This window comes from Mustelus asterias, chromosome 5, assembly GCF_964213995.1.
Source record: "Mustelus asterias chromosome 5, sMusAst1.hap1.1, whole genome shotgun sequence".
Lineage (NCBI taxonomy): Eukaryota > Metazoa > Chordata > Chondrichthyes > Carcharhiniformes > Triakidae > Mustelus > Mustelus asterias.
In genome coordinates, this window is record NC_135805.1 from 93,380,966 (window position 1) to 93,453,054 (window position 72,089).

The following is a 72,089-nucleotide window of genomic DNA, read 5'->3' on the forward strand; positions in this document are numbered from 1 at the left end:
TTTAGAAGAGACCAATCTATCACTAAATATTAAAAAGCATTCTGAAGGCCTTCAATAAGGTGTCAAATGTGATTGTTACTTCAAATTAGGGCTGATGAGATTGGGAGTAATGTTAGCAAATATTGAGGATTGGTTCATGCACAAGAAACAGATTTTTGGGTTGCAGCGTGTAACACTGAGATCAGTGCTTGAGCCTCCACTTTTTGTAATTTATATTAATGTCTTAAATGAGGGAGCTGAGTATAAAATATCCAATTCTATTGGTGATTACAAAACTTGATGGGAGAAGCTGTGAAGATGATGCAGAAAGCCTCCAAAAGGATATTGACTGATCAGAAAGTTGCAGCTGGAGTACAATGTAGCGAGGTATGAATTAGCCACTCTGATAGGAAGAATGGAGCAGCAGATTATTTTTAAAGGCAGGAAACTTGTAAATGTTGGTTTTCAAAGGGATTTAGAAATCCTTGTACGCAAATCACAACAAATTAACATACAGATACAACAAGCAATTAGAAAGGCAACTGGCATGTTGACCTTGATTGCAAAGGGATTGGAGTATAAGAGTATGAAGTCTTACTGCAATTATATAAGGATTTGGTAAGATAACAACTGGACAACTGTATATAGTTTACCTAACGAAGGATATACTTGCCTTAGAGAGAGTCTAATGAGTCTAGATCTATTCCAGAGTTAAGAGCTGTACAGGAGAGACTGCATAAAATGGACTTACATTTCCTCTAGTTTAGAAGACTAAGAAGTGATCTTATTGAAATATATAAAATTCTTAGATTGTTTGACAGGGCAAATGCTGAGAACCTGAGAACTGGCCAGAACTTGGGATTAAAGCTTCAGGATAAGGAGTCAGCAATTTGGAGTTGAGATTAGGAGAAATTCCTTCAATTAGGTTGTGAATCTTTGGAATTCTCTACCCGCAAGAGATGTGAATGCTCAGTCAATGAGTATTTTCAAAGTTGAGACTGAAAGACTTTAGGTACTAAGGGAATGAAGGGATAGAAAGTTAGGGTGGGAAAGTGGATTTAATATGGCAGTTCAGTCGTGATCTTATTGAACGTTGGAGCAGGTTGAGGAGTGGATTGTTTACTTCTGCTCCAATTTCTTATGCTCTTCTGTCCTTTACATTTCAAAACAATTTGGCTGCTGCAGTCATATTATTTGTGCCTTTCAGAAAGAAAACAAATCGATCGATTGCTTTCTTCAAAAGTCACACTGTTATGGATTAGATAATAGTAAGCAGAGCAGAAAATGATTGTTGTCTATTTTATTGCATGTTAAAAGTGTATGAGCAATTCTACAATGGTCAAAGTGATACATTTATTCAACTCTATCTTACATTATTCATCCTTGACTGATTGCCTTTCTTGGTGTGATATTTCTGTCATTCCAGGAAATCATTAATCAAATGACAGAGTACCGGATCATTTTTATGAGCGCTTATAATAACTGACAATTCTATTCCTAACTTTTAAGATGTGAATTTGCACAATAGTTGATATAAATTCACAAATCTTTCAACTTGCTTGAGGTTGTTAATGTTACATTTCCACTCACTGACTGCCGTCGGTTAACACTCAATATCCTTGTCCAGATTGGATGCAAAGGACATCAGTAAATCAATTTAATAAGCTGAAGTCTCACTCTTCCCCATCTCCCATAATTTAGCTGAATCACTCACATATCACTATCAAGTCTGCTTGCTGTGATGGTGATTATTAGTGTTTCTGGCTAATTTTAAAGTTATTCAGGTCAAACCTAGACTTGGACTTCATGGGCAGAATTTTAGAGCCCTGTCCTGGAGAGGGTCCATTGATTTTGGCTGGACCATAAAATCTCACCAGCATAAAATTCCAATCGCCTGCTTTTAAGAGCCACGATCCTTGAGTTTCAACAGCAGTGCAATGTGGAGAAGTTTAAACTGAGGGAAAACAATGAGGGTAGATTTAATTTTGAGAATCTTTAGCTATATTAAAAAATTAGCGTATCACTTTTTGCATGACTTAGTCAGTTAAGCAATACAAGCTGTGTGCAGTTCTGGTCGCCACATTATAGGGAGGGCGTGAACACACTGGAAGGGGTGCAGAGGAGATTCACCAGGATATTCCCTGGCATGGAACACATAAGTTATAAAGAGCGGTTGAATAGGCTTGGGTTGTTTTCTCTGGAACAGAGAAGACTGCGGGGCGACCTGATTGAGGTGTTCAAGATTATGAGGGACATGGACAGGGTGGATAGGGAGCAGATGTTGCCCATAGTTGAGGGTCAGTTACTAGGGGACACAAGTTAAAAGTGAGGGGTGGGAGGTTTAGGGGGGATTCGAGGAAAACCTTTTTTACCCAGAGGGTGGTGACGGTCTGTAATGCACTGCCTGGGAGGGTGGTGGAGGCGGGATGCCTCACATCCTTTAAAAAGTACCTGGATGAGTACTTGGCTCACCATAACATTCAAGGCTATGGGCTAAGTGCTGGCAAGTGGGATTAGGTGGGCAGGTCAGGGCCTTTCATGCATCGGTGCAGACTCGATGGGCCAAAGGGCCATTCCTGCACTGTAGGATTCTGTGAAACCAGAAAGACCACAGGTTAAAATGCTACTCACTATTGAGTCAGCTGATCACTCCTTGGTGATAGTAGAGATTCAATTAACCTTAGTTCTCTGCGTTCCTGTTCCTGATTGCTATTTGGTTGACCGGGTAAGGATATGACCAAGGATCTCCCTCCTGGTCAAATAGCTTGGCAGTACCCACTGGTAAAGTTTCGACATGAAGAATGATGATTTGAATATGATACAAACACGCATGATATTTATACTCAACCTCAGAGTTATTGAAAGAAAGTTTAACATGGAGGAGCATGTGGGTTTAGATGTGAATTTGCGATACGGTTCAGCATAAATGCAGGCACAGCTGGAAGCCAACACCAATCGGCGCACTCATTCCTTGCAAGTTCTGAGGAATAGGTCAGCTGTGGTTCAGTTGATATCACTCTTTCCTCTGAGTCAGAAGGTTGTGAGTTCAAGTCACACACCAAAAAGGAAATCCAGCTGGAATTTGACTCACTCCATGCCAACTTACCCCACAGCCATAACACTCTGTGGGTGGGCTAAATTTGTAGAAAGTGGGACTTCTCCCTCACTGAGCAGCACTGTTAGCACTGCTGCTTCACAGAGGCAGGGTCCATAAGACCATAGACCATAAGACATAGGAGCAGTATTAGGCCACTCAGCCCATCGAGTCTGCTCCGCCATTCGATCATGGCTGATATTTCTCTCATTCCCATTCTCCTGCCTTTTCCCCGTAACCCCTGATATCCTTATTGATCAAGAACCTATCTCTCTCTGTCTTAAAGATGCTCAATGACCCATGTTCAATTCCCGGCTTGGGTCACTGTCTGTGCGGAGTCTGCACGTTCTCCCTCTGGATGCTCCCGTTTCCTCCTACAGTCCAAATATGTGCGAGTTAGATGGATTGGCCATGCTAAATTGCCCCATAGTGTCCAAGGTGTGTCGGTTAGGGGATTAGCAGGGTAAATATATGGTGTTACTGATAGGGCCTGGGTCAGATGCTCTGTCAGAGAGTCGATGCAGTCTCAATGGGCTGAATGGCTTCCTTCTGTACTGTAGGGGTTCTAGTGGGATTTCTGAAACACAAGTCTCACCCTCAGGAGCTGCCAGCCAATCAGATTGGCCGGGAGCTCTAGCACTGCCAGCAGTGCCAAGAGCTCATTAGTGGTCTCTGCCAGGACTGCAACCAGTCCCAGTAGGAAGGCCCAATAGATCCTGGAGGGAGGTAAGTCGAGGTATTGTGCAGGGAGGATTTGGTCAGCTTAGGGGTGGGGAGGGGGGCAGGGTGGGTGGGGTTGGTGGGTTTTGGAGAGCAGGTGGGTAGGAAGAAAGGGGACCCACCCACCCTTTTCTTTCCTGACCATTTAAAAACCTTTTTACAAGAATGGCCTGTCCACTCCCACCCCGACTGCCCATGCCAATCATGGGCAGTGTACTATCAGGGCCAATCTGACTTATTAACAAGCTCAATTGACTCTCAATTCTTTACTCATATATGAGCAGTTTCCATTCACCTATTGTGTTATGGGTAGCAGAGGATTGGTACCTAAAGTTAATAATACAAAAAAGGAATAGGAGCAGGGGTAGGCTATTTGGCCCCTCAAGCCTGCTCCATTATTCAACAAGATTGATTGTGGCCTTAATTCTACTTTCCTGCCTGCTCCTTCATTAGCTCTGACTCCCTTGTAGATCTATCTAATTCGACCTTGAATATATTCAGTTGCCTATCATCCACTGCTCTCTAGAGTAGTGAATTTGAAAGATTAATGGCTATCTGAAAATATAAATCCCACTTTATCTCCATCTTAAATGGGAGACCACTTATTTTGAAACTGTGCCCCCTAATTCTAGATTGCCCCATGAGAGGAAATATCCTTTCAACATCTACCCTGTCAAACCCCTTCAGAATCTTATATGTTTTAATAAGACCACCTCTAATTCTTCCAAACCCCAATGAACAAGCCCAACCTGTTCAGCCTTTCCTCATGGGGCAATTGTGAATGTTGGAAGCAAAGAAAAAATACTGAAACAGAAAATGACAAGGCCCAGTAACCATTGCAGAAAATGGCTGAAAGCATGTGTAAATTATTATAATATGATTACTCTTAGATAGTACCATGCAAATGACCAGTAAAAGAATCAAGTGGACATATAGACACAGGTTATATCCCTACTAAAGAGGAAACAGGGTATGCCTTGGCTTTGTCGCTTCCCGTCAGAAGTAAAGTATTTTTTGAACTGGATGCCCGTCAATTTGATAATGATGAATGTTTGGCCCTTTTATTGGAGCTCTTGAATAAAATTTACAAGCATGATGATCTTCTAAGTGCCTATAAGGTATGGTCAAACTCTGATAGACTTTGAAAAAACAGATGGACATTCCCTGAAAGAATATACCATGGACTTAACAGATTGTAGAAAAAATTGCCAAAATTTAATCTGGGGACAGTTGGACCAGTACAAGGACTTAACTTGTTGGATTGTGCTAAGGGCTCTCATATAGACAGGCTATTGGCTCGAATTGGTGTTCCATTCTCGGAAAGGGAGACCTTGTTGGATCAGATGCCTGCTGCCTTGTAAAGAATTCCAGGAGGCGCAGCCATTTCCTTCAGTGTTTGTGGCACAAATGGAACATCCCATGGTGACACAAAGAACAAAAGGCTCAATGATTGCTAGATTCCAAATGGACCAGATACTGGATGCAGGTGTCAATACAGCATAAGGGTTAAAGATAGGCAGAATGAGGGTGAAAATAGCTTTAGCAGAGTTGGCTATTACAACAGCAGACAAATTTGAACCAGCCATACTAGAATAAAATCCCTTGAATGTCCAAGGAGCAGTTAAAAGGTGCTGTAGGCATGATTCAAAGTTCCGTAATATGTTGACTACCCAAAGCAAAAAGGCAGGGTTCTCAAAATGACATGATGAAGAGAATTCTGAGGAAGATGATGAAAATAATGATGAATCCAAACAAATTACACTGGCCAAAAGGAGTTTTAATCCTGTGATAAATGTATTAGTTACTGACTCATTTAACTGCACATGCTAAAGAGTGCTTCTGCTTCAATAGTATGTGGATGAGATTGGTCTAAATGTCATCTAGATTTACTATTCACTGAGAATCGACACAAGGTTAAGGAATATGAAAGTACAACTTGTTTTATATTTGCTGATGATGACACATTGAGTAATGTAGAGTAATTATAAATTCTGATGTAGTCTCTATGGAGATACCTATGCTGCTAAGTGAACTTTCCATGAAAACAACAGAGAAATGAAATTTGATAAGGAACTTCTTTTTGAAAAGTCAGTAGATCTGCAGTTACACAAACAGGATATTATTGTATCCCTTTAGTCAAACCTGAGCCAGGGTTTCCTCTAATATCAGCAAAGGCTGATGTCAGGTGGGAGAAATGTCGTTGAAGCAGTTGACAGCAATAGAGATCAGTGGGAGAAGGTTGTGGACAAGGGGAATCTGGCTGGTTAACCTGCTCGGGTCTCAGACAGGTAAAGCTGAACCACCATGGGCCCCCCTTTCCTGACTGGACCTTCCCATCACCTCATTTGTGTACCTCCTCTTCCCTTAACTTTGGAACTCGCATGCTCTCCCCCCCTCCCAGCCATATTGATCCCACTCCTTTCCCCCATTTCCCTCTGCCCACCACCTCGGGCCTCCTGTCCTGGCCCTGGCAAAAGACCCCCACCAACCCCACTCCACAACCCCCCCTCCCTAGTAATGATCTTCTTCCCCAGCACTGGGTGTAGTCTCAGCAACAGCTATTGCTCCAGGTAGCGCTGCTAGGACTAAAGCACAGCTGGCTAATCAAATGGCTGCTGGGACTTGTAGGCTTGAGGGGCTGAGTAGCCTACTTCTCCTGCTAATTCATATGTCCCTATGTATTTTGGTGGCGAGTGGAAAACTCCACTGTCCAAAACAATCCTTCCCCACAATGTGCCACAATTCTCCTGCTGCTGATCTCCTCAGTCACTTCCAGCCAAGCCCTTATTGTGGCAACCGCAGTTTTCCTCCTCCCACATTTGTTCATTCTCCCTGTGTCTGCGTGTGTTTCCTCTGGGTGCTCTGGTTTCCTCCCACACCCCAAAGATGCGTGGGTTAGGTGAATTGGCCATGCTACATTGCTCCTTAGTGTCAGGGGGATTAACAAGATAAATATGTGGGGTTATGGGGATAAGGCCTGGATGGGATTGTTGTTGGTGCAGGCTTGATGGACCGAATTCACTACTGAGGAAGAATATATCTCTGCCGCTTCTGTATGTGGAAAAGCTCAAGGGAGGAATCGTTAAAAGGGGATGCAACATTTGACTGTCCTGAACCCATTGTCAATGTGTTTCCTCTCATGCTTCCAACTCCTCCAAATTCCGTCATTAGATTGGATCTTTAAACACTGGAGTTGAGATTACAGAATGAGTCTGCAGCATGCCCACTGCAGTGCAGTCAATGCCAACCTGCAAATAAACAGATAGTGGCAGCTGGGTTAATCCCACAAATATGAATGCTGGCAAATTACTGTAAGTGGAGAAAATTGGGCATAATATAGCCACTATTATGACTTTATAATATTCTATTCACTGAGCCTCTTAGTTCACACAGTTAAATTATTTCAAATATATAAAAGAGATATAAAGTGATGAAATCTCTTAAGCCACAATCATAGTTTGCTGACTTTAGTTTTATATTCAGATCACTCTAAGCTGATCAAATATATCCAGATTATTAGCCATGTCTCCTGCATTAAATATTAAAGGACAAGAATGAAAATGCTGTAAAGTGTCAATCTTCCAATTACAAATCTTCTCACACACCAAGTGGTGCACTAAGGCAGACTTTTGCCTGTTTCTATAGCTAGTAATTCCCAGAACAGGTCACTAGTCTGTCACCAGAGGCTTATAGCTTGAGGGACACCTCTCCACATCAAACGTGGCTGACCAGGAGTCTCTCCTGCTGTCACCGCCAGTCATTGGAATGTTGGATGGATTTTCAGGTTGATACACTCAACCTTTTTGACTGTGACATGAACGCATCTTCTTTGGCCATCACATCCTGGGATGGAACTCGAACCCAGAACTTCTGGCTCAGAGGCTGGAATGTTACCAACTGCGTCACAAGACCTCCAGTGTCAATCTTGCTGCTGTCATATTTAAAGAAAATCAGCACCGGGGACAAGAGAGAAATTGCAAATCTTATTCCAACTGACAGGAAAAGATGGGCAATATTCCTTTCAGAGGAGAACATCACTATCTGGAGACATTACAAAATATCATTTACACTTAAATAAGTTTAAAACACAAGAAAATGTGATGTGATCTGTACTATTTCAAAGATTTTTAGAAACAATTAGCTAGATAACTATAGTTGGAACAGGTCATGGCTTTGTTTGATAATATGAATTAGGTATAAAATGTGACAATATAGAATAACAACACCAGCAAGTTGCATTTCTATGGTGCCTTTAGCAAAGTCACATGTCCCGTGGCTCTTTTGAATAGAGTTTTCTGTTGTAATATGCAAATTGTAAATCGGCAACCCACTTTACATCTCTCCTGTGAAACAAGCTGCCAATTTTCTTTCATGCAATTGAAACTATGGTCAAGAACCACTTGAAATTCATCAGCTGTGCATGAGAACGCTCCCCCAATCTGAACACGGATTTTCATCCATAGTTTCATGATGCCAATCCAAAATAACATCAAAATATTCAATACAATTTATAGGATCAAAAATGCTCTGAAGATCAGCTTCTTATCTCCATCTTTATTCAGACTATAGTATTGCTGTGTCCTAATTGCCTATTAGTAAGTAAAACTTACAAAGTCTTACCTATCTGGCTGCATGACAACACTGACAAGCCGTGATAATTAGAGCATCTCCAAGACTGTTGTTGTACCAAGTTATCATCGTGGGATCTGGAGCTGCAGAGCCTGGTTTGCAGCTGCTAACAGCTGAACTTAATTGTCTGGCTACCAATCAGACGCTGGTTGTCACAAGAGGTCTGTGTTCAGTTTGTAAGCACACACAGAACTCCACTCTCAAACATTAGATTTTGAACGTTTCATGAACTGGGGCAGGAATATCCACTTTCTCAAAAGGCTGAACCACGTTTTTAAACCCAGTCTAACACCATACTGGAGTTCTCCTATGTATAGTATCAAATGTTAGTGGCGATAATTATCGTGCAACATGCATAAGGTTGAAACCTAAGTTACGTTTACAACACATACCCGCAAAATCTTTTTAACAGAAGCTGTGAGTTCTTATCTTGCTCTTGCTGAGTTCTGGCCTAAATCTACACTTAACATCCTCATTTTTTTAATAGTCAGACAAATAAAACTTTAGTGACATTTTCTAATTACTTTAGTACACTCTGAAGACAATACTTCAATCTGTTGCAATGACTTTCTGTCATGTGCTCATTTTTCCTGTTTTATACTCTACAGAGTCTAAGCAGGTTGCATTTAATATTATGATTTACATTTTGCGGCAGTATTGAAGTTCTAGGTCATGATATTTGTGACAGTTTCTTCCAAATGTATAGTGTGCACGTAAGAGCCAAAATCCAACAGGTGGACAGGAACTGATGAAAATCAGTCACTTGTTCCTCCGTTTAGATATCAAGCTGACTTATCACTGCCTGTAGAATCTAGATCCAATTTTTTTTTTGTTAAAAAGGAATATAACATGCCAGATGGCCTCACAGGTGCCACTATATATTGTGCAAAACCGACTGAACCTTGAAATTAAACAAACACTTATCTAGCACTAATTCATTCTATAAACACTACATCAAGGTTAGTTAATCAATGGTGCTTTTGCATCAAGAATTACCTGTAACAAGCAGATCTGCTTGCGAGCACTTGAAGCTTCTTATTGATTCCGTTTACATCAGTAACAAGACTAGAAATATTAGGTTATAAACCCTATATTATTTCTCCATCCCTCTCAGAAATGGAGTTAATTAAATAAAATTAAACCCATTAATTATCACATGCAGAAGGTTAAATAATAAAGCTTCTCATAAGAAGGCCAAGTCAAAATCTATTACCCAAACGTCTGAATAGGGGGTGGCCCTGCTTACTCATCATCATAATTTACCTCAACCCAAGATCCATAATGCTCTCAGTCAAAGCAAGGTTATGCCTAGAAATCCTGACGTATCTATAAACTCTTCCAGCAAACATCGTGCTTTAAAATGTTCAATAGATTCATAAAATTTAGATGGTTTTTATAATATTAATTTATGCTTTTGAAAATTCAATAAAAGAATGAAATATCAAACAAGAGTATTAGCAATATCTTATTGAAAATATTGGTCAAATTTCCAGCCAGGGTTTGTTATCATGACCTGGTGTTTAAGTGATTTGAAAAAGAGTGTATCCATTCTTTCATTAAGTATTAGCCATTGCCTATCCACCAGTTTCCCAATCTACCTTAGCTAACCCACGCCTCATAACTTTCATAGCTTCCTTTCTTTATATTTAGGATCCTAGTTTCAGATTGAACTTCTTTACTTTCCATCCTAATGAAAAATTCTATTATTTTATGGTACTGTTCCCTAAAAGACTCCGCACAACATTATTATTAATTAATCCATTCTCATTGCACAATTCCAAATCTAGAATAGCATGTTTCTTCGTTGGTTCCTTAATATAGTGGTGTAAAAAAACCATCTCATACACAGTCCATTTATTCGGCATGGTATAATTGCTAACGACAGTCTATATGTCAATTAAATTCACCCATGATTACTATAGCACCCATGTTACATGCATCACAAACTTTCTGTTTAATGCCATCCCCTACATTACCACAACTGTATTAAGGCCTACAGACAACTCCCACTAATCTTTTCTTCCTCTTATTCTGCCGCAGTCATTTACTCATTCACTCTCTCTCACTCACATCCAAACGCACAGACAGCCACACACTGACACTCACACCCAGAGAGAGAGTCTCTCACTCTCAAACACATGCTCAGGGTCGAATTCTCCCACACCATTCGTGGCAGGCTGGATCGGATAATCCAGCAGGAATCAAAAATGTGGAAACCCACCAACATGAAAACAGTTTGAAATTCTCCCAATGGTGGGATAATAGTGGGTTGGTTTTCCAATTGCCTGGTGGCATGAAGGCAATTTGCATCTCGCACATGCTCATTAAAACAGCTGGCCGCTGGAATCTCGTCAGGTTTCCAGCATTGCGTTAAATCAGTGGGAAATAATGTCAGCCTCAAATCTGTTTGAAAAAGAATGAGTGCACAAGGCAGACCACAGTTTGCAAGACACTTTGAGGCGAGTACAACAAATACTATCTGCCATAGTGCTGTGCTCCTCCTGTTGTACTGAACACCACTCTGCTGGGACAGACCAGTTCATGCTCTCCAGCTCCATGCCAAGCTGGTCTTTATGGTCAACATTATGCTGCTGGACCCGGAGCCCCCCCTGTTTCACTGACTCTGATTGGTTCTGTTCCCACGGTTAGGGAGTGCAGGGGATCTTCTGTTCCCCATGCCACACACTGTTGCCTATCTGAACAGCACTATGCTGTGGGACTCACGCAGCCTTCACTTCAATATACTGAAGTTCACTGGGCATGGGATGCTAGGTGAGGGGGAGATGCTGACAAAGACAAGGGGGGCAATGTGGAAGGAGAGCTGTGCTGTGGGGGAAGGAATAGGGGGCACAATGGAAAGCAGAAGGACAAGGAGGTGGATGAGGATAATGAACAATGGAAGGCAGAGGGAAGATTGAGGGCAGAGAAGCTGGACCCCGACATGGTTGCATGAAAAACTGACAAACAAGGGGTTAAAATGGATACCTCATTGTTTACGGGGAGGGGATGCAAGCAGACTCCAGAGTATGGGGTGGGGCCTTGTTACTGTGGCACATGAGTGATGGTTCACACCAGCCCTCAGAAGTTGGGGCTGTCATGATTTGGGAGTATCACTGTCCGTAGTCTGCTTTGGAAACAGAAATTATGTCAAGGTTCCTGTGTTAGTTGAGGAGCTTTCAGACAGGAGTCACAGAATGAAGACATTCTTCCTGTGAAATGGAAAGGAGTCACAGATGATAGGCATTCAACAGACTAAGTGGACCTCACAGTCAGAAGTCAAAGGTATAAGACATTGCAGCAGTGCAAGTGGACATGCAGCAGGAGCAATCATTGGAAGAATGGTGTACCCCAGCTGCATTCACACTTGTATGTTCTGACCTCATGACTCACTAGGATTAGGCCTTAGGTGTGGTTACTGGTGACCATAATGTTCTCACTCTGCCAACTTAAAGCCCATATGAAATGATAGCAGTGAGACAATCTAGAGCTACACCCCACTGAGGTGTGTGATGTTGCTAGGTGAACGCTGTGAACGCCCTTCATGAGCCCCCTCATCCTCAGACGTACTCTGGGGGCTCAAAGTGCTACTTAGCTGTCTGGTTGACCGCAATCTGCTCAAGTCTGCAGGAAGTAAATGACAGTTTCAGTGATGAGCCTAAACTATTTCAGAATACATTTGACTCACTTCGACTGACTGTCAGGATTTGATGAAGTGATGAAGCTGAGATCCATACTAGGTTGATGGGAGAGGCCAAGCTCCCCTTTCCCACAGGAGCAATCCCCAGCAAGCTCAGCTGCAGCCCCCTCAAATTCAGTGAGGGCAAGTATCTCTGCTGTCCCACCCCCCCAAAGAACAAAGAACAAAGAACAGTACAGCACAGGAAACAGGCCCTTCGGCCCTCCAAGCCTGTGCCGCTCCTTCGTCCAACTAGACCAATCGTTTGTATCCCTCCATTCCCAGGCTGCTCATGTGACTATCCAGGTAAGTCTTAAACGATGTCAGCGTGCCTGCCTCCACCACCCTACTTGGCAGTGCATTCCAGGCCCCCACCACCCTCTGTGTAAAAAACGTCCCTCTGATGTCTGAGTTATACTTCGCCCCTCTCAGCTTGAGCCCGTGACCCCTCGTGATCGTCACCTCCGACCTGGGAAAAAGCTTCCCACTGTTCACCCTATCTATACCCTTCATAATCTTGTATACCTCTATTAGATCTCCCCTCATTCTCCGTCTTTCCAAGGAGAACAACCCCAGTCTACCCAATCTCTCCTCATAGCTAAGACCCTCCATACCAGGCAACATCCTGGTAAACCTTCTCTGCACTCTCTCCAATGCCTCCACGTCCTTCTGGTAGTGCGGCGACCAGAACTGGACGCAGTACTCCAAATGCGGCCTAACCAGCGTTCTATACAGCTGCATCATCAGACTCCAGCTTTTATACTCTATACCCCGTCCTATAAAGGCAAGCATACCATATGCCTTCTTCACCACCTTCTCCACCTGTGTTGCCACCTTCAAGGATTTGTGGACTTGCACACCTAGGTCCCTCTGTGTTTCTATACTCCTGATGACTCTGCCATTTATTGTATAACTCCTCCCTACATTATTTCTTCCAAAATGCATCACTTCGCATTTATCCGGATTAAATTCCATCTGCCACCTCTCCGCCCAATTTTCCAGCCTATCTATATCCTGCTGTATTGCCCGACAATGCTCTTCGCTATCCGCAATTCCAGCCATCTTCGTGTCATCCGCAAACTTGCTGATTACACCAGTTACACCTTCTTCCAAATCATTTATATATATCACAAATAGCAGAGGTCCCAGTACAGAGCCCTGCGGAACACCACTGGTCACAGACCTCCAGCCGGAAAAAGACCCTTCGACCACTACCCTCTGTCTCCTATGGCCAAGCCAGTTCTCCACCCATCGAGCCACTTCTCCTTGTATCCCATGAGCCTTAACCTTCTTAACCAACCTGCCATGTGGGACTTTGTCAAATGCCTTACTGAAATCCATATAGACGACATCCACGGCCCTTCCTTCAACAACCGTTTTTGTCACTTCCTCAAAAAACTCCACCAAATTTGTAAGGCACGACCTCCCTCTTACAAAACCATGCTGTCTGTCACTAATGAGATTGTTCCGTTCTAAATGCACATTCATCCTGTCTCTAAGAATCCTCTCCAACAACTTCCCTACCACGGACATCAAGCTCACCGACCTACAATTTCCTGGGTTATCCCTGCTACCCTTCTTAAACAACGGGACCACATTCGCTATCCTCCAATCCTCAGGGACCTCACCCGTGTCCAAAGAAGCGACAAAGATTTCCGTCAGAGGCCCAGCAATTTCACCTCTCGTCTCCCTGAGCAGTCGAGGATAGATGCCATCAGGCCCTGGGGCTTTGTCAGTTTTAATGTTCCCTAAAAAACCTAACACTTCCTCTCTTGTAATGGAGATTTTCTCTAACGGGTCAACACCTCCCTCCGAGACACTCCCGGTTAACACGCCCCTCTCCTTCGTGAATACCGATGCAAAGTATTCATTTAGGATCTCCCCTATTCCCTTGGGTTCTAAGCATAATTCCCCTCCTTTGTCCCTGAGAGGTCCGATTTTCTCCCTGACAACTCTTTTGTTCCTAACGTATGAATAGAATGCCTTAGGATTCTCCTTAATCCTGCCTGCCAAGAACATCTCGTGCCCTCTTTTTGCCCTTCTAACTCCCCGTTTGAGATCTTTCCTACTCTCTCTGTATTCCTCCAGAGCTCCATCTGTTTTCAGTTGCCTGGACTTAACGTACGCCTCCCTTTTCATTTTAATCAGATCCTCAATTTCCCTGGTTATCCACGGCTCTCGAATCCTACCTTTCCTATCTTTCCTTTTTACAGGCACATGCCTATCCTGCAGCCTTATCAATAGTTCCTTAAAAGACTCCCACATGCCAGACGCGGACTTACCCTCGAACATCCTCTCCCAATCAACATCCACCAATTCCTGCCTAATCCGGCTATAGTCAGCCTTCCCCCAATTTAGCACCCTGCCCGTAGGACAGCACTCATCCTTGTCCATTACTATCCTAAAGTTAACAGAGTTGTGGTCACTATTTGCCACATGTTCCCCTACCGAAACTTTGACGACCTGACTGGGCTCATTTCCCAGAACTAGGTCCAGTATAGCCCCCTCTCTAGTCGGGCTATCTACATACTGTTCCAAAGAACCTTCCAGTACGCATTTTACAAATTCCTCCCCGTCCGGTCCCCCAGCTCTAAGCACTTTCCAGTCTGTGCCAGGGAAATTAAAGTCCCCCACTACAACAACCCTATTTTTTCTGCACCTATCCAGAATCTCCTGACATATCCTTTCCTCCACTTCCCGTGGGCTGTTGGGTGGTCTGTAGTACACCCCCAGCATAGTGACTGCACCCTTCCTGTTTCTGAGTTCCACCCACAGCAACTCAGTACATGACCCCTCTAAGTTGTCTACCCTCTGCACCGCGGTAATATGCTCCTTAACTAATATCGCTACTCCCCCACCTTTTTTAGCCCCTCCTCTGTCTCGCCTAAAACACTGATACCCCGGAATATTCAGCTGCCAGTCCTGTCCTTCTTTTAACCAAGTTTCCGTCACCGCAACCACATCCAAATTCCGCACAAGCATTAAGGCCCTAAGTTCGTCTGTTTTACCCGTTACACTCCTCGCATTGAAGCAGATGCACTCCAGACCTCCAGGCCCAGTCAGGTCCTCCTCCTCCAGAGTGCTCCTCTTCTTAGCTAGCCTTGCCCTGGCCCCCAGCTCGACCCCAGCCTCAGTATTTACTGACCTCCTGTTTTGTTCCCCACCCCCCTGCCACACTAGTTTAAATCCTGCCGAAACACTCGAGCAAAACTCCCAGCCAGGATATTTGCTCCCTTCCAGTTAAGGTGTAACCCATCCTTTCTGTACAGTTGCCATCCTGACTTGAAGATTTCCCAGTTATCTATGAATTTAAAACCCTCCCTCTTGCACCAGTCCTTTAGCCACGCGTTCAACTGTAGAATCTCCCTGTTCCGAGCCTCACTTGCACTAGGCACCGGGAGCAGTCCAGATATTGCTACCCTGGAGGTCTTACTTTTTAGCCTAGCACCCAACTCCCTGAATTTCTCTCGTATGACCCCCCTGCTCTTCCTACCTACATCATTTCCCCCAATGTGTACAATCACATCCGTTTGACTACCTTCCTTTTTAAATATGCTTCCTACCCTCTCGGAGACATCCAGTACCCCGGCACCAGGGAGGCAGACTACCATCCTGGATTCTCGTTCAGTCCCACAGAAGCGCCTGTCCGTGCCTCTAACTATTGCGTCCCCCACAACTATCGCTCTCCTAAACCCCTTCTTTCCCTTCCGGACCCCTGAGCCTGTCTCCGTGGAGGCGATCTGGTCCTCGTGGCTTACCCCTGGAGGGTCATCCCCCTCCACAGAATCCAAAACAATATACCTATTGTGGAGGGGGACAACCACAGGGGATCCCTCCACAGACTGCTCACTCCCTTCCCTTCTCCCATCTGTTGCCCATCCCTTTCTCTTATGGGAGACTGCCACTGGGGTGCTTTCTGGCACATCACCCTTCTGACTATTACCCCTCCTAACCGTGACCCACGTGTCTTCCTTCCGAGACCCTGGTGTCACTACCTGACTATAACTTTTATCTATGACTCTCTCATTTTCCCTAACTAAACTGAGTTCATCGAGCCTCAGCTCCAGCTCCCTTACGCGATCCTTCAGGAGATGCAGTTCCACACATCTGGCACAGATATGGACTTCCGGGAGGCAAGTTGTCTCCAGGAACTCCCACATCCCACACCGAATGCAGTATACTGGCCTCCCACTCATACCAGCCATGTCCTTTTTAGTTTTGGGGATAAAACAAAAAGGGGGTGTAACCGAAGAAAAACAAACAAACAACCTTCCCCGGGTATGGGCTCACTCCCCCTTGTTGTGTGACAGCTTGGGCTGTGTGAAGACAGAAGAAAGTCCTGTGATCAGAGAGGATGGAGCAGAGTTGGGTGAACTCATGTGCCCTGTGCGTGGTGAGTCATCGCTAGAAGTGCCAGTGGATGGAATGTGAGCAACGTTATAAATGGGATGGTGGAAATTTGGAAGTGTCTGTGAGAGAGAGAGTGTTGATGTGTCCCCTGCTAATGGGTGTGTGAGATCCGTGAAGCGAGTCGCCATTTACATACATGGCGCCATGATAAGGGTTTGACAATGGAGGGATCTGAGAGAAGACTAACCCTGATAGAACGGATGGGATCATTCATCCATTCCGGCACTGTGCAGTGCTTCTGGTATGGCTACCAGTCACACTGACCTCTTAGGCAACAGCCTCCCTGGGGGGGTGCAGTTTGGTGTGTCTCCTGGAGCCAGCTCTTGAGTGGAGGATATGCCCTGCACCTGGACTCCTCGAATCAAGGTTTCGAGGGCCTGGAAGTTGAATCAGAGTGCTAATTTATTCTAAGGCTACCAGCCTTTTGCCGCAACTGAGTTCTGCCAAGGCTAGATCAGAGTGTAGACCAGCAGAAGTGAAAGCAAGTCAGTGTTAATCAAAATCAATTCTTTGGCCCTCGCCTCCCTCCCCCTTCTCTGGTGACCAGGACTTGGGAACTAGTTTGTCCCTCGTCCTTCTTCTTAAGCAAAAAGGCAAAAATGTTTCTATTAGTTAGCCCTGCTGCTTGACACTTCTAAATGGTTGTTTTTATTAATTACTCTTTGATGCGCGATCAATAAGGCGAAAGACTACCGATATGCCAATATAAGTGTCGGCTTTTATTCACAACAGAATCAGGAGCAGATCCCAACAAATAACCGACCTGGACTGAACAAGGGGGAGGAGACAGCCACCTTTATACTAGGTGCTGAGGGGAGGACCCAAACTGGAAGGGGATGTGTCCAGGTATGACAAGCACACACAACGGTGGTCCATATAGGACAAAGGCACAACTGAGGTCCACCACACTCTTTTTTTTGCTAAGCAATTGTTTATGTTTTCTTGTTACCTTACGTTTGATGTCATGCCAATCCAGGACCTGAATCTTTCATTCTGGAGTCTAAGTTTGTTGTTGGGCATGGAAATGAGAGTGAGTTCAGCTGGGAGACAAGATGGCTAAACATGCACAATCTTGTGCATTTCAGTTCATTATATATGTACCTGCGAGGAGTTCATCGATTCTCACAGCGGAGGCTGACAGGGACGTGCCATCCCTCCTCGTGTCAAAAGTTCGAGCACCATAATTAGAGTGCACCCAAACAGCCTGCACTATCGCTTCCACCTTTGGCCCACCCTCTGCACCCTCCTTCTCCGCTAACCTGTCCTCGGTCATCCTCCATGCAATTTGGCACTGACACCACCTAGTCTGAAGCATAGGCTGGCATTTACAGACTTTCCCCAAAGAGGAAATGCAGCATCAATCACCGTTAATCATGCAAGAAGTCGATACCTCACCACGTGCATGCCACTTGTGTGCAATTGTGAATGGAGACATTCTAATTTTGCACTGGCTGGGAACTTAATTTGGAGGAGGGGGATTCAAGTCCAGTGAGGTGACCTTAAATTAAGTTCCCTCGTCCACCAAGCTTCCCATTGCTGGTTGGACCTATAGATTGGTTTGAGCTATTCTCATTTGTACATGAGATTGTCGTTTGTGGTGCTTGTGAGGTTCAACCGTTTTGATGCTGCTGCTTGGATATTGCATCGGGGCAAATTCAAAGAAGCAGAGCTGATTCCATAATACGAATAACCAGGTTTTGTGTAAATGTCTGACAAAACCATGGTACCATACTGAAAGAAAAGCTTTAGATGGACCTTATGAATAGAAGTATAGACTACAAAAGCCAAGAAACTTTGCTAAACTGTTGAAACAGTTCAACCCTACTGTGATTAAGGTATCACAAAATATTAATATGCAGATATGGGCTCCTGTTTTTTGGGATGATATATGAGCATGTGTGGTAGGTTTATTAATGAACAGGACAGAAAGAGTAAGGATAAATGGGACACATTCAATTTGGCAGGTTGTAACAATTGGAGTGCTACATGGAGTGTTCTTGGGACATCAGTTAGTTACAATCTTATATTAATGACTTAAAAGAGACCAAGAGTCATGTACCTAAGATAATTGACAAAGGTAGATTGGAATGCAAGCTGTGAGGAGCTCACAAGGAGGCTGAAAAGGGGTATAGACAGTTAAATTACAGTTGGAGTATAATGGGAGAAAGTGTAAGATTATTCTCTTTGGTAGCAGGAATTGAAAAGTAATTTTTAAAAACTTTTTGAAACTTATAGACGAGGGTGTTCAGAGGGATTTGCGTTAACTCCTGCAAGAAACACAGAAAGTTAGCATGCAGATGTGACATGAAATTAGGAATGCAAATGATATGTTGGCCTTTATTGCAAGAAAATAAGGAAGTCTTGTTACAACTTTGGTGAGACCACACCTGCGTAGTTTTGGTTTCCTTATTTAAGGATAGATAAAGTTGCATTGGAGACAGTACGATGACGATTCACTAGATTGATTCCTGGGGTGAGAGGACTATCCAATGATGAGAGGCTGAGTAAATTGGTCATACACTCTGAAGTTTAGAAGAATAAGAGTTGATCTCACTTAAACACACAAAATTTAGAAGAAATTCAAAAGGGGTTAACACTGTGAAGTTGCTTCCTGGGCTGGGGATTCTAGAACACGGAGCCACGGTCTCAAGATAAGGAATATATCATTTAAATCTGAGATTAAATTTCTTCACTCAAAGGATTATGAATCTTTGGAAGCACCAGTGAGGATGGGTGCTCCATCATTGAAGGCAATTAAGGCTGAGGTAGACAGCTTTTTGGTCTGTCACAGAATAAAGGGGTATGGGGAACAGGAAAGTTGATTTGGCTTTTATGGGGCGCCATATTCCTTGCCCCCAACTCCAACCCCCACTACCTCTCTGAAAATTCAGACATCAGCCCACCCACCTGAAGTCTGGCTGCCCCACAGCAATATCACACTGGGAGCAACCTTAATTGTTTCAGAGGGAAACTTCCACCCCACTGGGAGAATGTCCTGGACCATAGAGCTGTCAGACAATCTGATTGGCTGTAGTGCCAGCGGTGCCAGTTTCCAGTGGTAGTCACTGCTGTGGCTACATTCAGTCCCGAACAAAGAAAGGATTGGTGAGAATATTTCCAGGGATGAGGAACTTCAATTATGAAAATAAGTTGAAGAAGTTAGGACTGTTTTCTTTGGGAAAAAAAGAAGGTTGAGTGAGGACCTGATAGAGATATTCAAAGCCATGAGGGGGCTGAACAGAGTAGATAGGGAAAAACTATCACTCATGGAAGGATCAAGAACAATAAGATTCAGATTTAAATTAATTCGTAAAAAAAGCAAAACTGATACGAGGAAATTTTTTTCACACAGCAGGTGTTTAGGGTCTGGGAAACACTGCCTGAGAATGTAGTGGAAGCAGATTAAATTGAGGCAATCAAAAAGGAACTGGACTGTGCAGGGTTACGAGGAGAGGTTGAGGAAAATGGGACTTGGTGAGTGCTCAATCGGAGCGCCTGTGCGGACCTGATGGACCAAATGGCCTCCTGCTGCACCATAACAATTCTGTGAAGAAGAGTCATAGAGGAGAGGGTTAAAAGGGGGTGAGATCTTAGTGGGGAGAGTGCCCCCGATCAGGGGAACCTCCCAAGTACGCACACCCTTTCCTGCCTGGCAGCAGTACACCCAGTGAAAGCTGCCAGCCTGCCTGCCTTGCCTTGCTTTCTCTGCCACACATAGAATAGCATTGGAGGTCTAAGGGCAGCCAGGTTGCCTGATGCCTTCCCTATCCATTGTAACATGGGAGGCAGGTTTTGCGGGAAGACCTTTATCTTATCTTACGAGATCTGTCCCTCTTCCCCCTGGCTTCAAATATACTGTTGAGTTGAGCTTGTTGAGTTGAAGTCTAAGATGAACCATGATTATTTTTGAATGGCAGAGTAGGTTTGAGGGGCCATCGATCAATTCCTGCCCTTATTTTTTATCACATGTTCTTACACCTCAAGTGTTAAAATTCCCAACTCTGCATTCAGTTCAATTTAAACCTTTCCTCCCTGATACTGCAAGGTAATGTTCTCTAAATTAAGCAATTTATATATCATCAGCTTTTTAAAAAAGTTATAGTATAACATATAAATAGAAAAGGAATACTCATAAAGTAATTGCCACTTATTAATGGTTTCCACAGAATAATGAACAGATTCACAGAATTAATTCCCTGAAGTTCTCATAAAAATCCAAGAACACCATGTAATGAAAACAGAGCATGAATGAATCAAACCCTACTTATCTGTGTCCCTAATGTTTTGCATTATATTGAATAGCACTTCTGTTCCTATAAAAACATATATATATTCTGGCACACTGTAATCAGAGCTGAAGGAAATCTGCCCATAATGTATTCCAACAAACATGACAATTAATTTTGTAATTCAGGCATCATTGTTGATGTAATTTCTGAACAGCTTTCAATCTCTGTACTACACCCAGATTGGAATGGCTAAATATTAAGTATTCATTAAGGAGCAACATGAGTAAAGCAGTAAAGGAATGTACGAAAAAATATAAAAGAAAGAGGCAGGTAAAATTCCAGTGAGGAACCAGTATAAATCTGAAAACATCAGATTAAGAATGGACAATCATGAAAACAAAAATAAAGAGGGAGATAAAATACAAAAAATTGTTCCAAATAATTTTTTAAAAATTCTTTCCATCTTGTTTGCTTTTTAATTGAAGTATGTACCATGGAAAATAAAGCTTTTGCTGAATAAATGTATAAAATATTGATCACAGTAACACATTATCTGACATAAAGAATAGTGCTTTGGGCCTTTAAATTCCTGTTTTTGAAAGTTTGAAGGTTTATTTATTAGTGTCACAAGTAGGCTTACATTGACACTGCAATGAAGTTGCTGTGAAAATCCCCTAGTCACCACATCCTAGCACCTGTTCGGTTACACTGAGGGAGAATTTAGCATGGCTAATGCACCTAACCAGCATGTCTTTCAGATTGTGGGAGGAAACCGGAGCACCCGGAGGAAACCCATGCAAACACGGGGAGAACGTGCAGACTCCCCACAGACAGTGACCCAAGCTGGGAATCGAACCCGGGTCCCTGTTGCTGTAAAGCAGCAGTGCTAACCTCTGTGCCACCGTACTGTCCTCACTGTGCCACCGTGCCGCCCATTTTGAAGACCAACAAGTTTAGGAGAAGTCTGGTTTATAGTATGAGGCGACATTGGAGGTCCTTTCCCTAGGGATTTCTAATCTTTTACTTAGCTAGTGGTTTTAACACATGTATATCACCCAAGATTGTTCAGCTTATACATAATAACATTTTATATTCTGGTGCCTGTGCTAGTTTGTTTTTGGGACCTTGTGTTGCTCTTAAATCACCTTTAATTGGTTTCAGCACACAATCATGTATTTGGCCAATTCACTATGGCTTTACTGTACTGAGATTATTTTCACTTGCAGCTTATGTCGCTCTGCCATCAGAAACATTATGCCCTTTTGGTGAACCCCATCCACAGTTTCACAGAAAATGTATCATGATTTCCCTTGACTGACCCAATTAAATTAAACTGCAGTATTTTTGCACTTGCATGTTCCAACAAAAGACAGCAATATAATTACCATGCCAAGAGAACACAGTGAAACATTTCTCACTTTGTTCCTGCAGCAATACTCAGTGTTCTCACCATTCAGTCGGTCACTACATTTTATAATCAATTTATTCCTGCCTATTGAGGTGCATTTTGTACGTAGCCTTCAAAAGTCAAGAAGCAAGACCTATCTTGGAAGGAAAGAGTCTAAAGCTCAAAATTGTAACAAAATTACTCACTGAATTTTATAAAATTGCCGACTTAATATTACAATTTGCATAATTACTCAAAATAGATCATAATTCAATCAGCAGATATAATTAATTCACTGAATGTAAATTTAATTAAGTAAATAATTCATTAAATAACTATTTATTGCCACCTTAATAATTGATTCAATTCGTCACAAACTTTAAATCATTATACCAAATGAACCTAACAATTCATCAGTTCATCACTAAAATTAAGAATAACATTTGTGTTTGAACTCACTTAACAGACTTAAATTCTAACTTTAACAATTTTGATGAATAAAAATCCATCTATTTGCTCCAGGAGATGCAATATGACATGAACTAATATCAATCTAACTAAATATCTGTCATACGGGTGAGGTGAATGTGACAGCCCTTAACATCAAAGCAGCATTTGACCAAGTATGGCATCAAGGAACCCTAGAAAAAATTGAGTCAATGGAAATTGGGAAAAAGCTCCTTTGGTTGCTGTCATACCTAGCACAAAGGTAGATGGTTATGGTTGTTAGAGGTAAGTCATCTCAGTTTTGATTTGATTTGTTTATTATTGTCACATGTATTAGTATGCAGTGAAAAGTGTTGTTTCTTGTGCACTGTACAGACAAAGCATACCGTTCATAGAGAAGGAAAGGAGAGAGTGCAGAACATAGTGTTACAGTCATAGCTACGGTGTAGAGAAAGATCAACTTAATGCAAGGTAGGTCCATTCAAAAGTCTGATGGCAGCAGGGAAGAAGCTGTTCGTGAGTCGGTTGACATGTGACCTCAGACTTTTGTATCTTTTTGCTGACGGGAGAAGGTGGAAGAGAGTATGTCCAGGATGTGTGGGGTCCTTAATTATGCTGGCTGCTTTTCCGAGGCAGAGGGAAGTGTAGACAGTGTCAATGGGTGGGAGATTGGCTTGAGTGATAGACTTGTTCCAGGCCAACACTGCAGATGTTTCAAATGCAGCAAGATCGGGACAATATCCAGGCCTGGGCTGGCACGTGACAAGTAACATTCATGCCACACAAATGCCAGGCAATGGCCATCTCCAACAAGAGAGAATCGAACCATCATCCCTTCACATTCAATGACATTACCATCACTAAATCCCCCACTACCAATGTCTTGGCGGTTGCCATCAACCAGCAAACTGAACTGGACTAACCATATAAATACTGTGGCTACAAGAGCAGGTCGGAGGCTCGGAATCCTGCAATGGATAACTCACCTCATGGTCCCCCAAATTCTGTCCACCACCTACAAGGCACAAGTCAGGAATGTGATGGAATGCTCTCCACTTGCATAGATGAGTGCAGCTCCCTAAAAGCTCAAGAAGCTTGAAATCATTCACCGCAAAGCAATCAGCTTGATTGACACTCCATGCACAAACATTCACTCCCTCCACCACCAACGCACAGTGGCAGGGGTGTATGTAATCCACCAAATGTACTGCTGGAACTCACCAAGCCTCCTGAGACATCACCTTCCAAACACACAACTGCTCCCATCTCGGTGGACAAGGGCAGCACGCACATGGGAACACCACCACCTGGTGGCCCCTCCAAGTCACTCACCATCCCGACATGGAAATGTATCACTGTTCCTTCACTGTCACTGGGTCAAAATCCCGGAATTCCCTTCCAAACAGAACTGTGAGTGCACCTACACCACGTGGAATGCAGAAATTCAAGAAGGCAGGTCACCACCACCTTCTCAATGACAATTAGGGGTGGGCAATAAATGTTGGTCTAGCCAATGACACCTACAATTCATGAATGATTCTTTTTTTAAAAAGCATCTGAAACAGTTCAGCTGTATTACATCCTGTGTGTCGCATTTTGGGCATCACACTTCTTGTGTCCTACTTCAAATGTCAAATACCAACATGGTTTTAGTTTTGCCAATATTTAATTGAGGGAACTGTCTGCTAATCTAATACTGAATGTCGGAGAAGCAGTCGGACCATTTAGAAACCGTGAAGGGTCAGGAGTGATGAGGTAGAGATGGGTTGCATCAGAGGGATCCAAGCTTGGACTTTCAGGAAAGATGGACACAAATTTGGCAGGTGACTGCATATTCAAGGGCTTTAGAGCAGATCGGGAGGCTGGAATTGGCGCATTAGATGGAAAGGATGGGGTAGGGTTGGAAAGAGCGAGTCCAGAGCTGAAATCCAAGGTCCAATAGTAGGATAAAGTCCATGTAAGAATGGTGTAGGCGGCATAGAGTATCGACAATATCTTGTCAAGACTGGGAGACATAAACGACAGGCGAGTAAAGTTGAGAAATCTTTTGAGGAGTAGTGTCAGAGGATGTACTGACAGAGGTATTTCCATCGGAATGAAGTCCCAGAGGGTGCACAAAATTGGTTATAGGCAGAAAAAAACGCAGCAAAGTTAGAGGTCACAGTAAGATCCAGAAACAGTGTAGAAATGTACTTTAGCCCAGTGATTCACTGATACAAAAGCAAAATACAGTGGATGCTGGAAATCTGGATTAATAATAGAAAATGCTGAAAAAACTCTGCAGGTCAGGTAGCAATTGCTTTTGCTCACATTTGACTCTGTCTATCTATATCTCTTGACATATCTTTTACTTGTCCCATTACTATCTCTTTTCATCTGTGCTATCAGTCCCCTTGCCCTTTAATCTCTCCTGCCTTATACAACATCAAAGATTTTATCTTGTTTTCTCCAACCTTCCTCCGCCTTTCCCCTGCCTCCGCATTCACTTAAAACCCGTTAGGTCTCTAACTTGGTTGGGGAATGGGCAGTAGCAGTTAACCTAATATAGTTGGGGCTCTATTGCATCCATTAGTAATGCCTGCAGAGGAACTTAAGCTGTGGAAGAGAGAAGAGTAGGAAATGAAAGATCAAATGGATGAGCAAGAAGTGCACAGTAAGGAGCTCAGTCAGGAGCTGATGTCTGGACGCCATCTTGAATAAATGCTCTCACTAAAGCAAGGATCATTATGAAAAGCCTATGCATTAGTCACTAGTAAACTGTTAAGCTACAAAGCGCAGTTAAACATTACCAAATGCAGTAAATATTTTTCTTTTTTCAAATTGATGTTATGAGTCCTCAGCACTTATTAAAGGACATATTTTATTCCTTGATGTTTAGAAGTCTGCTTGAAGCTTTGTTTCCATTCTCTGAGGTGCAGTTTCCTTCTAAAAAGAAATCCCATTTTAACTTTGTAACAAGGAGTTCTGCAGTTAAATCATAATAAGTAAAAGGGAGAAATAAGAAATGTTGCATTTCAAAAGGAGTATAATTTCTTCCCCACTAATATCAATCCCGAATTGTGCATGAAATAAAAGTAAAGTTAAAAGTGTATTTATCAGTCACAAGTAAAGCTTACATTAACACTGCAATGAAGTTAATGATCATTGCTACTGACTGGTGCCTTTACTGTGAGGTCATTAATTTATCCTGTCTCATTGTACCGAGACCAAGTAAAGCATGCTCTCTGGTTGGTGCTAAAATGTACTCTGCACTCTCTCTTTTCCTTCCCTATGTACGGTATGCTTTGTATAGCACTCAAGACACAATACTTTTCACTGTATACTAATACATGTGACAATAATAAATCAAATCAAAGTAATTGACTGGGTTGGAATGTTCCTGCTGTTTGTCGGAGAGTAGGTATAGATTCAATGGACCAAATGGCCTCCTTCTGCACTGTAGGGATTCTATAATAATGCTTTGTCAGTAGACAAGTCAATTACATTTACCCAAACCTTATACACTTGTCAGGCAAAGTGGGTTTAATTATTCTTGTTATTCCATCAGTTATGCTTCTTAATCTAATGTAGTTGTCAGATGAACATTTTCATGTAGCTGTAGCTTTTTAGCATCACGCTGTTTGTTATTGACAAGTAGAAGACTCTGTAAGGACTATTCAAGATCAAATTGCTTTGCAAAATCTGTTTTTGTAAACTTAAATAAAAACGTTTTCATTAGGTGGTCAATGTTACAAAAATGTGACTGAAATATAATCTCTAGCAACTAGAAAAATACAAGTTCTACAGATTTTATAGCAACTATTATATTTTTCTTAGCATTTAGCAGATCATAAAAAGATACAGGAATTTTATTTTTTACGGACTGTTTAGGCATTTCATTTCCTGGTATCAATAATTTTGTCTTTGGCTGTTAATATCTGACAGCAACAGCATTACATAGAACATAAGAAAGTTGGTCAACGTGGATAATGGTTTGCTGTTTCCTATTTGACTTTAAAACAGTGTTCTGGATTTCCTGGGTTTACTAACACATTTTAACATACAAATTAGAAGCAGGAGTAGGCCAATCGGCCCCTCAAACCTGTTCCACCATTTAATAGGATCATGGCTGATCGGATTGTAATCTCAACCCCACACTCCTGCCTATCCCCGATAACTTTTCACCCCTCTGTTAATCAAGAATTTATCCATTCTGCATTAAAAGTATATAAAGACTCTTCTTCCACTGCCTTTTGAGGAAGAGAGTTCCAGAGACTCACGACACTCAGAGAGAAAAACTTTCTGCTCATCTCTGTCCTAAATGAGTGACCCCTTATTTTTAAGCAGTGATTCTCTGACAAGAGGAAACATCCACTCCACATCCACATCTGTATCTTAAGGTTTCGATCAAGTCATCTCTTACTTTTCTAAGTCCTAGTAGATACAAACCTAACTATCCAACCTTTCCTCATAAGACAACCCGTCCATTCCTGGCATTAGTTTAGTAAACTATCTCTGGCTGCTTCTAACCCATTTACATCTTTCCTTAAATAAGGAGACCTTATACAATACTCCAAATGTGGTCTCTCTAATGCCCTGTGCAACTGAAGCATAACCTCCCTATTTTTACAATCGATCCCCCTCACAATAAACGATAACATTCTATTAGCTTTCCTAATTACTTGCTGTACCTGTATACTAGCCTTTTATGATTCATGCACTAGGACATCCAGATTCCGCTGTACCTCAGAGCTCTGTCATTTCTCACCATTTAGGTAATAAACTTATTTTTTATTCCTCCTGCCAGAATGGACAATTTCACAATTTCCCACACTATACTCCATTTGCCACATTTCCTCCCTCACGTAACCTATCTATATCCCTTTGTAGCCTCCTTACATCCTCTTCACAATTTACTTTCCTACCTATTTTTATGTCATCAGCAAATTCAGCAACCATTCTTTCAGTCCCCTCATCCATTTATATAAATTGCAAAAGGTTGAGGAACCAGCACTGCTCCCTGTGGCACACCATTCGTCACATTGGGTTTGGAAGGCACTGTCTCAGTGGCCTTGGTGAGTTCCTGCAGTGCATTTTGTAGATGGCACACACCACTGTCTGGAGGAGTGAATGTTCATGGATGGGGTGCCAGTCAAGTGGACTGCTTTGTCCGGATGACGTCAAGCTTCTTGACTGTTGTTGGTCATTGAACTGTTTAGTCAATCAGATTATGGATTCTGCCACCATCCCAGAGGATGGTCACCTCGTAGAGTTGTCAGCCAATCAGATGACAGACAGCTCTCCACTCCCAGCAGCCTCACTACGAGTAGTGGCCACTGCTGGGACTGCAGCCAGTCACCAAAGGAAGGGCTGCAGTTTCACCTGCACCACTCATATAAGTGGCGTGGGGGGTGTTAGGGGTCCATGATTGGAAGGCCAGACTTCGGAGGGAGATGAGTGGGAATGGCAATCACCGTTAGAGAGGTGGGGGGGAAGAAGTGCCCCTCCATTGGGCACAGGCTGCTCGTACAATCCCACCCCAAGATAACCCTCGAGATGACTGATCAGATAACTTTTAGGTAAATGCTAATCTGCTTCATCTGTTAAAAGTCTTCCATCACTCTCGCAAATTGACTAGAGATGGGCAATAAATGCAACTTTACCAGCATTTCCCATACATAGAGAGCAAATACAATCCAAAGTCACATATTTTGTTGCTTTTTCATAAAATAAAAGTGATAACTGAAGAACGCATCATTTTTAACGTAAAAATACTAAGTTTAACAAGGGGACATCATTTTGAATACCTTGAAAAATGCACCAGCAAATTGTAATATTATGCCTTCAATATATATTTTCCCTTCAGGCTTTCTTGTAGTTGTGTTTATTTTTCAATACAAGTGGAGAAGTATTTCAGTTAAAATTTTAAGAATAAAGTTGAAGCAATTTTCACATCTCTGGGCCTTTGTTGGATTTCTGAATCGTGGTCAATTTTTGTGAGGATATTGGCTGGAATTTCCTGTCCAGAGTGGAACCTCCCTGCTATCAGCCAGGTACCAGCCAGGTTATCAGCCTGGTACCAGTCTGGTGGTTAGGCCTGGTAAAGGCCTAACCACCAGACAACAATAATGTGAACCATGACTTTCAAAAGCGTCTAAATACATGTGTGATCCTCAGTCACTTCTCGAGGGAGAGATACCTTTGTGCCACTACTTGTGGGGGAATGCAAGGTGTTTGAAATTGTTGTTGAGATTTACAATGTTCTAATAGCCTCTAATTTAGATCTGCTTCTGGAAACAGTTTTGCAGCCCAAAAGGCGCATCAGTTCAATATTTCACAAATCGCAGGGGAACAAAGAAGAAAATAGAAATAAAGATGCCTCTGGGAAAACACAGGCAGAGCCAGCTTTTAGTTTCAGCTTCTTGAACTCTTGGCCTAATCAGTTCATCCTCAGCCAATGCAAATAAAAACAAGGTCCGCATGTCATTCATAGAAACATAGAAAAACTACAGCACAAAACAGGCCCTTCGGCCCCACAAGTTGTGCTGATCATATCCCTACCTTTTAGGCCTGCCTATAACCCTCCATCCTATTAAGTCCCATGTACTCATCCAGGAGTCTCTTAAAAGACCTTATTGAGTTTGCCTCCACCACCACTGACAGCAGCCGATTCCACTCGCCCACCACCCTGTGTGTGAAAAACTTCCCCCTAACATTTCCCCTGTACCTACCCCCCAGCACCCTAAACCTGTGTCCTCTTGTAGCAGCCATTTCCACCTGGGAAAAAGCCTCTGAGAGTCCACCCGATCTATGCCTCTCAACATCTTATATACCTCTATTAGGCCTCCTCTCATCCTACGTCTCTCCAAGGAGAAAAGACCGAGCTCCCTCAGCCTATCCTCATAAGGCATGCCACTCAATCCAGGCAACATCCTTGTCAATCTCCTCTGCACCCTTTCAATCTTTTCCACATCCTTCCTGTCATGAGACGACCAGAACTGAGCACAGTACTCCAAGTGGGGTCTGACAAGGGTCTTATATAGCTGCATCATTATCCCCGGACTCCTAAACTCAATCCCTCGATTGACAAAGGCCAGCACACCATACGCCTTCTTAACTACCTCCTCCACCCGCGGGGCCGATTTTAGAGTCCTATGGACCCGGACCCCAAGGTCCTTCTGATCCTCTACAGTACTAAGAGTCTTTCCCTTTATATTGTACTCCTTCATCCCATTTGACCTACCAAAATGGACCACTACGCATTTATCTGGGTTGAAGTCCATCTGCCACTTCTCCGCTCAGTCTTGCAGCCTATCTATGTCCCTCATGGTTGTCTGTGTACACTGCACAGTGACTTGCTGCATGGCCTACATAACAACAATAATGTGCTTCAAAAGTACTTAATTGTGCAAAGTGCCTTGTTGTGTTAAGGCAAATACATATTTTATATTTCATAGTCTACTTCTGTGTAATTCTGTTTCCAGTCAGTGTGTGTAGCTGCAAGCTCCAGTCACTGCTGGCACCTATGCATCAGTCAGATTGCAGACAGTCATGGCCAGATTGGCAATGAGGAGGTGGGAATGTCAAGTTGGGAAACTTCCTGACCAGACAGACTCACCCTCTTTAAAAATTGTTCCTGCCCACTATATTTTCATTCTGGGGAAGCAGGGGAATGATGGTTACTGGGTGCATGGGAATTAAGAACAATTGGGGTGAATAGAGAGGGCATGGGGGTGGGGGAGGGGGGGAGGCAAGGAGGGAGCATGGGATTATGAGGGGGCAAAAAAGTGGCTCGAGGGCTGTGCAGGACATCGAGACATGGAGATGATGTAGGGTATGGAGGACATTCAGGGGGCATGAGAGATGGGTGAGGATGATGGGGAGGGGAGAGAGGTGAGAGTTAAGCATTTGAGGGCCCAACATTCATCATTAAACTGGGGCAATGTCCCAGTAAATGGAGGTGGCCTGCAGTCCTGTCCATGTGCCCACCGCAGTTGTCGCCTCTGGCCTGCTTTTATTTATCTATTCTTTGAATTAAGTGAAGTAGTCCTTCACGTGTATTGAAAAATATGCACAACTCCAAGAAAGCCTGCTGGCCTGGCCAACTGCCTGCCTCATTTGTCACCTCTAGTCTGCCTCCAGAGGCGTTGGGCCACACTCCATCCCACCTCCCCAGAATGGAAGTTTCCCAACTTAACTTTCCCACCCCCGCTGGGTAAATCAGCCGGAAATGTTGCATTGTGATGAATGGGATGAATGGTAAAACATTGTGCAAAAATCTGTTCAAATCTCCAGTACTTCTGATTTTGATTTTCAAACTAAATTGTCCACATCTGCTTCAATTTTTTATTCAAACAAATCATTGAAATAAATAAGCACAATGATGACTGTCAAGAAGATTTGTTTTCTAAAAGTGAATATCTACACAGCCATGCTCAGCTCCCAGCAAGGGGCATTTTTAAATCTTCAATAAGCAGTAGCATTCCTGACAGTGAGAGAAGAATCCAGGGTGAAGATGATTTTTGCAATCGTGTTCCAAGCCACCCAATTACTGTGATTTAATATGGCTGGAGTTCTGCTTTGCTAAGGACATGGCCCCAGCCAGTCTAATGGGGAGATATTTCGTAAAACAAATTACTTATTGATCAGTTTAGCGTTAAGGATTGATATGGCTTCAATCCCTGCAACATTTTTAAGCTGGAAAATTGAGAATGCGCTGCAGTTACTTACAGATTCCCCAAATTAACATAAACACTGCCAGTGCAGTAAGTTGGTACTATAGTCATGCTTTTGAGTTTTTGCTCTTTATTTCGGTTCAGTAACATTAGCCACTCCAGTAAGCAGACCCTGTGTATCCTACCCTCTCAAGTGTGCCATTTCCTTTTTTTAATCATTTATGGGATGTGGGCATCATTGGTTCGGCCAGCATTTATTGCCCATCCCCAATTGCCTTGGAGAAGATGGTGGTGAGCTGCCCTTGGAACTGGTGCAATCCATGTGGTGTAGATAGACCTATAGTGGGAGTTGCAGAATTTTAACTTAGCCATAGTGAAGGAACAGCGATATAGTTCCAAATCAAGATGGTGTGTAACTTGGAGAGAAACTTGCAGATGTCGGTGCTCTTCTGCATCTTCCCATGTCCTTTTAGGTGCTGGAGGTCCCGGATTTGGAACGTGCTGTCGAAGGAGCCTTGGTGAGTTGCTGCAGTGCATCTTGTGGATAGTGCACACTGCTGTCACTGTTTGTTTAGTTTATTTACTTAAAGTTTATTTATTAGTGTCACAAGTAGGCTTACATTAAATTTGCAATGAAGTTACTGTGAAAATCCCCTAGTCACCGCACTCTGACGCCTGTTCAGGTACACGGAGGGAGAATTTAGCATGGCCAATGCACCTAACCAGCACATCTTTTGGACTGCGGGAAGAAACCGGAGCACCTGGAGGAAACCCACGCAGATACGGGGAGAATGTGCAGACTCCACACAGACAGTGATCCAAGCCAGGAATCGAATCCGGGTTCCTGAAGCTGTGAAGCAGCAGTGCTAACCACTGTGCCACCGAGCTGCCCATTTGTTGGTGGTGGAGGGAATGACTGTTTAAGGTGGATAAGGTGCCAATCAAGGGGGATGCTTTGTCCTGTATGGTGTTGAGCTACTTCAGTATTGGAATTGTACTCATTCAGGTAAGTCAAGAGTATTCCACCACACTGCTGACCTGTGCCTCGTAAATGGTGGACAAGCTCTGGGGAGTCAGGAGATGAGTTACGCGCCACAGAATCCAAACCTCTGACTTGCTCTTATAGCCATAGTATTTATTTGTATGTCTGGTTTGATTATGATTTTGGTCAGTAGTAACCCCAGGATGTTACAGTGGGGGTTTCAGTGATGCCAGTGGATTTCGAGATGAGATGGTCAGATTTCCTCTTGTTTGAGATTGGCATTTTTGTGACCTAAATGTTACTCGGCACTTATCAGCCCAGGTCTGAATATTGCCCAGGTCTTGCTGTATATGGACACAGACTACTTCAATATCTGAGGAGCTGCAAGGAGCAGCGTGGACAAGTTGGGCTGAAGGGCCTGTTTCCATGCTGTAAACCCCTGTGATTCTATGGTACGATCATCTCTGAATGTGCCCACTTCTGACCTTTATGATGGAAGGAAGGTCATTGATGAAGCAGCTGAAGATGGTTTTTCTGAGGACACTACCTGAAAGAAAACCTGGAGTGATGTCCTGGAACTGAGATGTTTGACCTCCAGTATACAGAACCACCTTCCTTTGTGCGAGGTATGACAGCAACTCATGAAGAATTTTCCCCCAATTCCCTTGGACTCCAGTTTTGCTAGGGCTTCATGATGCCATATTTAGTTAAATGCTGCCTTGATGCCAAGGGCAGTAACCCTCACCTCACCTCTGGCATTCAGCTCTTTTGTCCAGATTTGAACCAAGGCTGTAATGAGGTCAGGAGTTGAGCCTGGTGTAAACCAGACTGAGCATCAGTGAGCAGATTATTGCTGAGTAAATGCTGGCTAATAGCACTGTCAGTGATATTTTCTATTTCTTTGTTGATGATCAAGAGTAGATTGATGTGCAGTAATTGTTCAGGTTGGATTTGTCTGCTTTTTATGGACAGGAAATAACTGGGCAATTTTCCAAATTGCTGGGTAGATGCCAGTATTGTAAACGTACTGGAGTGGCTTGGCATTGAGTATGGCTAGTTCTAGAGCACAGGTTTTCAGTGCTTCTCCCAGAATGTTGTCACGGCCCAAATACTTCACAGTAGCCAGCCCATTCAGCCATTTCTTGTTATCACCTGGATCCACTACATTGGTAGTGTGGTGGAATACTCTTGACTTACCTGAATGAGTACAATTCCAATACTGAAGTTATCACCTAGAGTGAATGGCATTGGCTGAAGACTGACATCTGTGATGCTGGATTTGATTTGATTTGATTTATTATTGTCACATGTATTAGCATACAGTGAAAAGTATTGTTTCTTGCGCACTATATAGACAAAACATATCGTTCATAGAGAAGGAAACAAGAGAGTGCAGAATGTAGTGTTACAGTTATAGCTAGGGTGTAGAGAAAGATCAACTTAATGCAAGGTAAGTCCATTCAAAAGTCTTACAGCAGCAGGAAAGAAACTGTTTTTGAGGCGGTTGGTACGTGACTTTTGTATCTTTTTCCCGAAGGAAGGAGGTGGAAGAGAGAATGTCTGGGTTGCGTAGGATCCTTAATTATGCTGGCTGCTTTGCTGAGGCAGTGGGAAGTGTAGACAGAGTCAGTGGGTGGGAGGTCGGTTTGCGTGATGGATTGGACTACATTCACGACCTTTTGTAGTTCCTTGCGGTCTTGGGCAGAGCAGGAGCCATACCAAGCTGTGATACAACCAAAAAGAATGCTTTCTATGGTGCATCTGCAAAAGTTGGAGAGAGTTGTAGCTGACATGCCAAATTTCCTTAGTCTTCTGAGAACGTAGAGGCGTTGGTGAGCTTTCTTAACTATAGTGTCGGCATGGGCAGACCAGGACAGATTGTTGGTGATCTGGACACCTAAAAACTTGAAGCTCTCGACCCTTTCTACTTCGTCCCCATTGATGTAGACAGGGACATGTTCTCCTTTATGCTTCCTGAAGTCGATGACAATCTCCTTCATTTTGTTGAATTTGAGGGAGAGATTATTGTTGCCGTACCAGTTCACCAGATTCTCTATCTCATTCCTGTGCTCTGTCTCGTCATTGTTTGAGATCCGACCCACTACGGTGGTGTTGTCAGTAAACCTGGTGTTGCCTATTCTTGCTGATTGTGGTCTGTGAGTTAGGAAGTTCAGGATCCAGTCGCAGAGGGAGGTGCCGAGGCACAGGCCACGGAGTTTGGAGATGAGTTTCATGGGAATAATAGTGTTGAAGGCTGAGCTCTAGTCAATAAATAGGAGTCTGACATAGGTGTCCTTGTTATCTCGGTGTTCCAGGATTGAGTGCAGGGCCAGGGAAATGGTGTCTGCTGTGGACCTGTTGCTGCAGGAGGCAAACTGTAGTGGATCCAGGTAGTCCGGGAGGCTGGAATTGATTCATGCCATGACTAACCTTTCGCAGCACTTCATAATGATGGATGTCAGAGCCACTGGCCGATAGTCATTAAGGCACGCTGCTTGGTTTTTCTTAGGTACAGGGATGATGGTCGTCTTGTTGAAGCAGATAGGGACCTCAGACTGTTGTAAAGAGAGGTTGAAGATGCCTGTGAATATCCCCGCCAGCTGATCCGCAAGGATCTGAGTGCATATCCGGGTACCCCATCCGGGCCAGTTGCTTTCTGTGGGTTGACCTTCAAGAAAGCTGCTCTGATATCTGCAATGGTGACCCCAGATACAGGTTCATCCAGGGTGGAGGGCATGCTGTCGCTGACCTCTTGCTCAAAATGGGTGTAGAATGCCTTGAGCTCATCAGGGAGGAGTGCGTTGGAGCCGGCGATTTTACATGCTTTCATCTTGTAGCCTGTTACGTCTTGCAGACCTTGCCATAGTCGGCGGGGATCGGTGTGGCTAGCCTGGGACTCTAGCTTAGTCCGGTATTGTCTTTTGGCATCTTTGACGGAACTCCTTACATCGTATCTGGCTTTCTTGTATAGTAAGAAGTTTAACAACACCAGGTTAAAGTCCAACAGGTTTATTTGGTAGCAAAAGCCACACTGCTCTATCGCACTGACAGTGTGGCTTTTGCTACCAAATAAACCTGTTGGACTTTAACCTGGTGTTGTTAAACTTCTTACTGTGTTTACCCCAGTCCAACGCCGGCATCTCCACATCATTTCTTGTATAGGTCAGTGTTGCCTGACTTGAACGCCTCAGATCTGGACTTCAGCAAACAGTGGATATTCCTGTCCATCCATGGTTTCCAGTTGGGGAACAGACAGATTTGCTTCTTTGGCTTCTACACACTTACTAATGAAGTCCGTTACTGTCGTGGCGTACTCGTTCAGGCTGGTCGCAGAGTTTTTAAATACTGACCAGCCCACTGACTTCAAGCAGTCCCGTAGGAGATCATCCATTTCTTCAGACCAACACTGCACGACTCTCTTCAATGGATTCTCCCGCTTCAGTTTTTGGTTGTAAGCTGGGAGCAGGAGCACAGCCTTGTGGTCTGATTTGCCAAAGTATGGGAGAGCGATAGAGCAGTAGGCATGTTTGATATTTGTGTAGCAGTGGTCTAGGATGTTTGGGCCTCTAGTGGAGCAGGAGATGTGTTGGTGGTAACTTGGCAGTACGCTCTTGAGCTTGGCCTGATTGAAGTCCCCAGCCACGACGAACAAGGCCTCGGGTTGTTTCCTCTCAAGGCTATTTGTAGTGGTGTATATTTCATCCAGCGCAATCTTCACATCCGCATGGGGTGGGATGTAAACTGCCATCAGGATAACGGAGGTGAACTCCTGTGGAAGGTAGTAGAGACGGCATTTTAGCATCAGGTATTCTAGGTCTGGAGAGCAGAAAGTTATGATGTGGAGATGCCAGCGTTGGACTGGGGTGAACACAGTAAGAAGTCTCACAACACCAGGTTAAAGTCCAACAGGTTTATTTGGTAGCAAATACCATAAGCTTTCGGAGCACTGCTCCTTCGTCAGATGGAGTGGAAATCTGCTCTCAAACAGTGCAAACAGACAGAATCAAGTTGCAGAATATTGATTAGAATGCGAATCCTACAGCTAGCCAGGTCTTAAATGTACAGACAATGTGGGTGGAGGGAACATTAAACACAGGTTAAAGAGATGTGTTTTGTCTCCAGACAGAACAGCTAGTGAAATTCTGCAAGTCCAGGAGGCAAGCTGTGGGGGTTACTGATAATGTGACATAAATACAACATCCCGGTTTAGGCCGTCCTCATGTGTGCGGAACTTGGCTATCAGTTTCTGCTCAGCGACTCTGCGCTGTCGTGTGTTGTGAAGGCCGCCTTGGAGAACGCTTACCTGAAGATCCAAGGCTGAATGCCCGTGACTGTTGAAGTGCTCCCCCACAGGAAGAGAACTGTCTTGCCTGGTGATTGTCAAGCGGTGTTCATTCATCCGTTGTCGTAGCGTCTGCATGGTTTCCCCAATGTACCATGCCTCGGGACATCCTTTCCTGCAGCGTATCAGGTAGACAACGTTGGCCGAGTTGCAAGAGTAGGTACCGTGTACCTGGTAGATGGTGTTCTCACGTGAGATGATGGCATCCGTGTCGATGATCCGGCACGTCTTGCAGAGGTTGCTGTGGCAGGGTTGTGTGGTGTCGTGGTCACTGTTCTCCTGAAGGCTGGGTAGTTTGCTGCGGACAATGGTCTGTTTGAGGTTGCGTGGCTGTTTGAAGGCAAGAAGTGGGGGTGTGGGGATGCAACCGATTCCGGAGAGTAGTCCATGGTGAGTCTGATGGTGGGATGGAACTTGTTGATGTCATCATATAGTTGTTTCAGTGATTGCTCACCATGACTCCAAAGGAAGATAATATCATCGATGTACCTAGTGTATAACATCGGTTGAAGGTCCTGTGCAGTGAAGAAGTCTTGTTCGAACCTGTGCATGAAGATGTTGGCATATTGAGGTGCGAATTTTGTCCCCATGGCTGTTCCGTGTGTCTGGATGAAGAACTGGTTGTTGAAGGTGAAGACATTGTGGTCCAGGATGAAGCGGATGAGTTGTAAAATTGCATCTGGAAACTGGCAGTTGTCGGCGCTTAGCACTGAGGCCGCTGCAGCAATGCCATCATCGTGGGGGTTGCTGGTGTAGAGTGCCGAGACATCCATTGTAACGAGGAGTGCTCCTGGTTCAACTGCTCCATGTGTGCTGAGTTTCTGTAGGAAGTCTGTAGTGTCACGACAAAAGCTGGGGGTTCTTTGTACAATGGGTTTCAGGATGCCCTCGACGTAGCCGGAGAGGTTCTCACACAGGGTCCCATTGCCTGAAACGATGGGACGGCCGGGTGTGTTTGCCTTGTGTATCCCCCACGGACAAGCCCTCCGAATACACAGGATCTGCTCGGATGAGGAGGATCGTAACAGACACCTCCAGACGCTGAAAGATGCCCTCATAAGAACAGGATATGGCGCTCGACTCATCGATCAACAGTTCCGACGCGCCACTGTGAAAAACCGCACCGACCTCAGAAGACAAACACGGGACACGGTGGACAGAGTACCCTTCATCGTCCAGTACTTCCCCGGAGCGGAGAAGCTACGGCATCTCTTCCGGAGCCTTCAACATGTCATTGATGAAGACGAACAACTCGCCAAGGCCATCCCCACACCCCCACTTCTTGCCTTCAAACAACCACGCAACCTCAAACAGACCATTGTCCGCAGCAAACTACCCAGCCTTCAGGAGAACAGTGACCACGACACCACACAACCCTGCCACAGCAACCTCTGCAAGACGTGCCGGATCATCGACACGGATGCCATCATCTCACATGAGAACACCATCTACCAGGTACACGGTACCTACTCTTGCAACTCGGCCAACGTTGTCTACCTGATACGCTGCAGGAAAGGATGTCCCGAGGCATGGTACATTGGAGAAACCATGCAGACGCTACGACAACGGATGAATGAACACCGCTCGACAATCACCAGGCAAGACAGTTCTCTTCCTGTGGGGGAGCACTTCAACAGTCACGGGCATTCAGCCTTGGATCTTCAGGTAAGCGTTCTCCAAGGCGGCCTTCACAACACACGACAGCGCAGAGTCGCTGAGCAGAAACTGATAGCCAAGTTCCGCACACATGAGGACGGCCTAAACCGGGATGTTGTATTTATGTCACATTATCAGTAACCCCCACAGCTTGCCTCCTGGACTTGCAGAATTTCACTAGCTGTTCTGTCTGGAGACAAAACACATCTCTTTAACCTGTGTTTAATGTTCCCTCCACCCACATTGTCTGTACATTTAAGACCTGGCTAGCTGTAGGATTCGCATTCTAATCAATATTCTGCAACTTGATTCTGTCTGTTTGCACTGTTCGAGAGCAGATTTCCACTCCATCTGACGAAGGAGCAGTGCTCCGAAAGCTTATGGTATTTGCTACCAAATAAACCTGTCGGACTTTAACCTGGTGTTGTGAGACTTCTTACTGAGCAGAAAGTTGCCAGTGTTGTTATGTCTAGGCACCATGAGGTGTTGATTAGGAAGCAGACCCCACCTCCCCTAGCCTTGCCTGAGGCCGCTGTACGGTCCATTTGATGGATTGAGAAGCTCTCTGTTGTAGGGCACTATCCAGTGAAGCAGGAGTGAGCCACATCCCCGTGAAACAGAGCACACAGCAGTCCCTCAGTTCTCTTTGGAAAGTGAGTCTGGCTCTAAGTTCGTCCAGCTTGTTTTCCAGCGACTGGACATTTGCCAGGAGTAAGCTGGGGAGGGGGGTCTTGAGACCGTGTTGTTTCACTCTCACCTGCAGGCCTGCTCGTTTTCTCAGCTCCCTCATGGAATCTCATGAGGGAGCTGAGATGGATCATCCAGTCAACAATTCTGGCTGAAGATGGCTGCAAATACTTCAGCTTGTCTGTTACACTGATGTGCTGGGCGTTATCAAAGATGTGGAAGTTTTCTCCTCCTGTTGCTCCTATTTACAAATGCAAGTTTTAGGAATGAAGAGCTTAGATCTGATCGGGTTGGTTATGGGATCACTTAGTTCCATCAGATTCTCTTTTCCCTGTGCAGCATGCAATTAGTCCTGTTTTGTAGCTTCAGCAGGTTGACATCTCATTTTTAGGTATGCCTGTTGTTGTTCCTGGCATGCCCTTCTGCACTTTTCATTGCATCAGGGGTTGATCCCTCAGTTTGATGGTAATGTTAGAGTGGTGGATATGCCATTCCATGAGGCTTCAAATTGTGTTTGAATACAATTATGTTGCAGCTGATGGCCCATAGTGCTTCACTGATGCCCAGTTGTGAATTGTTTGATCTATTTGAAATCTATCCCACCAGGCATGGTAGTAATGCCACACAACAAGATGAAGGGTATCCTCAATGTAAAGACGGGACTTTGTCTCCACAAGGACTGTGCGGTAGTCACACCTACCAATACTGTCATAATGCATCCGTGACAGGTGGATTGGTGAGGAAGAGGTCTTTCCCTCTTGTTGGTTTCCTCACTATCTGTCACATTCTAGCAACTATGTCCTTTATGACTCAACCAGCTCAGTCAGTAGTGGTGCTGCCGGGCCGCCCTTGGTGATGGACATTTAAGTTCCTCCAACTGGAGTATTCTCCTCCCTTACCACGCTCAGTCATTCTTCCAACTGGTGTTCAACATGGAGGGGTATTGATTCATCAGTTGAGGGGACACTAGGTGGTAATTAGTTGGGGGCCTGGAGTTGGATTGTCTCTCTTCCTTTGCTGATGGAATTTCTTATTTATTAATTGCAGTTCTCTATTTTAGGCTGTAAATTCAGTGTACAACACAATTGGTATGACAGGTTCTAGGAGAAGGGGAAACAATCTCATTAATTCTTAAATTAAAGCTGTATAGAACTTTGTACCATTCTTCTCTGAAAAGTTTTGTTCAGCAACTCAATCTACTGTACATTTTCCCACAGCTACTGGTCTGATTAACAACACAATCCACAGATTTATCAATGTAAAAGGGACAGATGCCATTTATGTTATATTGTGTGTTGGTGCCAGATAAGTTACAGTGGTAAGATTGTGTTAGCTACAGAGTTGAATTGTTTTGTAAATGTAGTGATTTCTATGCAGCCACTTTCCTAACATCAGTTGATTTCTCTGTGATTAGTCATCATTAGAAAATCAACATTGGGCCTCAAATTTCACCATTGTTACAGTCTGCCTATTGCATGGAAATGTAATAAAAGACAGACAAAATCTGCATTTATACAACACGTTTCATTGTATCTCAAATTGCTTAACAACCAATCAAGTACTTCTGAGTTGTAATCACTGGTATGATGTCAACAATGTTATTAAATTCAGAGCAGGTTTAAGGGGCTGAATGGATTACTCTTGTTCCTAATTTGTACGTTCATATGTCATCTTGAATGGATGACATGAGCTGGGTTAGATGGCCTTTGTTATCCATAATTATCTTGCGAACAGAAGGTGGAATCATGACTATTGTTCTGTTTACTTTGCTTCTAATGGAAGTTTGCTGTGAGCAGTCTTTGTGGAGTGAAACTGCCAGTACAGGAGAGTGTAATGGTGTCATAATGAATCAGTAAACTGCACGATTCTCAAAAGTCTTTCTACAAACTTCAATTTTGTCTTTTTGTCTACTTACTTATTATCCCATTCTATCATGGTGCTTTTATGAAATTTTGGTATTGAAATACTGTGATAAAGTTGCCCTGCATAATAGATATTGAAAATATATTCTAGTGAGAAGCAGCAATCATCAGAATCTTCAGACATTCTGATAAAGAAAACACATACAATTGTGAACCATTCAGTATTGGTTCTCTGGCCTCTTTGAAGCCGTGTCGCACAGAGATACCTGAGAACTCCAATGCTTCTCACTAACACTGAAGGCCTATGCTGTTCAATCATTCCACTTTATTGTCCAAAAATGATTTGATCTTTCTTCTGTTAGATTACTGATAAAATAGAATCTAATTACACATCAGCTATGAAATAATTCTGTTGAATAATATAATGTATGCAGGCAGGTATTTTAACTCCTCTACAGAATGGAAAATATCTTGTGTGGTTTATCTGGGTTGCTAGTATTCAATTTTCTCCCAGATAGGAATTTACTGTCACTGTGTCCATATGGTGCAATGTGCAAAACATGTTAATGAGGGCTGAGGCAGTCACTGAAATCAATGTTATCATCTGCACAGTGTTATAAATAACTTGTCACATTAACGATATTGAATGGCGCTGATATAGTAAAATGTGTACTCTCTGGTTTGTTTAATAGTCTTGCTGGGATCAATTAAAGGGCTCACATGAACTAACACTACATTATATCATTGGCTGCTCTTAATATTAATGAGCTATGCTGCATTTATTTTGGACGATATTTGTATTCAGATGCCTGGAATGGAGGTCATCATTTTACAATTCTGTGAATGGTGATTTTTTTTATTTATTCATTTACAGGATGTGGGTGTCGCTGGCTAGGCCACTATTTATTGCTCATCCCTAATTCCCCGAGAGATTTCTGAACAGTAATTGCTGTGGTGGTGAGCTGCCTTCTAGGACTGCTGCAGTCCATGTGGTATAGGTATACCCACTGTACTCTTTGGGAGGGTGTTCCAGGATTTTGACCCACCGACAGTGAAGGAACAGCAACACATTTCCAAATCAGGATATTGAGTGACTTGGAGGGGAGCTTCCAGGTAGTGGTGATCCCAAGTGTCTACTGCCCTTCTTGATGGGAGTGGTTGTATGTTTGAAAAGTACTGTCTTTGGTGAAAATTGACGAACATTGAAAGGGGGAAAAAATATCATGCATGACTGAGGGGGAAGGGTTAAGTGGAGGAGGGTGTGGGACATAAGGGACCTGGAGGAGAAGAACCAAGGCGTATGTTTTCTCTCCCTTACCCTGGCCAGACGCACCAAGTGATGATGATTTGATGTATTGTCACATGTATTGGTATACAGGGAAAAGTATTGTTTCTTGTGCGCTATGCAGACAAAACATACCATTCATAGAGAAGGAAAGGAAAGGGTGCAGAATGTAGTGTTACAGTCACAGCTAGGGTGTAGAGAAAGATCAGTGATAGTGATGGTGGTTTCTGGAAACTTTTATCTAAGGTATGATTCTGAGAGTATGACTATGTCAGGCTATTGTTTGACGAATCTGTAGGACTGCTCTCCCAATTTTGGCATAAGCCACCAGATGTTAGTAAGGAGGATATTGTAGGGTTGACAGAATTGGGTGTGCCATTGCCATTTCCAGTGCCCAGGACAAACCAGGTGGTTTCATTTTTCAGTTGCCAGTTTCATTTCTTTTAGACTTTGTAGTGGTTTTGATACAACGGAGTGGCTTGGTAGGCCATTTCAGGGGGTACCTCAGAATCAACCACATTGTTGTGGCTCTGGAGTCACATGTAGGCCAAACAAGATACAGATGGCAGGTTTACTTCCCTAAGAAGCATTTGTGAACCAGAAGGGTTTTTATGACAATTGACAATGGCTTCATGATCACAATTAGGCTAGCTTTTAATTCTAGGTTTATTAAGAACAGCTCTTGTTTAAGAACAGCTTCTTTCCTGCTGTTATCAAACTTTTCATAGAATCATACAGTGCAGAAAAGTCCCCATGGCCCATCAAGTCTGCACCGACACATTAGAAACACCTGAACTCCCACCTAATCCCATCTGCCAGCACTTGGCCCATAGCCCTGAATGTTATGATGTGCCAAGTGTTCATCCAGATACTTTTTAAAGGACGTGAGGCCACCCTGCCAGGCAGCGCATTCAAGTCCATCACCATCCTCTGGGTAAAAAGGTTTTTCCTCATATCCCTCCTAAACCTCCTGCCCCTCACCCTTGAGCCTATGTCCCCTTGTGACTGACCCTTCAACTAAGGGGAACAGCTGCTCCTTATCCATTCTGTCCATGTCTCTCATGATCTTATACACCTCGATCAGGTCGTCCCCCCAGTCTTCTCTGCTCCAACGAAAACAACCTAAGCCTACTCAACCTCTGTTCATAACTGAAATGTTCCATCCCAAGCAGCATCCTGATTGATCTCCTCTGCACCCCCTCCAGTGCAATCACATCCTTCCTATAATGTGGTGACCAGAACTGCACACCGTGCTCCAGCTGTGGCCTCACCAAAGTTCTATACAACTCCAATATGACTTCCCTGCTTTTGTAATCTATGTCTTGATTGATAAAGGCAAATGTCCCATATGCCTTTTGCACCACCCTACTAACATGCTCTTCCGCTTTCAGAGATCTGTGAACAAACACGCCAAGGTCCCTTTGTTCCACAGAACTTCCTAGTTTCCTACCATTCATTGAGTGCTGTCTTGTCAAATTACTCCTTCCATTGTCTATCACCTCACATTTTTCAGAGTTAAATTCCATCTGCCCATTGGACCATTCCATCTATATCTTCTTGTAGCCCATGACACTCCACCTCAGTTAATCACCTGACCAATCTTTGTGTCATCCGCAAACTTACAAATCCTACCCTCCACATAGTCATCTATGTTATTTATATAAATGATGAATAATAGGGTGCCCAGCACAGATCCCTGCGGTGCGCTACTGGACTCTGGCTTACAGTCACTAAAGCACCTTCTGTCATCACTCTCTGTCTCCTACAACTAAGACAATTTTGAATCCACTTCATCAAATTACCCTGTATCCCATGTGAATTTATCTGCTTTAAAGTCTCCCATGTGGCACCTTGTCAATGGACCTCTCGGAAACTAAACTGACCTTCTCTGCACCTTCCCTGTAGCTGTAACATTACATTCTGCACTCTGTTCTATTATCCTGATGTGCTTATGTATGGTATGATTTGTATGAATAGCATGCAAAACAATTCACTGCTAAGGTGGGATTTTGAATCCCTTTCCCCACATTAATAGCCTGAGCCTCTGGATTTCTAGTCCAGTAATGTTAAGACTACACCACTGTCTCCCCTTGCTGTTCAATTTCTTCTCAGTACATAGATTGAGAGTACAAGAGCAAGGAGTTTATACTGAATTTATTCAAGACAGTAGTTAGACATCAGCTGCAATATTGTGTACAGTCTTATGGTCAGGTGATCCAGCCCACCAGGATTGTTACAGAAATATTGATATTTTTACATGAGTGAAGGGGATTTCTAACCAGCTAATAAAATTCATAGGCAGAATGCAGTCTTTCAGAGGACAAGAGATCAGTAAGAGTTAAATGATTCTAAAACAAGCCAACACAGTTTTCAGATATGTGAATGCAGTAAAAGAATCAAAACAAGTAGCTATGATTTTGAAACATATATGCCGATATTTTAAATGTATTGTTCACTTTAGTCAAGCAAAGTTACCAAAAGGCATGGTGGTAGATGTCATTAGTTTCAATCTAGAGATCTGGGAACCGACCAGTCAGCAGTAGTCATATCGGGAATTCCAAGAGGGAATGTATTTTGCAATATTAATGAATAGGTGCACTCACTGCCCAGACACAAGGATAGATATGCCCTTGGATGCAGGAACACATGTCTATTCAACTTGGCAGTGAGCTGGTGGGAACGTTCACTTTGACCTTATGGTAGGATCTGCCGTTACCAGGCAACAGGAGATAGTTAGAGCCAAGAAGGGAGGCGAATTCTGGACTAGTTGGACGAATAAGATATCACCATGCTATGAAGTAACATATGGTTGGCTGAAGTACTTGACAGAGATTTGTATTGATGTAATAACTGTTAAATGAAATTAATTTTAAGCTAATGAAAAACAGAATTATTGATTAGAAAAAACTATAATTGATCTGTATTTGATTCTGTACGTCAGATCTTTTGGAGTGGTTATGTGGCTCTATTCCCAGAGCTATTTAACCCTTTGAGTGTATCTGGTCAGCTGTACGCTTGTTTTATGTAAAATAAATTTGTTATGTCTTTGCACAGAGATATTTGCCTTGCGAGTTTTGAATTGTCTAAGTTAAGACACAATTGGCCACCTTCAAATTTCCACACAACAATGAGCATGGATAAAAACTCAAAATGCAGAAGCCAAGTTTAAACCTAGTCAGAATCTGCAATTTTCAAACTACAGAGCTGGAACATTCAGTTTTCATACAGCCAGGCCTTGGACAATCAACTTCCAGGCATGCCTGGAACTGCCTGGCCAAGTCTAACAGCCACTGTTTCAGAATGAATCATTGTTTTCACCTCCAGTAAAACCTGCTTTGATAGAAGATACTATGCAGACTTGGTGGCACCCGGCTCAGTCGGAGGCCAGAGTATAGCATGACAAGGACAGCATTTGACAGTTGAAGATTCAAATCATGTTCCGTGATCTCCAAATATGGAAAGTAGTCATCTCGTTGGGTCTTCCTGCCCCCGCCCGATGCTGGTATTGGGCATAGGCCACAAAATCTTCGACAAGGGTGTGAAAACAGGGATAAAAGGGGCAACCGTCAGCACTCTCTCCTTTTGCACCTTCTTTAACGGCGTCTCCAGAGAGCACCTTCAACTGGCAGCCAAGCAGCACAGCATCTCCAGCTCTTTGTACCTCGTGGTGAGCATCATCAGACTGATCAGACCCAGAAGCCTACCCCGGTAAGATGACCCAAAGACCAGAACCAGCCGTAGAAGCCCAAATCAATGACTGCAGATCCTGAAACCTCAGCTAACCCTCAGAGACCAAGGAAGAGCCTGTCCCAGCCTTATCAAAAGGCTGTAATCAGTTTTTTCAGACAAATGGTTCAAATACAGTAATAGGGACCTGTGGAGAGGGAGTAGGGAATCCTCAGAAATGTGTGTTAGAAGTAGAGAGTGTAGATTTGAGAATATTTACTTAGAAATGCAAGATTGTTTACTGAAAAGTCCTGTGAAGAGGTTGATAGAGTTTGATAGAGTTTAATTAAAGTACAGTAGTAGAGTCTGATAAATATTATTTTTTCTTACTAAGTGTAATTAAGTTGTGTTGGACCTTCACCTGATTCTTGTCCCCTTTATTTATCTCACTGCATAACACACCCGAGTTAAAAAAGGTTACTGCAAACTGGCCAAGGTTAGTCAGGGTACATTTACCCACCTTTCTTTCATTTTACAACAGTTTTGATGACACATTATAAGAAGGGTATGAACACATTGGAAAGAGTGAAGAAGAGGTTTACAAAATGGTTCCAGGAATGAAAACCTTCAGTTATGACAATGAATTGGAAAGGCGGGGCTACTCTCCTTGAGAGAAGAATGTGAAGAGAAGAGTTGATAGAGATAGTCGAAGGACATGGTCATCAACTTCAGGAAGCATTGTGGAGAACATGCCCCTGTCAACATCAATGGGGATGAAGTAGAAATGGTTGACAGCTTCAAGTTTTTAGGTGTCCAGATCACCAACAACGGCCCTGGTCCCCCCATGCCGACACTCTAGTTAAGAAAGTCCACCACTGCCTCTACTTTCTCAGGAGGCTAAGGAAATTTGGCATGTCCGCTACAACTCTCACCAACTTCTACAGATGTACCTTAGAAAGCATTCTTTTTGGTTGTATCACGGCTTGGTATGGCTCCTGTTCTGTCCAAGACCACAATAAATGGCAAAGAATCGTGAGTGAAGCCCAATCCATCACTCAAACCAGCCGCCCATCCATTGACACTGTCTACACTTCTCGCTGCCCTGGCAAAGCAGCCAGCATTATCAAGGACCCCATGCACCCCGGACATTCTCTCTTCCACTTTCTTCCATTGGGAAAAAGATACAAAAGTCTGAAGTCACGTACCAACCGACTCAAAAACAGCTTCTTCTCTGCCGCTACCAGACTTTTGAATGGACTTCCCTCGCATTAAGTTGATCTTTCTCTACACCCTGGCTATGGCTGTAACACGTCATTTTGCACTCTCTCCTTTCCTTCCCTATGTACGGTATGCTTTGTCTGTATAGCGTGCAAGAAACAATACTTTTCACTGCATCCTAATACATGTGACAATAAATCAAATCAAAGATGTTCAAAATCATGAGGAGGCTGGACAGAGTAGATAGGGAGAAACTGTTTCTGCTCATAAAAGGATTAAAATAAGAGGGCACAGATTTAAAGTGATTTGCAAAAAAAGTAAACAGGATGTGAGAAAATCTTTTCTGCACAATGCGTGGTTCAGGTTGGAAAGCACTGCTTGGAAGTGTGGTGGAGGTTGGTTCAATCAAGGCATTCGAGAAGGCACTAGATAATGGGCAGCATGGTGGCACAGTGGTTAGCACTGCGACCTCACAGTGCCAGGGACCCAGATTCAATTCTTGCCTTGGGTGACTCTGTGTGGAGTTTACATGTTCTCCCTCTGTGTGAGTTTCCTCCAGGTGCTGTGGTTTCCTCTCAGTCCAAAGATGTGTGGGTTAGGTTGATTGGCAATGCCTTAGTGTCAGGGGGATTAGCAGGGTAAATACATGGGGTTACAGGGATAGGGCCTGGGTGGGATTGTTGTTGGTGCAGGCTCAATGAGCCGAATGGCCTCCTTCTGCACTATAGGGATTCTATAATTCTACTCTATGATTACTTGAATAGATACAATGTGCAGGGGTATGGGAAAAAGGCAGGGGAATGGCTCTGAGTCATGATGCCCTTTTGGAGAGCTAGTACAGAAAAGATGGGCCAAATGGCTTCCTTCCGTACCATAATAATTTTGTGATTCTGTGATCACTGAACTGGAATGCTGTACACTGACTTACAGCAATACATCATCAGTAAGTCCATGGGGGAATTTTCCCACCCTGCCTGCCACGGGAATCGTAGCGGGTGGGGGGGGGGGGGGGGTGGCGAGATTGCAGACCATGCAAAGGTCCATTGACCTTGGGCGGGATTATCCTGTTTTGGGGCGAACGCAGCCAGAAAATCCCACCCTAACATTTTAGTCTCCTTTACTTAAAGCAAACAGATACATGTCTGGTACAACACAGGAAATCACTGGGGACAGTTTTCATCTTCAGTTACCAAATCTCTGGAATGCCCTCCTTACACCTCTTTACTTCAATTATCTGCTTTAAGATACTCCTTAAAGCTTATCTCTTTGACCAACTTTTGGTCATCTGACCCAATATACCCATAATGGCTCAGCGTCATACTTTGTTTCATAATGCTCCTTTGAAACCTCTTGGACTGTTTATTATATTATACAAGTTGTCGAATGTTGTTGCGACTGTCTGGCTCCCCTTCTATTAAGTTTGCTTGGTTGATTGCAACAATGGTTTAAAATTTATTTTCCATAAATGCCATTTCCAATCCAAATGTTTTTATTTGTTAATAAAAAGTCAATTAAATCAAGTTTTCTTGCGTCAACAAAGGAGTAAGTTTATTAGTTACTAAACGCAAGAAAAAAATAGTAAAGACATATACACAGATATCAAAATAGAGTCTGATACAAAGTAAAAGGAATGTATGATTAAGTCCTTTGTTTGTCTTTGAGAAACAGCTTGTGGAACATTGCAGCCAATTGAAGTTAGTTAGCTCCTTGTAGAATTCTGAAGTTGACTTATGTGCAGGTCTGCACTGTGTTGAAGGAATTCTTTTAGCTTCAGAGGGCGGGATAGAGAGGCAAATCTTTACTAATCTCTTCCAATAGTGTTTTTAGATTGTGATTTTTTTTTCCTTCCTCCTTCTGGTTCTATTTGGCAGAATCAGTTTCTAAAATTCCTGTCTGTATATTCCCAGAAAGGAATTTGATTAGCATATTTAGCAGTCATTGTTGCAGATCAAGTAATCACACGTTTTGATCTTTTCATCTTCGAAACCTTTGACACATTTCATGATAGAACTCAACAGGAAATTAGGTTATTTCATCCCCTGCAGAGTTTTGAATGTCTGATGAGTATCCGGCTGGTTAGCAATTCACATTATCTTGATAGAATTACAGCTGACCCAAGTCCAGCACTTTGGAAAGGAAGGCTTTAAAATTAATACTAAGAGTTTGAAATGGACTTTGACACCTCAAATGTGTGAAATTTCCTGCAACAACTCTGCAGTGCAATTCATATAGCAATTTTCCAAAGAAGTGTTCAACCTTCAATACCTGACATTAGGTGACTTGTCCAGCCAGTTTGATCAGTGTTTTTTCTTGTATATTTTAAAAGAAGATGCCTTCTTTGGACAGTTCAATATGTCTGCAGTGAGCTGGTGAGGTTTTAGGTGAACCTCATTCAGTCACTGCTTCCCATCATCGTGACATTGTAAATTGTGTGGGTGGTAGATGGAGCATGCACAGCCCAAAGGAAATAGAGTGGGCTATGCCATTTTCATTGATGGGCCTAATTTCTAGGGGAATTTCACAGTAACTTCATTGCAGTGTTAATGTAAGCCTTACTTGTGACTAATAAATAAACTTGAACTTAAATTAATCAAGCAAGCTGGCCAATGTTCCTTATAGGTAGGGTAACAAGTCTAGCAGGGCAGCAAAGCATGAGTTCAAATCGCACGATGGCATTTTCAACATTTGAACACAGTTTAAAAATTCTGTGCATCTTTGAGTGTTAGAAGGAAAACCAAGACTGCAAAGCGGTTTGTATCATATCAAAGAAAACAAAGAACAAAGAAAATTACAGCACGGGAACAGGCCCTTCGGCTCTCCAAGCCTGCACTGACCATGCTGCCCGTCTTAACTAAAACCCCCTACGCTTCCGGGGACCATATCCCTCTATTCCCATCTCATTCACGTACTTGTCAAGATGCCCCTTAAAAGTCACTACCGTATCCGCTTCCACTACCTCCCCCGGCAACGAGTTCCAGGCACCCACCACTCTCTGTGTAAAAAATCTGCCTCGTGCATCTCTTTTAAAACTTGCCCCCCGCACCTTAAACCTATGCCCCTAGTAATTGATTCTTCCACCCTGGGGAAAAGCTTCTGACTATCCACTCTGTCCATGCCTCTCATAATCTTGTAGTCTTCTATCAGGTCACCCCTCAACCTCCGTCGCTCCAGTGAGAACAAACCAAGTTTCTCCAACCTCTCCTCATAGCTAATGCCCTCCATACCAGGCAACATCCTGGTAAATCTTTTCTGTACCCTCTCCAAAGCTTCCACATCCTTCTGGTAGTGTGGCGACCAGAATTGAACACTATATTCCAAGTTCCGCACACATGAGGACGGCCTCAGCCGGGATATTGGGTTCGTGTCACACTATTTGTAATTCCCACAGCTTGCCTGGACCTGCAGAGTCTCACTGTCTGGAGACAATACATATCTTTTTAGCCTGTCTTGATGCTCTCTCCACTCAAATTGTTTATATCTTAAAGACTTGATTAGCTGTAAGTATTCGCATTCCAACCATTATTCATGTAAATTGAGTTTGTGTCTTTATATGCCCTGTTTGTGAACAGTATTCCCACTCACCTGAAGAAGGGGCTTGGAGCTCCGAAAGCTTGTGTGGCTTTTGCTACCAAATAAACCTGTTGGACTTTAACCTGGTGTTGTTAAACTTCTTACTGTGACCTCCCCTGTAGCCAGTGAGGATACAAAGACTTCTCTCAAGGCCCCAGCAATTTCCTCTCTTGCCTCTCTCAGTATTTTGGGGTATATCCCATCAGGCCCTTTTTGATCTCAACATGACTCACTATCGACACATCCTTTCCCAGACTCATCATCCACCAAGTCCTTCTCTTTGGTGAATACTGACGCAAAGTACTCATTTAATACCTCAGTCTATTTAATTGGATTATTTAATATCCCTCAGTCTATTATCTGAAAATGACATTTATAGATTCTTGCTTTTCTAATGTGTTTAGATTACTAAATTAATTAACCTGATTTTCTTGATCCATGTGCAAAAGGCTTTATCACTGTGATATATTTCTCATTGATGCAAATTATTCTGAATTTAAAGAGTGTGTTGTATAAAACCATCTGCTCAGCCTACATTGCATTAGTCGAGGGATTTAACCATATAATTTTGCTACAATACTGTTACATTTCACATCATTGTAAGTTTAGTATGTTCGGATATGGTGGCACAGTGGTTAGCACTGCTGCCTCAGTGCCCAGCACTGCTGCCTCACAGTGCCAGGGACCTGGGTTCAATTCCGGCTTCGGGTCACTGTGTGGAGTTTGCACATTGTCCCCATATCTGCGTGGATTTCCTCCGGGTGCTCCAGTTTCTTCCCACAGTCCAAAGATGTGCGGGTTAGGTTGACTGGCCATGCTAACTTGTCCCTTTAGTGTAGGGGGATTAGCAGGGTAAATATGTGGGGTTACGGGAATAGGGCCTGGGTGGGATTATGGTTGGTGCTTGATTAGCCGAACGGCCTCCTTCTGCACTGTAGGGATTGTAAACTAATAATAAAAAAATGCTGAATATCCCCAGTATGCCTATCATCATCTGGAAAACCAAACTAATACTTCAAGTTGAGGTCCATTTCTGAGTTTCTGCATGAAATTTGTTTTTCTCAGATAAAGAAATAAATAAATCAGTAAATACAATTTCCAAATGAATGTTTCGCCTCTTTGGCTTGAACAAAAAGCTCGATCTTGTCAAGAAAACAATTGCCTGGCTTAAATGCTTTCAAATTTTCATTGGTTTCAAGTATCATCAAGCTCAATTGTTTCCATCTCTGTCCTGCAGGACTTAGCCCATCAGCCACCCAGTGAGCCTGGTAGCCCTGATACTCTCAAATAATGAGTAACAAATATGCTATTGATTCTACAGTTGACACGTTAGTTAACTGATTCGTGAGCTTTCGGATAGTGTTTTGTTTTATGTGTGAGGAGGAAATAAAGTAATGTCACAGTTCAGGTGTTGGGTTGTAGTAATGTCACATGTAATTACAGCATTAGTGTATGTAATGGTCACTCGATGACCATGGGAACACACAGGCTAGCCATTATGTAATAATATGAGAGGGCTCTATTTTAACTTCCAGATGGAACTCAACACATTTGTCTGTCCACCTGGGAGCAGAAGCGGCCAGGCTCAGACAATTTTAAATAACCACCAATATGCCACTTGAAGTTTCCAAGCACAATGGCCAGGTATCCGGCAAGAAATGATTGCCAAATAAGGGAGTTAAAATTGATACCTCTATGTCAGCATTCAGTATTTCACGATTATTTTCAATTTGCAAATCTTGGTTCAAGAAGCATCAGTTAGTTTCAGTAACACACGAGTAATGGGACAATTTTAACATCACAAAAATTATGGATTTTAGTTTGGTGGGGAAGGTGATGTTCATGTGTTAAAACTCTGAATCTCAACCCCAACCTGTTCACTTCTGGTTTTATTAGAGGTTAGACAGGGGAAGGGTGGGTGATTAACCCACTCCAAGAAGATGGGTTGGCATTTTAAATATTATAATGAGGCTCATTTGTAATTTAACTCTGGTCAGCCAGGTTTTCCAGGCCTTGGTAAACCCATCAGCTAAACTGGGCGAGAGACTGAAGGTTCATAGCTCCTTGAAAGTGGAGTCATAGGTGGAGAGGGCGGTGAAGAAGGCATTCAGCATGCTTGGTTTCATCGGTCAGAACATCGAGTACAGAAGTTGGGACGTCTTATTGAAGTTGTACAAGACATTGGTAAGGCCATACTTGGAATACTGTGTACAATTCTGGTCACCATTATAGAAAGGATATTATTAAACTAGAAAGAGTGCAGAAAAGATTTACTTGGATGCTACTGGGACTTGATGGTTTGAGTTATAAGGAGAGGCTGGATAGACTGGGACTTTTTTCCCTGGAGTGAAGGAAGCTTAGGGATAATCTTATGGAGATCTATAAAATAACGAGGGGCATAGATCAGCTAGATAGTCAACATCTTTTTTCAAAGGTAGGGGAGTCTAAACTAGAGGGCTTAGGTTTAAGGTGAGAGGGGAGAGATACAAAAGGGTCCAGAGGGGTCATTTTTTCACTCAGAGGTTGGTGAGTGTCTGGAACAAGCTACCAGAGGTAGTAGTAGAGGCGGGTACAATTTTGTCTTTTAAAAAGCATTTAGACAGTTACATGGGTAGATGGATATAGAGGGATATGGACCAAATGCGGGAATTTGGGACTAGTTCAGTGGTTTAAATAAAAGGGCAGCAAGGACAAGTTGGGCTGAAGGGCCTGTTTCCATGCTGTAAACCTCTATGACTCTATCATGAGATAAGTATCTTGACACAATGATTCAATGTGCCTGCCTAGCCAAACACCTGAAACCCGACACAGCATCAAAAAGTTTCAATCCCTTGCCGACCTCCATGAGACCTCCAATTGTCTCAATACCCTCAAAGCCTCTGATTCTGTGCATTAAGGCCTCTGAACCAGCTCCTCCCTGTCGAAGACCCTGGAAGTGGACCACCCTGCAGAGACAGATTTGGTTCCCCCTCCCACCTTAGCGAAGGACACCCCTATCCCCCAACCCAATCAGTCAGGCTAGTTTCAGGGCAGGGAACTTGTCAGTGATGCCACATACATGCTATGGAGTTAAACCTCCGCAGCATGCAGCTGAACCCCAACTTCCAGGTTTCCCACCCACTAACACACACCACCTAGCTCCAAGCAGGTTAAGAAAATTGAATGCCACTCCCCATTGCCCAGCCCCAATATTTCTGCTGTTACTGTTCTTTCTTCTTTGCTCGATACGAGGTGTTCAGTGCTCTGGAGATGTCAGAGGACATGTGTTACGAGAACAATTGGAAGCAGTTAAGGAGTTATCAGGAAGGATGCACCAAAAGTCAGGACCTTGGAGCTCATGGTAAGTTCTGAGCAAGCCAAAGATAGCAGCCTCAACGGCGTATTTGTCTGTTTCTCTTTCTCTCTCTCACACACATTCAATTTCAATAGGTTTTCCTTAATTGAATATAAAGAGGACCCCGAAATGAAATGGAACAGGACCCACAATGATTCCCACAAAAGGGAACCACCTACTTGAGAAGAAAGAACATTGAAAGCTGAATTATGGTCAAAATGAAAATCCTCACTATATAAGGATTATTTGACAGTCATGAGAAATCTATATTAATATGTTGTAATAATGAGAAAACATAACGACCAATTGCCAGAGACAGATTTACAATGAAACACACAGTGTCTAAGCACAGGGCCCCAGCCGGCTGGTGCACTGTGCATCCATTCAGAGCCTGATAGGCCCAGCAGGCAATGTAAAATCAGAGTCTGACTGGCGAGTCTGAAAGAGTGGCAAAACACTGGCCTGAACCGTACAAATGGTTAATTTGAAGTGCGCACACACAAGGAAAGATTTATTATTCTGATTTATTTGTCACAAGAAGGCTTACATTAACACTGCAATGAAGTTACTGTGAAAATCCTCTAGTCGACACACTCTGGTGCCTGTTCAGGTACACTGAGGGAGAATTTAGGCCAATGCACCTAACTTGCACATCCTTCGGACTGTGGGAGGAAACCAGAGAACCCGGAGTCAACCCACACAGACATGAGGAGAACATGCAGAGTCCGCACAGACAGTGACCCAAGCCGAGAATTGAACCTGGGTCCCTGACGCTGTGAGGCAGCAGTGCTAACCACTGTGCCACCAAAGAGAGTTGACAAGATGAGGAGGAAGAGGCAGAGGCTGCTGATGTTTCCGTTTTTGCAAAAGGCGAGCAAGTTTGTGACTCGACCAGGACAGGGCAGCAACACGGAGGTGTGAGGCACTGAAAGCTACCACGACATGAGGTCAGCCATTGAGCAAGGGGAGCTGCAGGCAAGATGGATTCCAGCTGGAATGTCCAGATCTTCATCAGCCACACCTCAGTGTACTTCTGTTGCTCTTGTTGAAGGGGGTAACAACTGTTATAACTGGGACAGCAATAACAAACCATCAAGCTCTGGCTGCTGCTGGTGTTGGGGACCAGGGCTGTATTTTCCCAAAGTCAAGAGTGGAGGTGGGGGAAAGGGGGACTGAAAATATCACCACTGACCAATGTGTCAATCTTGAGATGGCAGCGGAGCCCACGTTAGGCAGCTGGTTCTTGGTCTTGGAAGACTGACGACACCCATGAGACAAGCAGGCAATTAAGCTCATTAGGAGACTTCTTAAAGGTATGTTTAGGATTTTCTTGTCGACCTCAAGTTTCCCAAAGTGGTGGGGGAACAGATCAACTATCTGAAGGTGGGCATACAGTGGCAGGCTGAAGGACCAGTGTCCTTGGCAGGGCCACAAACCCTTCCTGCATGCCTGGGGCTACAGCCAAAGACCACCCTGTAGAGGAATTCCCCCACCACCACCACACACACACCCCATCTCCCTACCTCCAGAATGAAGGCCTGGCTGCTTCATTTTGTGCATTTTTTTATCAACTGAAATCTTTAAAAAGTAACAGAGGGTACCTTTTTGTTTGGGAACCCTCCCAGTTAGTTACCTTGTACTGCATCTCTTCTAAAGCTGAAAGGCTGCTCATTGGCCCACCAGCATTGAGAGCCCGCCTGCCACTGGTAATTGATCAAGGAACCCATCTCCCTGCAAATTAAGGACTCACTCAATTGAAAATATTAACTTCAAACAGTTTCCCTCAGGGGTCGCAAGCCCACCAAGCTCCTGTTTGATATCTGCCCTGTTTGGCATCCCACACACCTCTGGCATTGTTTCACTGTGCACAAAGTGAGATACTAATTTACATTGCTGAACATCTTGGGCACAGTTAGATTAAGACCCAATTTCTAGGCCAAGTGTTGGTAATTTCTATTGCATAAGGGTGTCATTTTTACTGTAATAAACTATCATTGTCCTATAATCACCTTCCCATTGATTGAGTTTTCTGCTGGATTTTCTGTCTGACACCGAGCCAACCTGTCACTCTAGCTGTTTGCCAGGCTGGAAATGGAATTTAAAAATGATAATAAGCTCCTGCCGTTGAATTATTTTTCAGCCTTGCAACCTCTCCATAAATATCAGGGCCCCTAAATTTCCAAAGAGTTTCCCGTGAACACTGATGAGCGCCAAATTAGCGAATCAGTTCAATGGGTGGTAAGTAGATATTGCAACATAATTTAAAAAAGGAAAATATATGTTAAAAGCATGCGAAAGCTCAATGAGAGGTTTTCCTGCAGACAATACTAATCCAGACCTTCCTCCACTTCCTTATTTACTGCCCTGTACACCTTGGAGAGTTGCATCATGTATAATTGATGTGCACTTAGGGTAATTCCAGTGGTTCACAGAAGCTTTGAGTACTTTCTTGCTGAGATAATTTAAGACAATATTGACAGCACAGAAACCTCCTCTCTCAAAATACATGGTACATTGAATCAATAAAATTGTTCATCATTTAAGTGCTTAGAAAGTTCATCCACTGCACTGCTTTGCAAAAATGCTCCTTTATATCGTTAACTTGCAGTCCACCTGTACCCTGCCCATTTCTAATTTATGGGTAAAATGTTATAAATACTCAAAAACAAAGATCTTTATGAATTTCCTCATCACTAGCCTCCTTCAATAACTTTTGTGTTTTGGTTTGGTGGCTAATTTTGTTATTTTTTGGTAAGGCCAGGAACTGAATGTGATTTCAGCAAAGTTGGAGCCCGTGGAATGAAAGGAGAAGTATGGATATGAAATTGGCTAAGTGACAGGAAGGGTTGTTTTTCAGACTGGAGGGAGTCATGCAGTGGTGTTTCCCAAGGATTGTAATCTGTGCTTGGACTTCAGTGTACAGGGCAAGTTTGAAAATTTGCAGGTGACAAAACTTGGAGGAATAATGAACTGTGAGGAGGATGGTGATGGGGTGCAAGAGGATACAAGGGGCTAGTGGAATGGGTGACAGATGAAACTTAATGCAGAGAAGTGCAAATTGATACAATTTGGTTGGAGGAATGGGGGAGGCATTGTAAAATTAAGGGTTCAATTCCAAAGAAAATGCAGAAACTGAGTGGCCTAGAGGTATTTGTGCATACATTACTGACAGTGGCAGGGCAAGTAGAGAAAGCAGTTAAAAAAATAAAGCATCCTGCACAGGTTTTGTATTAGGGCCGAATTTTGCTGGTATTGGGTAAATCCCATGCAGTGGAGTGTCAGCAGTATCATTGCTATGCTGCTGGCACCAAACCATGCGTCTTGGAGTACACATAAAGGAGGGGTTCCCTCCAGAACTCACTGGAAGGTCGCCAGATTTCACCCAGCAGCAGGGCTATGCAACATGGGCAAGGTGCCCTAGGAGGCAGGAAGTAAATCTTAATTAGCTATATAATTGGCTTAACTGGACAGCAAGCAGGAAGCCATACCACCATGTTTCACACATGGTGGGAGGAAGTCATTGAGCACCCCTCCCAATGCCTTCCCTCACCATTTGTCTAGCCCATCGAGTACAAAAGGCAGCACATTATGATGGATCGCTGACTCAAGCCTCAACTAGAACATTGTGTTCCATTCTGGGCACCTAGGAAGGGTGTCGTGGCTATAGAGAGGGTTTGCAAAACATATAATACAATGGTTCTAGGTTTGAGCGAATTTAACTACATCAATAGGGTGGAGAAGTTAGGCTTATTGTTAGAAAACAGATGTTTGAGAGAAGATTTGATTGAGAAGTCTCCTACAAATGGATTTGCAAATAGCTATTCGCAATGGCAAAAAAGTCAAGAACCAGAGGACACAAATTTGGGAATAATATATTTGCACAATAGTTATGATTGGAATATATTCTTTGATGAGGCAGGATCAATCGTGGCTTTATAAAGGGGATTTGTTAAGTAGATGAAGCAAAAATGTTGTAATACTATATGAAAGGGCAGGGGAGTGGGACTTTCTGGATTGATCTGGCACAAGCACAATGAACTGAAGGGCCTACTCTGTGCTGTAACTATGCTATGACTTCCAAAATTTATCCCTTCAGTTCCATTTGCCAGATATACCCTGGTGGCATTAAACTATTGAGTAGTTCAAGCACAGATGGCATTACTGCTATCTGACATGTAGGGCTGTACTAGACTCAAGAAACATGTATGCAGCACTTGGACCTCTTGAAGGGCCAATAGTTTTCCTTAAAACTGGCTCCTTGAGAATAACTGACTACAGAGAAAACATACATTTAAACTATTCATTTCAATGAAATGATTTAAGAACTGCTACTGAAAGAGATACTTCAAAGAGGGGTAATCTTTTCCTTTGGAGTAAATGACTACCCTTCAATAAAAACCAGTACCACAACAGCATGGTCCTGAACATTATTTTCAGCTCACCCATGCCTGCCACAAGACAATTGATCATCTACCATGGTGGTATTCAAGCCTGGAACCCAAGGGCATTGCTCAGTTCAGTGACCTATACTAGTAAGTCACAGACTGTCCCAGAAATAGTTTCTAAGTCTGGCTGCAGGGCATCCTCTAATTGGAGAAGAAAGGGAGGGGAAATTAGATCCTGTTTCACCTGAAACAAGCATTAAGCCCCTTGCCCATGCTAATGAGGAACCTAAATGTTTATCTCAAAACCCTTTTCAAATATCCACCAGCAATGAGTACAGCATGAGCCAGACACACTCCCATTGGCTTCTGAGATCATTGCTGCAGCCTTGCCAACATTAATTAAAGAGACTATTGGAGGTCATCAACAAAAAAAATCAATCGCAGCTTAACTCAATGTAGAGGCAGGAGGAGCTGTGATGTCTAGAGTAAAGGATCAATTGGATGATGATGTTAATGATGGTAATCATGACATCATGATCACATGACTGAGGGACTTCAAGGGAGCAAGACATAGAACAGCATGTATCCAGAGAATAATGCACCTACCAGATGGTCTTGAATGTCAAAAGTTGTAAATAAATAGTTTTAAGAAAAACTTAACACTGACTATCTTATGTGCCACTTTTGTGTCATTTATAGAGTAAGAGAAACCTCATGTGTAGTACAAGGGTCTAGCACATATAGAGTTAATGTGGGACTGAGTACAGTACTGTCCATATAGTGATGGAAGAGAGCACATAACCTCCACCCAGGGCTAGTCTAGTGTTGGACAAAGCTACCTGCATTAGCAAGCATGGGAACAGCTGCTAACTTGAACCCTTTACTGTATATTTGTAAATAATTCTAAGAGTCAATAAAGACTTACAATTAACCTATGTATGACTGTGGAGACTTCTTGAGACTTACCAAACTGTGGCCAACACCCCACAGCATCATCCAGTCACAAGACAGCACAAGTAAAGGGCAACAAGCTAAACCACATGCACAGCCCAAATTTGTAGCCTGATATAAGCAACATCCAAATGGTTCATTATAGTGAAACTCAGCCTGAAGAGAGTTAGCTTCAAGCAGCCTACATTCAGGAGGTGTTTGAGGGTAACTAATAACAGTACTGGCACATATGCTATGATAGGTTATTTCATGGAATATCTGGGACACGTGGAGGTATAAATTCATAATGGGGCATTATGCAAAGTGGCAAAATCAACTCCCCTGGTGCAGAAAATTAAACAGATTGAAAAATGGGTTGCCAGTTTATTCTCACCCACCTTGCACTGCCACTGTGGTCAAACGTCATCTACATTGTCTTTGAAGGTGGAGTTAAAATACAGATCAACCATTATCAAGCTAAAAAATGGAACAGGCTCAAGGGGCTGAATGACTTACTCTTGTTCCTATGTTTCAAAGTAGTAATTCTGAGGCCTGCACTGTTTTACAGTCCAAACTGAAATTCTGAAGTACAAAATGCAGGAACATATGTATTAGGCTTAACCAGTAGTTCTTAATGTGGCTCTATGTAGTCACTCTTCATATATATTGGACCAGGTGCCGGCCGGTCCATCATTGGATCTGGCTGATTTTCTACTCTTCCATAACCAGTGAGCTACCTTAGAGCAGTAAAATAACTGCAACTGCAACGGGCGGCACGGTAGCACAGTGGTTAGCACTGCTGCTTCACAGCTCCTGGGTTCGATTCCTGGCTTGGGTCACTGTCTGTGTGGAGTTTGCACATTCTCCTCGTGTCTGCGTGGGTTTCCTCCCACAGTCCAAAGATGTGCGGGTTAGGTTGATTGGCCATGCTAAAAATTGCCCCTTAGTGTCCTGAGATGCATAGGTTAGAGGGGTTAGTGGGTAAAATATGTAGGGATATGGGGGTAGGGCCTGGGTGGGATTGTGGTCGGTGCAGACTCAATGGGCCGAATGGCCTCTTTCTGTACTGTAGGGTTTCTATGATTTCTATGAACTTATATTTGTACAGTGCCTTTAATGTAATGAAATGTGTCAAGGTACTTGAAAGAAGGATCATAAATCAAAGCATGACACTGAGCCACATATGGAAATATTAGGTCTGCTGACCAAGTCACAGAGGTAGGTTTGACAGAACTGTCTTAAAGGAAAAAGTGAGGTTGAAAGGCAGAAAGGTGTTGAAGGAAATTCCAGAGTGACAGCTGAAGCAACAGAAGGTGTGGCCACCAATGGTGAAGCAATTATATTTGGGGATGCATGAGAGACTAAAAGTTAGAGGATCACAGATATCGCACCCTATTATAGAAAGGATATTATTAAACTAGAAAGAGCGCAGAAATAATTTACTAGAATGCTACTGGGACTTGATGGTTTAAGTTATAAGGAGAGGCTGGGTAGACTGGGACTTTTTTCCCTGGAGCGTAGGAGGCTTCGGGGTGATCTTATAGAGGTCTATAAAATAATGAGATCAGCTAGGTAGTCAATATCTTTTCCCAGTCTAAAACCAGAGGGCATAGGTAAGGTGAGAGGGGAGAGATACAAAAGGGTCCAGAGAGGCAATCTTTTTCACACAAAGGGTGATGAGTGCCTGGAATGAGCTACCAGAGGCAGTAGTAGAGGCGGGTATAATTTTGTCTTTTAAAAAGCATTTAGATAGTTACATGGGTAAGATGGGTATAGAGGGATATGGGCCAAACGTGGGCAATTGGGACTAGCTTTGTGTTTAAAAAAAAGGGCGGTATGATCGAGTTGGACCGAAGGGCCTGTTTCCATGCTGTAAATCTCCATGACTCTGAGTTATGGGGCAAAGACCATGGAAGGATTTGAGAACCGGGAAGAGAATTTAAGTTCATGATGTTGCTTGACCAGGAACTGATGTATGTCAATAAGCACAGTAATGATAAGGGAATGAGGCACGTCAGCAAAGTTTTCGATGGCCTCGCTTTTACAGTGGGTAAAATGTAGATGACTAGCCAGCAGGCCATTGGAACAGTCAATTCTAAAGCTAATGAAAACAAGGATAATGGTTTCAGCAGCAAATGAGCTGAGATAGGCACAATGTCGAGAATGTTGTGGTGCAAATAGGAGGTCTTAGTGATGGCAAGAATATAAGGTTTGTTATGGGTGGGGAAAGATGTGGAAGAAAAATTTCCCCTCTTCTCACCTCTTAGCTGATCACAATAATATGTATTTTTGAGGAGTGTTTTTCCCCTTTATGTGCTGAGACTTTAAGATGAAAACAAGATGAAAAAACAAGCTTTCTTCCAAGTTTAAATCAAAGAAAGGATATTTTTCATAACACCTGAAATGTAAACACAACAAACTTCCCAAACACACAGACACTCACACACAGGAATTGATATAACATGCACTTAGATTACTAATAGAATTAAAAGAAAATAGGTCAATTGTTTATTCATACAGTTCTTAAGATGGTGGTTGCAAAGTTGTAGGCCTGATTCACTGGAGACAATGGAGGTTGGAAGTTTTTGTCTGTTTCAGATGAAATTATGGCCACGCTCCTATAATAAAGAAATATAGCCTTGCAGATAAAACAACTGAACCGCTCTTTAATTCCAAAGGTGGTTTCTGAGGCAGATCCTTCTTTGTGCAACATGAGAGATGGACGCCCTCTAGCTATCATATCCCAGACTGACCAACTAGGCTGCCCTTGTGTACTAATAAAGTATGGGTGCTTTCTCCAACCAGTTCCAGTCACATGATGACAATATCAATGTATTCCACTGTCCATACAATGTATTGAAGGCAATATAATTGACACACAATGGAGGAATGTTTGCTATCCTATTTCAGCTATAATTATCCTCCTGAATGACTTTGCTTGAAATCCCATCTTCATGGGGCCAGTAGGTCTACCAACCATTGTCAATTTAAATTGCTTCATTGAAATGTTGAGAGATAGTCAATCTGGGAAGGCCATTTTCAAGTTTAAATAACTTCCCATGTTCAGACATGGCTGTCTCTGTCTGTCCAGAAAACACAAAATAAGTCGCATAACTTTCCGGAGTCAATTTTGTGAAGGTGCATATTGCTTTTTAAAAAATAAAGTATCCATCTCAAAATCAGTTTTATGGTCATATGACTTGACTGTAACAAATAAGGAGCTCATCTCAGGATCAAATGTGCCACCAAGGATGAAAACCAGTTGTGGGAGCGAGATGTCTTTCAACAAAGAGGCACATACTACAACTATCTAAGGATCCAGGAGATTTGTTCTAGCAACACCAAGGAAAGGAGAATCACTGAAACAGGTTGATGGTGGATTTAAGGAATACCTGAGGAAAGCACCTGCATAGTCAGTTGAGGTTATTACTTGACAAAGCAGAGATAGGGGGGCCATTGGAAAGCTGGCAGCAACTCTGGGTCGTTTGCTATGAGGACTGTAATTCCATGGAGAGTCTGATGTGTGATAAATATAAAAGAGAAATGATCCTCTCTGTGGTTTAAGTATAAGTTTCCTAATAAACTGTCTTGTCAATAGTGCTTTTGGTTACTTGTTACAGTAAAAAATTGTAAAATAATTTAAATTGAGCATCTTGACATGCCATTCTTTCAGCTATTAACTAGAAGTTTGAACTTATTTTTAAATGCGATTAGACTTTATGGAGATTGTAACAGTCTGGGGTGATTGGCTTTAGACTTAAGATAGGAACCCACAAATATGGGTGGATTGAAGTTGGGGTTATGGCATGTTCCACATGACTGGTGGCCGTGCAGAGGGAAGAGAAGAAAATTATCTAAGGGATGTCTCCCTTCTTTTAAATTGACTGGAATGACTGCAAGTCTCATTGATTCTGAAAGCATAACTGCAGAACATCTACAATGAAATGAGTCCTGGAATAAAAGGACCAGTATTATCCATACAGATCTTAAAGAATTTGTGCATTAAAGTGATGATTGTTTTATTATCTTTTTCTGTTTCAGCAAGGCCTTAAAGAGCCTCTCGCTTCTGTTTCTGTTCCAGTTGACATACGAACAAAAATAAAAACATAATATCCAATACAGAGCACTATTCCACTATTACCTTCTAATATTTTTGTCAAAGCAAATGTAATATCTTAAATTTCAAAAACATCACGCTGTTTAACAAATGCCTCCAGGAAAGTTGAGTAACCCATTTATATGATTATATGTGAAATGAGTTCCTCCCTAGCCAGTGGTGCCTTCTATCATTTCTCCATCTTTGTTTGCTTGGTTCTGGTAAAAGATGACTTGAGCTGTGGCATTAAATCTATTCAGCTGCTCATTCAGTTTGGCATCACTTCTTTCTCTCAAACTATTCAGGCCAAAATGGTTTTGCGATTCAAAGCATTACATTTGGGCTAACAAAATATGAAAAGGTGGTAAAGGAATAAACACTGCATTCATTATTTTAATGTACTTCCTGGATTGGATATATATCTACTCAATTGTTGACCTTACAACAACAGGATTCAAAACAGAAAGCTTAGAATTACCTTCGATGTCAGCATGTTGACTTCAATCTAACTATAAAAAAGTAAAGCAAAGAGGTACATTATTTGTATTTGCTCTGCCAAATATTTTGTTTGTGTTTTATTGTAGCGCCTACAGGGATATTTATTTAATTATACACATTTTAGCCTTATGAAGTGTAAGTCTATTTATTCAGGGGTAATATTTCTGTTCTACATTACACCGTGAAGAAAATCAATAATATTCAAAGATGCCAGTCCAATACAAATCATTTCCATATCCTTCATGCATCCTCTATATAGGTGTAATATTTTAACTAAATACCATATATCTTGACAATCACAGGTCCCAAAATGCCCACTGTTCAACTGAACCTACCTACCCACACTTTATTCTGCACACCCTTCCCAATCAGTGAAGTACACTAACAATCATTTATTCACACTTGACCATATTTCTGCATAAACTAACATAAACAAGCAGATTAACACCCGAGTAAAAATATCATACATTTATAGAATTATGAAGCAGTTACAGCACAGGAGACCAATCAACCCATCACATTTGTGTCAGCTCGCTGCAAAATCAACTCAGCTAGCCCCACTTACTCACCATTTCCCCGTAGCCCTGCAATTTTTTTCTTTTTGAGGTGCTTGTCCAATTGCCTTTTCCCACCATTCAGAGGAAATGCAGCAGAGACATATTAAACACTCCGATATGGATTTCATCAATCAGGAGTTCCCCCATCACCACTGATGCCATGAATCCCATTCTTCACTAATCTAATGCAATGCTCAAGTATTTATGTATATAGAAAGAAATTGTCCATAGCCATTTGGTCATAGCCTCTTCCACCAAGAGGAAAGTTAAAAAGGATCAAGGAAATTCAAGCTTTTAATTATTATTATTATTTAATGTGTTATTTTTAGATCAGATCAAATTCTTCACATGACAGCAATCCGGCAGAACATTTTCCAATGACTACAGCTTGTATTTGCCTAATTTCTGCCAGGACTATTTCTGGTAACTCCTTACCCACCTGGCACATGCAGAATGGTGGGCCAGGGTCACAGTCTGGATCCTTGGCAGATTTCTTCCCAATCCATCCACATTATAGCTGCTTTCTCGGGCCAGCATGGGGAAGAGGTGGTAAGTCCCAGTGAGCTGCAATAGCAGCCATGAAGTCTGCCCATGGGTGCAGGGCATTGCAGTATTCTCCTTTCCTTTCATTCTGGCAGACCATGATGTACCTTTTGTAGTTATTAGTCTTTGTCAACCATGAAAACTTTCAACTTGGGCAAAAGTAATTGGCTGAGCAGAGCATATAGAAGAAAGCCAAGCCTGGAATTCCTTGTTGAAATCTATCCAGCTAATTAGCTACCCCCCAAAAGCAAGAAAGGAGAAAATCTGCTTTCTGTCAGATTAAACCACATGTTTGCTTCATTCTTGATAATGCAGAGTCAGGTGGCGCATGATTTGTGTTTTGGGGTTGGCAAACTGGTGCAATAGAAAACGCGTCAGAATTTTCATTGGCTAGTATCGTAGTGATAGTCTTCATGAAATGGATGTCCTGAATTGAATAGTTATAAGGCATGGAAAATGTGAACATAAGAAAAACAGAAAAGGCTGCTGTCATCAAGCTGGTGTTTAAATGTATAATTAATGCAATTTGAGGAATTGAAATATTGGGTTGGTTTCTGAGAGAATTTCCCCAACTCCATGCCCAAATCGATCACACACGCGCACACGCACACACACACACATGGCATTGGGCAGGCTCAAAGTACTCTGCATCTGTCCAAAGCTCAGGGTGATAATACATGGTGAATTGGTATATTTGCAGAACTGCCCTTTAACGGGGATTTGTGTCTGGAAACAGAGACCAATTCCAGAGAACATTAAAATCTTAGGAAAAACAGTGTTAAAATGGCTAACATACACATAACTTTTCCCATTAACTTAATTTCCAGATACAACCAGTAATGACTAACCCTGTTATGTTGCTATAATGATATACTACTTCGGGCTTATATTGATTCCAAACACTAAAGCTAATGTTTCCCACTCAGTGTTGGATTGCATTAGAGATGGCTTCAACTAGCGGAGAATTTTCCCCCGAATGCCCAATGGCTCCAGTTCTTAGAGGGCTCCTTAATGCCACACTCAGTCAAATGCTGCCTTGATGTTTAAGCAGTCACTCTGACCTCACCTCTGGAATTCAGCTCTTTTTTCCATGTTTGAACCAAAGTTGTAATGAGGTCAGGAGCTGGATGACCTTGACAAAAGCCAAACTGAGCATCCATGAGCAAGTTATTGCTGAGTAAGTGCGGCTTGATAACATTGTTGATGATCCACTCCATCACTTATACTGATGATTGATGGGGCAGTAATAGGCCGGGTTGGATTTTTCTTGTTGTACATTTGTGTACAAGACAATTGTCCACGTTGCTGGGTAGATGCCAGTGTTGTAGCTGTACTGGAAGAGCTTAGCTAGGGGGTGTGGCAAGTTTTGGAGCACAAGTTTAGGGTGGCACGGTGGCACAGCGGTTAGCACTGCTGCTTCACAGCTCCAGGGACTTGGGTTCAATTCTCGGTCTGGATCACTGTCTGTGCGGAGTTTGCACATTGTCCCCATGTCTGCGTGGGTTTCCTCTGGGTGTTCTGCTTTCCCCCACAGTCCAAAGATGTGCGGGTTAGGTTGGTTGGCCATGCTAAATTTGCCCCTTAGTGTCCTGGGATGCATAGATTGGAGCGATTAGTGGGGTAAATATGTGGGGTTATGGGAATAGGGCCTGCGTGGGATTGTTGTCGGTGCAGACTCAATAGGCTGAATGGCCTCCTTCTGCACTGTAGGGATTCCATGATTCGATGAAGTCTTCAGTACCATTGCTGGAATATTGTCAGCCTTTGCAGTATCCAACACTTTCAGCTATTTCTCGATATCACATGGCTGGAGACTGACTCTGTGATGCTGGGAACCACTGGAGGAGGCCAAGATGGAACATGCGTTTGGCACTTCTGGCTGAAGATTGTTGCAAATGTTTCAGCCTTACCTTTTGCACAGATGTGCTGGGCTCCTCAATCATTGGTGATGGAGATCATTGTGGAGCCTCCTGGATGCCCAGTTTTGAGCTGCTAGATCTGTTCTAAGTCTATCCCATTTAGCACAGTGGTAGTACCACACAACACATGACTGCTTCAGTGCTTCAAAGAGTTATTGGAGGTGGTCATGCCACAGAAAACGTACATTCTTTCTCAACAATTTCCATAGCGATGAAGGTCTTTGAGCAAAGTTGGGAATGTATGGAGTCAAAAATTAATGCGACTTAGACATCTCCTAAGATCATCCTTATCTTGAGGAGTTGGCATGGCTTTAATATACTCTATTTTACATGGATAGGGATATATGACAGCACAACAATAAATATAACTGAAGAAATTAATGCTTCCATAGGACTGGATATGATCACCAAATCAACAATTCTGTCTGCTAGCTCTGCATTTGAAAGGTTACAGTGGAGGTCCCTTTTCTCTGCATCTTGAGAAAATGGTCTGTGGATTTTATAGGTTCTTGTCAAAATAACATGAATTCAGTCAATGAATATGAAGTTTAATTTGATTCTGAACTGGTCTTCCAATGTCTTCCACATCTTTTGGGGCTCCTTCAGCTCTTTTGTTAATCCTGACATTTTCAGCCTGTGTAGCACTTAATTCCTAATTGCGAGATGAATTTTTATGGCTCGCTTGCCTGGTTCAGACATACCTGAATCAGGAAACAGTAGCTCTGTATGCTTTTTAAACTGTGGGTCCAATTTTATTATCAAGTTGCGCCCTCTTTCAGGCACAAAAACTTGGTAAAGTTGGGCATGAGGCAAGTAGCACGGTCCGCGACCGCCTCTGCGCCAGTTCCCCTTTTACCAATGGCCGAAAATGGCCGCCGTCAGGACTGCACCCGAAACGGGCACGACAGCCATTTAAATGCATTTGAATTGAATTAATGCGCTGGACGCCCAACTTTACCAGCACTTCCCCCTTTACAACCGCGTTTGCCAATCGGGAATCGGCGTGTATCAGACATGCTCAATAAATGTCCGATTCGGGTGCTCCATCAGTGAGGGTTAGTGAGGAGGTAAGCGCATAGCGTCCAACGACTCTCTGCTGCTCACGGGTGTCCTGTTGTTGCGGCCATTTTCTGTCTCGGGTCGGTAGGGGCTCTGCGAGTGTGTGGAGGGTGGGGGGCTGTTGGTCAGCTGGGTTTCCGATGTCCAACTTGCAGCTCTGACCCAGGTCTCAGCACTGACCTCGGGTCTTGCGGTGCTGCTGGGTCCTAGTGCACTCAGCTCACTTCCAGTTTGAAGGATGTGCACAAAGCCCTTGCAAATTACACTGCTGAGGCCTCTCAACTTTGCAAGGAGCTGTGATTGTGGGGAGCATGTGGCTGGGGGAATTGGGGGAGTTGTAATTGTGGGGAGCATGTGGCTGGGAGAATTGGGGGTGTCTGTGATTGTGGGGAGCATGTGGCTGGGAGAATTGGGGGGTATGATTGTGGTGAGCATGTGGCTGGGAGAATTGGGGGGGTATGATTGTGGTGAGCATGTGGCTGGGGGAATTGGGGGGGTATGGACAGTGATTGTGGATGTGCTAGGGGCAAGCAGTGTTCCATAACCTTTACATGTGTTCCTCTCCATCTCGCACCCCCCCACCCCCTCCCCCCCCCACCTCTTCAGAGTGACAACATGGCTTTTTCTGTGCAACCACTAGATCGAACTGGTCTTTTGGTTGCTGCTGGAGCTGAGGAGGAGGAGCAGGAGGAAGAATTGCGGACACAGGAGGCCTGGGCCTCACCACTTGCAGGACCTGAGGGAGACGACCACCAGAGGCAGGAGGTGGCCGCCATTAACCCAGAGAGGGGCGTAGGAGAAGGAGGGAGCAGAGATCCAGCAGTTCCGTGCATGACCTTCGAGTAGATGTCCTACACCTTGTGCCGCCGACGTTTCCGACTCCAAAAGCAGACCGTGCAATACCTGTCCAATCTGTTACAGGACCCGCCATTTAGAGGCGGGGGGAGGCGGGGGAGCACCCATTCTCGGTGGCTGGCAAATTGACGACCGCTCTAAACTTCTTCATTACTGGCTTTTTCCAAACCCCAAGCAGAGATGTCTGTGGCATCTCCCAATCTGCCATGCACACCTGTGAGAGGCAGGTCACTGAAGCTCTGTATACCCTCCTGCTGGTCATCCTCCCCAGCGATGTCCTCCTCCTGCTCCTACAATAGGTCAGCTCTCTGCTATCCCAGGTTGTGCAAGGCACAGCACACGACCACTCTGCGGGAAGAGATCACTGGGCTGTATTGGAGGGCCCCGCCAGATCAGTCCAGGCACCAGAAACACATTTTGAGGAGCCCAATGCCCCTCTTCACTATCGCGCAGGTGGCTACATGGGCCTCATTATAGCGAGTCTCCACCTCAGACACAGGCCTCCGCACAGGCATCATCAGCCATGTCCGAAGTGGGTAACCCGCTGGCCACTTCATCAACTTCAACCTGGACCAGGCGCAGCAGGAAGCCCGGGCTGCAGGGTTCGCAGCCATTGCGGGGATGTCTAACATGCAGGGGGCAATTGACTGCACACATGTTGCCCTCAAGGCCCCCCTACAGAATCCGCCAGAGAGTGACCCAGAAGCCTCAACACTAACTGGACCCACCGTTGTGTCAGTATCTGGGATGGTGAGTTGTGAGGTGGAAGCTGACGCCAAAATGGTGCCACCCTCAGAGGTCTCTTCACCCATATCCTCCGAGGACTCACCCAAGCTGTCTGGACCAGGATGATGTGGAGATGGGCAGGAGCTGCAGTAGAGGCCTGGAGTCCAGAAGGTCCCAGGGGTCTGGATCTATCCCTGCAACACAGGATACAAGGTTAAGTGCAAGGGAGGGAGAGGAATCCGGGATGCCAAACACGTGATTCACATTTCTCCATTGAACATAGAACAAAGAACCATCAAAATTACATCATAGGAACAAGTCCTCCGGCCCTCCAAGTCTGTAGTGACCAAGCTGCCCATCTGATTTTTAACCCCCTGCCCTTCCAGGGGCTGTATGCCTCTATTCCCTTCCCATTCACATAGCTGTAGAGATGCCCCTTAAAGATCATTATCGTATCTGCATCCAAGACCTCCCCCAGCAGCGAGTTCCAGGCATCCACTACCCTCTCTTTGCAAATAAACATGCCTCATACCTCTCTTTTAAACCTTGCCCCTCACACCCAAAACTCATTCCTCCGAGAAGTTGCCTCAAAGTGATTGAAGGAATGACAGGTGCTCACGGCTTGACGGCAGCCCTGTCATGCTGTCGCTGACAGCTCCATCAACCCTTCTCTGGAGAGCTCCAGCGCCTGCTCCTCAAAGAGGATGAGGACCCGGAGGTCAGGCTCACCACCCCCAGTCTTCGCCTCTCTCGGGTGTTATGCTCAGTCTTCTCCTGTGGAGACAGAAGAAGCCATGAAAGAAATGATGGCGTGACTCCTGCAGAGTATCAGGTGGTGGTCCTTAGAGGGCAAGCGCAGTGGGGCTCATTGGGGAGATAGGAAGGAGGTATTTGGGGGTCAGGAGCTGGAAGCATGCAGGGTGCCGGTGATGGGAGGATCTGGGGCACATTCGGGGGAAGATGCAAGATGGGGTTTGCACTCACCCTTGCTGCACGGATGAGGTCATTGATCTATTTCCGGCACTGCTTCCTGATTCGGGGGTCCAGTACCCCGGCACTGGCCGAGGCGACGACTGCCTCCCAGGCCACATTTCCATCAGCCTCCCTGGGTCTGGGTCCTCCTGGGGGAAACGGGTGTCCCGCCTCGCCTCTGCTGCATCCAGTATCCGCCCCAGGTCGCCCTCAGAGAATCGGGGGGGTGGTCGTGCACACATTTTGTGCAGGAATGCCTGCCTGCCTGTCCATTCTTGAGTTTTTAATGGAGCTGCCCCTCGTTAGGGCAGATCAGCTGCAGGCAGTTTAGCAGAACATTCCAGCAAGTTCCATGCAGTTTGCTTGTTAGCATTGAGGGGAAGGCAAGTGAGCACTTGCAAGTGTGCTGATGGGGAGGGGGGCGGGAGAATCAGTGCTTCAATGATTGGGGACAGGGGAGAGAGAGGGAGGTGTCACACAGCCATCGGAGTGCGGAGGAGATGGGGGCCTTGTGCGGGAGGGTCAGAGTGGGGGTGAGGGGGATCACCCTGCCTGATATCAGTAGGGTGGAGTTGGGAGGGTGCATCTCTCTGCCACTCTGCCTGAGATGAGTGAGGGGCAATGGGGGGGTCCGCTGCCACTCTGCCTGAGATCATTGTGGGGAAGGGCGGGAGGGGGCCACGATCAGTCTGGGTGGCGGGCGGGTGGGGGGGGGAATGAGGGGCTCAGTAATGTTGTGGGGGTGGGGCAATGTCTGTGGGGGCCAGGGGGAGGCATCATCTGGGCCAGACGCGATGTGGCTGGGGAGCAGCACTCTATCATTTTTTTGTGAGCATGCGCAGTTGGAGGCGCCGATCGGAGCAGCAGGGTTTCAGGCACGATAACCCACCACTCCCCCCCCTCACCCCCACCCCCCCACCCCACAGGTTTGTGCAGCGCGATTCAAAATCGCTGATATTTTTTTCCGGCAGAGTGCATATGGGGACACTGGAGAACGACTCTAAAAGTCGGATCTGAAACACTCCCAGATTCAAGTCTGCCCAGCACTTAGAATGAAAATGGTGAAATAAGTTCCTGTGTCTCTATAGCTTTTCTTTGCAGTCAATGCTGCGTTCTCAACACACTCCATCGCTGCAACTGTTTTACTGTACAAGACATGATATCCCTTAAAGACATATTATGAAAAACCCTGGCATGGTTTTAATCCCTGCAAATTTCTGTGTTTATTATGAATTATTGTGCTATACTAACTAAAATTAAGTTTCTGTAAAAGATTGAACTATATGAGAAAAAGGTCAGATTCCCATGTGAAATTAGAAAGAGAAGTTTCCCATGCTAGCTGTGCTGATATGACAGTCTCCAATGAGATTGAAATGAGAATATTGCTGTCGGAAAATAAAACATTTTGATGCGTAGAGTAAATTGTCACCTTACATGAACACATGTAAGTAGTTAAATATGAGACAACATTATGTACACAAGAAAAATTGCTAAAATAAAAGGAAGAGGCAGGAGGATGGTTAAACCACACTGTGGGAAAACAGCTATATCAGAGCTCTGACCATGTGATTCAAACATGAAAGAAAATATGGCCTGGATTTTGCAGTTTGTGGCGAAGTCATTGACTTTGAAGGAAGCTGCCCACAAAGATCTATCGATTGCTCAGGTATGGATTTCCCCTTTCCCAGAACTCAGCTTGTGTCTGGCACAAGGATAATGGAT